The 72,089-nt window shown below is 36.7% G+C and overlaps 1 protein-coding gene across 1 annotated transcript; it reads right to left on the bottom strand.

Annotated features, from left to right (window-relative positions):
* Nucleotides 1–36,650: 36,650 nt before the first annotated feature.
* Nucleotides 36,651–70,265, bottom strand: LOC134840413 (putative uncharacterized protein DDB_G0274535). The gene is made up of 3 exons (XM_063856195.1): nucleotides 69,944–70,265; nucleotides 68,104–68,349; nucleotides 36,651–37,839 (listed from the first exon to the last, which is right to left on the bottom strand). The coding sequence occupies exons 1-3, from the start codon at nucleotides 69,979–69,981 to the stop codon at nucleotides 37,185–37,187; spliced, it is 939 nt and encodes a 312-aa protein (XP_063712265.1). The 5' UTR covers nucleotides 69,982–70,265; the 3' UTR covers nucleotides 36,651–37,184.
* Nucleotides 70,266–72,089: the final 1,824 nt, after the last annotated feature.

Here is a 72,089-nt window from a genome sequence, read left to right as displayed (position 1 = left end):
GGGGGGGTAACTAGGGGGACGAAAAAACGAGCAAAAGACAAAAAGTGAAACAAAAACCGAAAAAGAACAGAAAAAGGAACAAAAACTATAAAACAAAAAATGACAGTGACTTTGACACCAATTTAGTTGGATCAAACCTTTATATTAAATAAATAGTATACCCATACTGTTTTTTTATAAGACCGATCGTTTCGATCATTTCAGCAATCTGAAAAGGTGCCCGAGTGTGGGGCGTTGTGAAGGGTTTTCAGATAGCTTGCAACTTAGCTGGACCATTAGGAGACATGACTGGAACAGGTGACCAGTCGAGTGGGAAAGTGGTTCACAGGGACTTAGCTGGACCATTAGGAGACTTGACTGGAACAGGTGACCAGTCGAGTGGGAAAGTGGTTCACAGGGACTTAGCTGGACCATTAGGAGACTTGACTGGAACAGGTGACCAGCCAAGTGGGAAAGTGGTGCTGGTGATCAGGTGCAGGACAAGTCAGGGAAACAACCAGCACGGAATCAGAGCAACAAGGGAGGACAGGGGTGTTCTCAAGTTGATCAAACGAGTATCGTTAAAATCCACATGACATTATAGGAGATAAGTGTAAAATTGGATAAGCGGAACCCCATTGTTTTGAGGAAGTTTTTACACAAGCAGGCCTGGAAACAGGTCTACGGTTTTCTCTCGAGAGGTTTAGCACCCGGCGCTTAAGGGATTTTCGGCTTAAGAGGGGGGCTAAAGAGGGGGGAGGTTAGAAGGGGGGCTGGTTAGGTTAAAGGTTGGTGGTTGTAAATTTTAAAAAGGGGGGACACATTAGAGTAACTAATCAATCGATATCGTCGATTTAATTACCTTATAATCTTACACGCGTGAAATACCCAGAGATGATATACAAATTTAAGATCGAATTAAGATAGGTACCCTGGTCGTATCGCGTGGCGGGAACGGAAATAGACATTTTTTGTAACGCGGAAGGAAAATACCCCATAAGAACGTTAGTAGGAGGGAGGAAAACGCGCGACAATCAGGTACCAGACATTTTTTCTACGAAAACATGACATTGGTCGTCTTTGAATTTAGGTGGGTTCACCTTTTTGTTTTTATAATTATTTCTTGTTTGAGTTTTTACGTTTTCGGTACTAAGTTTATCGGTTTTGAACGAAATAGCAATCACAACACACCTGCGAACAAGTTCGATTTCAACTTGCATCAGATTGATAAAGGGAGATAAATACAGGGGGGTTAATAATTGAAACTTTTGGCCAGTAAGGTTGGGTTTTGGGGAAATTTTTATACTAGAGCTCAAGATTGATACAGATGATTGATGCGAAGATTGATACAGATGATGTGGAAGTTTTTCGACGATCAATTCTCAGAACAAAACAAGTGCACATGGGTCCTCTTTTGTGACTGCAACATGTGCCGAAAAAACTGGACAAAATTTTGAGAACTTTGGGGATATCATCCCATCAGTATCCTACTGAAAATTCACATTAACAACAACAACAACAACAACAACAACAACAACAACAACAAATAAACAAGAATTTAGGAAAAATAAATCCAAGGAAGTTAGCTCCCTTTCAGTTTTTGTCAAATCAAAAGTTTTAAAAGTCTAGTTTTCTAATCTTTTTACAGTTCATGCATCGGCAGTCAATTCTCCACGGCAGTCAATTCTTTTCGTTGAATTTCTCTTTAAAATATCTCCAGAAATCATTTGTTATTAGTTCTTTTATGTTTTCGTGCTCCATGACATCGAATTTAAAGTGTTCATTCAAGGCGTTGGTAGAATTGCAGGCTCTCAGGAAAAGTCAGATTCTGATTTTTGCATTCAAAAGTGCTTGCTTTTGTATTTTTTTATACTCGCATATCTTGTTTGTCCTTTTTCCTTAACACTTATGAATTTTTTCCATTGCAGGTCAGTTTTTCCATTTAGGATTTTGGGCAGTAGCAGTGGAATGCGTAGTTCATGATAAAGTGACAGGGGAAAGACATGTAGGGAAATCAATCGATCTTTATATTCTTGAGTTGGACTCAATATCCATGCTATTGCTTTTTTTTGTACACTTTCAATTATTTTGAGATCTCTTTTTGAGGGTTTCCATAATGATGAGCCATAACTTACAATAGGTGGAACATATGATTTGTATGATTTTAATTTGATGGCCTTTGTTGTTATTTTGGAGATGTTTCTTTTCACCGAGCATAATGCCTTCAGAACTTTGGCAGATCTATTTTTAGCATTTTCAGTCCAACTTAATGTGCTAGTAATTCTAAGACCTAAATCTTTCACTTCTGATGTTTCTTCAAGAACAGTTCCATTTACTTAAGCTTTTGCATTTCCTTTCACAGTGAAAATTTTTGATTTTGACCCATTTACTGCCTTATAATTCTTTACACACCAGTTCCAAATTCTTTTCGCATCGATATTTAAAGTTAATTGGTCGTTGCAAACAATTTTGTAATCGTCTGCGTAGCCAAAACTTGCTGAGATTGCACAATCTGGTAGGTCATTTATATAGAGAATTAAAATCAAAGGTCCGAGAATTGACCCCTGAGGCACACCACTGTAAGCTGGTAATGGCTCGGATAATGCTTGTCCAATGCGAACGGTTTGTTTTCTATTTGTTAGATAAATTTTTAGTAGCTTTAAACATTGTCCTGTGAAACCAAAGCTTCTAATTTTTTCAATTCTCATTGCGTGGTTCACTTTGTCGAATGCCTTTGGAAATCTAGGCAGAGGCAAGCCAGGTAATTTGTTTCGATATTATCATAGTAAGTATATACCTCATGGAGATACCCAATGAATTTTGTAACAGTAGATCGTTTTTGTCGGAAGCCGTGTTGTGAGTTTGAGATGCTGAATTTTACTGATGAAATCATTTTATCGAAAATTTAATTTTTTACACCTTTGAGATAACTGTTAGCAGACTTATTGGTCGGTAGTTTGAGACAAGTTGTTTGTCTCCCTCTTTGAAGATAGGAACAATTTCGCTTGTTTTCCATGTTGACGGAAAAACACATTTATTAGCAATTGTGTTAAAAAGTAGATACAGAGATTTAGATATAGAACAGCTAAATTTTTCAAAAGAATGTTTTCTAGGTTATCAGGTTCTTTGGCTTTGTTGATATTCAAGTTTTCAAGGACTTTTTCGATTTCCGTTGCGGTAAAATGGAAATTCGCTATTTTACATTCATGAGAAAGGTTATTTTCGCCTACATAGAGGGAGTGGCTAAAAACTGACTGAAAGTATTTATTACACAAATTGGCTTTATCGATATTTGATGTAGCTCTTTGATCATCCAGGTAGACTTCACCTGGGATTGTATCTGTTTTTCGAATACTTTTAAAGTATTTTTGCAATTTTGAGAGTTACCATCAACAAATAAGTTTTCTTCGTATTCTCTTTGGTCTTCGCTTAAGTTTAACTCGAGGTGCTTTTCAAATGTTTTCAGTTTGTGTAACTGACATCCTGTCACGTTTCTTTCACATTTTCTGCGCATTGTATCCATAATTTTGATGAGATTTGATGATTCAGATGTTACCCAAGGTGCCAGAGAACTTATATTTTATGTTTTCCTGGGAATGTGCTTTTCGATTATGTTAAGTAGCCAAGTGTAACACAGTTCAGTCATTAGATCAACATTGCTGTAGCAGTATGGGTTAAATGGGTTTTCATTGATGTATTGATTTATTTCGTCCCAGTTTGCTTTCGAAAACGAGAATTCCTGGAAGCCATTGCGCTCATTTACTTCTTTTTCTCTGATGTAATCATTTTCTAAAATTAGGTTGAGTTTTGCGTGGTAAGGAGGATGATCCGTTTTATACAAGGATGTGAGTCTATTGTCTATTTTCACGAGAGTTAACAAACCTGGGTGGTTGCAGAGTATTACGTCTAGTTGTACTTTTTTTCCCCGTTATCATTTGTTCGAAGTTAAGTTCTGCAAGAGCGTCCAGAAAGGCCTGTTCGTCTTCATCGGAGGAGATTAGGGTCGGCCAGTACGTTTGAGCGAAGTTGATGTCTCCAGTAATCATCACGTTTCTTACATTTAATGCTATTTGTTTTTGCCTAATAATATATAGAAAATTCATTAGAGTTTTTGGCGACCAGCGGTATTCGCTTCCTTTGGGGGCACAATATATGCAAGCTATAATGACGGGGTTTTTGATCAAGAGCTTGACTATTAGGCAGTCATTGAAAATTGAGGGTATGCAGTAGTGAGGTATTTCGTGTTTTATCCCAATTATAACACCTCCGTGTTTTGATTTGCCAATAACGCTTTGCCTGTCATTCCTATGGATCTTAAATTTGTCAAGAAATATTGCTCCTTTCGTCACATTTTCAGTTAACCATGTCTCTGTTAGACAAATGATATCGTAGATGTTTTTAGATTGGATGGCATTCGAGAAGAGAGTTCTTCTAGAATATTCTAAGATGCTTCTGACATTATAGAGTAGTAGATTAGTTTTTTGTCATAGTCAATTATTGTCTGTTGTTTCAGATTTAGGCGATATCACTATTCATTGGTTTCTATCTCTTTTGTATAGCTTGGCATCCCTTACACTAAAGTCTTTCTTATTTTGTCCCTGATCTATAAGTTCTCTTCTTTTCTTTAAAAATTCGTTTTCTATCGCGGCTTCTTTGTTTGTTAGTACCTTGCTTATGAATACTGCATTTTTTTGCTTATGAATACTGCATAGTTTTTCAGTTTTTGTGCTGATGATAAGATCAACCGATTCAGCCATACATTTGGCAGTTTAAGAAGTATCGTTTTGTCACGATAATTTCCTCTTTGTTCTAGTCTAATCAAGTCGTTGAATTTGTATTCAACCTCGATATGAGTGAAGATTTTTTGTACTCCGCAGAATTCGTGTTCTTGGCGCTTTCTAGGATCCTTGTCATCGCTCTCTTTCACTCCTCTTATCCTTATTTCTAATGTCTGGTTATTGTTATTGTTTTTTTCCGATATGTTTAAGTTTGATTCCTTTTGATTTGGTTTTATTTCTGGTTATTTTGCTGGTTTTGATAGTATGTTTTAATTTCCGAGACCCATTTTTTCATGTTTCTCCTCCTTTACTGCGACTGGTTTTGCCAGTAGTGACTTTATTTTTTCTTATTGATTTGCCGAAACGCACGTGTTACACAGTAAAAGTATGTCCATGCCCAATTCCTTTATACCTGACAATGCGTTGTTACTAAGTTTGGTTCACTTTGCTGTCAGATGCATTTTTTATCCACATGTTATGCAATCAAAAGATTGCTCTTTAGCATTTATATTGCTTCTGCAAGTTTTGCATGTCTTTTCCGCCATTATGGTTGTGTTTTTTTTTCAACCGGTGGTGCCTAAGGGCACCTTTGGAAGAAATAGGACAGGGACACAAGTTCTCACCGATGGTACCTAAGGGTACCTTTGCTAAAAATTTCGGAATTTGTTTTAGTATTGAATGACCGGTGGTGCCTAAGGGTACCTTTGGAAAATCAGCACTAAAAAATACTAATTGTTCTATTGGCTTGGTTGATACAAATGGCTACAGTGGCAGTTTTTTGTTTCGCAGTTGACAACTTTCGTGTTTCCTGAGTCGTTCAATTCTTTTTTGTATTTCGAATACAAAATTTTTTCTTTGACTAGATTTTTGACGTTGTTCAGACCGTCGTTGTTGAGGTGAATTTTATCTAATATGAAATAGCGTCTGCCTCAGGGGGTGCAAAAAACTTAAAAATATATATCTATCACAGACAATTTTATCTGTGCTCTAATCGAGGAGGGTAGATTTAAATTGACGGCCAGCCCCAGCAAAGAAGTTTTTTTGAGCAAACTTTCTGAGAAGCTAAAGCATATGCACTGAGGAACCCAGAGCAGGCAGCTTTTTAAGGCAGAGAATCTCCCTGGCAAGACAGGTTGTGAACGCCGCTTGTGTACTCGGAACAATAAATGATAAAATAATTTTCGACAAAATTTTTTAAATGTAACACTTGTTCATTATATGTTCTCGTGTCGAGTTGCATGTTCTTATTGAAGAAATTTGAAAAATTTGAAAATTTTGTGATCGTTTTTATAATCTTTTTTTGTTTTCAGTGTCTGATGATGCATACTAGTTATGCTAAAAGCTTCACAATTAATTTTTGAACATTGATTCCAGTTTTCAACACTTATTGAAGAAACGTAACACGCATCGATTTTAATTGTAAGGACATCAACACTTGTCATCTTTTTTTATCATTATCACTTCCATATCTAGAAAATCCAAGGAATTTGACTGAAATATGTGATGAACATGAACATACGCGGAATTGGACATTTGAAAGGTGCGTAAGCACAGGTTGGATAGGGCCATACTATGCTATATGAATACATCGGCAAAAATTTATGAAGAAATCAAGTCGACTTTAAATCATCTAGAGAATTGTCAATTAACATCTACGCCCCTCGATTAGAGCACAGATGGAATTGTCTAAAATGGATGTATTTTTTAAGTTTTTTTTGCGCCCCCTGAGGCAGAGGATTGCACTCCTTAGAAGTTCAGAACTTATTTTTGTTCTCATGAAGTTTATTCTGTCCGAGTATGGTTCTTTCCGTTTTTTGCTTAGTTTCTCTGCTAGTTTCTGGACGGTTTTTGTAGAGCCTGGTGCTGCACCTGCGGTACACGCCAAATTAGTGGAACAAAGCTGCTGAGTCCCACATCCAGAGTTCCTTGTTGGTACTTTAGTGTTTTGACACTTTCATGATATTTTTAGGCGTCAGATTATAATTTAAGGGCATGATTCAGCATGGGGGTTGAAAATTTAAAGGTTCGACATAATCGGCCTCCCCATAGTTCATATGCTTTGATGTCAAGTCGAGCGTGTCTTCAGTAGTTGTTTTGTTGTGAAAGCTTCCGCTTTTCAACGATTGAAATTTCGGCTCTATTTCAACCTCATGGCATACTTCGTCCAGGAGTGTCGCAAAGGTATTTCTGTATTTCGTTTCAGCTATTTCTGGTTCACTGTTTCCTAATGGATCACAAATGGATCGTGACGACTCTGATTTCTGGAAAAATCCGGTTTACGGAGGTGAACTAATCCTCCCATTCTTAGTGGTAGTGCAAAAAAGCTGCGATCTTCATCGATTATATGGTTTTACCAGTAATACTAGGAGGTAGCTATTGTTTTACATTTTTCTCAATATCATTCATTTTTTTAAATGCTTCCGGAGTTGATCTCTTACAAAATTAATTTAATTTCAACTCCCGTTGTGAGCAGGAGAACGCATTTTGTGGTGATGTTTTAGCTGTTTTGGAAAGCTTTTTTGTTAGGGTAGCTGACTTTTCAATTTCGCTTTCCATGTATTTATTGCATGCTGATAGTGTTTTTAATACCGATCCAAGGACTCTAAAACCGTCTACCTTGAAATATTTGTGCCTTCGAATACATCTATGGCGCTTTCCCGACGGTTTTTCTTTTCTATGTGTTAACGCTTGGAAGGCTTCACATTGTAGCTGAAGGCCTTTCCGTGCGCATCCAGGTTGTCCAGTGTAACGCGGAGACTCCTAAGGTCACTTGCAGCGCTTCCGCCATCTGCGTACCACTTTTGGTGATATTTGGTTTTTGCAGAAGCTTGATCAGTGGTATTATTTCAATTCCGTACAAAGCCCTTGCGAGGGGATCATTTTGCGCTGCGCCTTCGGTAAATGTCAAAACCGTGCTAATGACATATAATTTAGAGGGATGTTCATATAGGTTGCCGGCGCATGTTGTAGTGCCGGACAAAAAATTTCTGTATTTGTTAGAGCAAGTTCTCTTTTGAGCGAGTTGAAGGCATTTTCTGCGTCAATAAGTTGTATGGCGTCCGTTTCTCGTTTCTCAAAATCGTTCTTCCGATAATTTTAAGGTCTGATTTCATACATTGCGTGATTTTTTGCCAATTATTTGTCTCAGAACCTCGCCTATACCAATGAGTCTTACCCCTGGATTTTTCGTCCAGAGGTATCAGACGACACGAGTTGTACGCTGTTGATTTTCATGAGGGAAAATTTTACTTGCTATTGTATAGTGTAGCTTTGCAAAAGGGTAGCTGTGGCTTCCGTGCGTTTTAGGGTTGAGTTTCAAACTGTTTTAGCGTTTATTTGATCGAGTGTAGAGGGTGGTATTGTCTTCACTTACTTCAGTTAAATAATTAGTGTTCGCTGTTTTGTGGCTTGGTGGTGTTTTTTTTTTCAGGATACTAAGGACTGTTTTTCCTTCAATGACTTCGTTTAGGGGAAGTACTCTTCTTGTTTTTTTGTCTAAATGGCAAACAATGGCCGCTGATACTTTACCTGTCCTCATTAGTTTCTCGAATTGTTTAACTTCCTGGTTTACGTCGCTTTTCTACTGTTTTGGATGTCTAAGCTGGAGAGCTTTTTCTTCAGTGAACAGTAGGCCTTGCTTCAATAAAATAGGCCTTGCTGCGGCTCAGTGTTTTGGTATTGTATCCGTTTGTTTCTGATTTAGTTTTGGGGAGCAGCAGATGGGATAGAATCATTGCTGCTCACATTGAGAAGTTAGAATTTGGTGTTTCTTCTACTAATGACAATAGCTGCTGGTTCAGTAATTCTTTGAATTGGAAACCGGGCTTGTTCTTGCTTAGAACTATGAAGCGCAGTTTCCAGTTACCGAAACTTTTCTATATGTCGGTTATTTTGTTTGCACGTTCTTGGTCGATGGTTTCAAGGGGTCAGAGGGGACTGTAGTGATTGCTGGGGTCGATGGATTAGATTGAGTTGCGTTGGCAATACGTTTGTTTCGGGTGTTGCCAGTGATGTTTTTTCTTGAGTTGTGATGGGATCTGTGCTTGGTGATCTGTTGGTGGATTTGAACCTTTTTGAAAACTTCTCATGGGTGCACTGTATGCAGGAGAACCCATCGTAAAAAAAATTGCTGCTCTGTACCCCGCTATATGAGACATGGATATATGCTTCGATATAAATGAGATATAAATGACAAACCATAGGGCTCTTTTTTGGAGGGGGCGTTTGCAAATATGGCATTGCATTTGATCGGCCACAATTTGGCAGCGAGAAAGGTAAATTTATGGTGAATATATTTAAGGAAGCTGAGCGAGCAAAAAACTGAAAATTTTATTACCTTACAAAATATATTAGCACTAAAATTAAAATTTAGATTGGGTAAAAGTTATTCGGATTCTTGAGTTGTAAAATGTAGTTATGAGGCAAAAAAAAGATTTCTTAGAGCATCAAATTTTCTATTTAAAAAATGATTAATTGCAGAGAGGATGGTTTTGAGGATAAAAAGCACGTTTGGGTTAAGCTTTTGAAGTTTATTAAAAATCTTCAATCATGAACAAAATCTGAAACCGTAGAAGATTTATCATCAAAGCCGGCTACTATGTTAACACAGTTCAGTTTCTGCGAACGGAAGCACGAGACAGTAGCGGCAAGGTCGGCTAGCTTTGCACCTCTGCACGAGTGAACCGTGGCTCCGACATCTTTGGGGCTGCAGCACTTAGTCCTTGAGATTCCTATTACCAGTTTCCTGCTCAACTTGGGTAGCCAATTTGGCCTGTACTTCGGCACGGACAATCACTAAATTGGGTACAAAAAAGCAAAACAAGAAAAAGAATAGATGTAAACTGGACTGTAGAAAAATGGATTTTATAAACGAATAACGAAAAAGAAAAGAAAGCGATGAAAACCTGGTTTTTCACGGTTGGGGAGTCCTGCGGGGGTGTCCGCGTAGAAGGGGAGAATCGCGGCTTGACTAGCTTGTCTCTAAAATACGGACCCGGGGTTCTTCTTACAAGCCTACCATTATCGACATATCAAACGAAACTTTTTAATAAGTTTATCACAACAATTAGGCTAACATATAGCATTCAAGCTGTTTAATAGTAGATATTTCGTTTTTCCTAGCCATTTGTCAGTACCTAAGTACACAAGTAATTTCTGATCATCTATAGGCATCTCAGTCTCTGTCGGTCAGTTCCTTCTGTTGACGTCCAATTCGTCATTCGAGAAAGGGTTTATCATACATGTTGTTTTCTCAGTGTTTATCCAGCCTCATTTTCAACAAGTTGATGTAAACGAAGGACATTACAGACTCTGGTAGTGATTTTTAGTCGTTTATGGCTGCTATAGTCAGAAACCTACTTCGTTATCAAGTTCGTGACATTCTTGTCATCCATTTGCACGGACTTCTGCCAGAGTTGCTTTCATTTACTGTAAACATTCCTTCAGTAGCTGTTACATCATAAACACAGTCCCAGATTTTGTACACTTCTCTCACACGCCCACGTTTTCTTCTGTACTCCAGTTTAGGAAGCTTCAAAGTTTTCAATCTTTCATAGGAAGCTAGTTTGCATTAGATTGAGATCAATCTGATTGCCATTCGCTGAACATTTTCAATCGCTACTTTGTCTTTTTTCAGGAATGGGTTCCACGACTGATTGAAGTATTCCAGATGCGGTCTCTTCGAGGTTTTTTGGGAGTTTCCATGATTTCTCCCGTTAACTTCAAAAATCTTTTCTTCATAATCGCCACCTTACTATTGGCTAACTTTGTTTTTTTTTCGCATTTTGTTCCCGAAAAAGTAATCTGGAGTCAATGGTGACCCCCAGCTCTTTCTCATTTTTTTTCTGCATTGCTCAAGGTGTTGTTGTCATCCAATGTATAGTTCTTTCTGCCGTCTTCGTTCTTCCTGATAATGTTAGTTTGTGGCATTTTGATATAAACAAACTTCATTAAACTTCGTTTGGACCACGTTGAAAGTCAATTCACATCAGTCTGAAGTTTGTCTCTTTCCTCATTAGTTGTAATTGGTCGGTAAATTTTGGCATCATCAGCATAAAGAAACATATTTGAGATGACTACGTCTGTCATGGAGTTGATGTACAGTACAAACAGTATTGGTCCTAGTACCGATCCCTGAGGGATCCGCTGATGAGAGGAACCCAACTGTGAGTATTCAGGTCCTATTTAACGGGGCCGACTTTTTACAAGACAGGTTTTTTTCAGAAAAGTTGTAAGATGGACCTTTTACCAGGACTTTAAACAAGCTTGACTTAAAGTTGTATTAACACCGTAAGTCTAGTTAAAGATAATGTTTTCGTGGTTTCTCAGCGAAACTTTGTTTGTTCCTACCGCTTCTTGTTCGAATGTTCAACAATAATAATTTCATCTTAATTGAATTATTGCACTGTAGTCTGGTAAAACTTCGTTCTGGTAAAGGGTCGCTCTGGTAAAAGACCTAGCCTCCTATTTAACATAAAAGGTCCAGTTCCAGCGTTTTTTAGGTCCTCTGGGACTGAAACATTGGCTGTTCATTTGACAGCATGGTCAATTTCTCTTCGGCCAAAATAGCAAACCATCATAGCCGTGACCGCAATGAGGCTTGTAAAGATCACCAAGACCTGTCAATTCGAGTATCGCTTCGTTGGTAACTCTGTCTTTACAAATCACGCGTGTAATCCTATTTAGAGCTTTCATATCAGCACTCCTGAAATAAATTGATATCACTTTGCTATGAGTCTAGGTTTCAGAGCAGTACATCAGATCTCACAGGAGACAAGCTCTGAAGCATTCGGGCCGGAAGTACATACCGACGGATGGTCAAGCTAGATCCTAAAACCGTTGGCTAAATAGAGCTTTATGTGCTTTTAACTGTCTCCACCACAGCCAACTCAATGTGGTTCTCGTATCATTGGCTCGAAAATCATTATTGCCTAACGGATATCAGCTGAGCACAGCAGATTAACCAAACTTACATGCAAAATAGTCAGCTCATGGCAGTGTCTCAGCATCCCTAGACGACGAGGTCACTCCTGAAAACGTAAGAGATATGCTTTTGCTAATATGTTACTATATTACTATTGTATTTGTACAGTACAGGAAATAAGCCCATCCAACTTATAGCTTTTCATTATCTGAAAATTAATTTTGATGTTAGTAATTTAAATTCAAGACATTCTGGGAAGCTAAAAAACAGTTAAAACACATTTTTCAGCAGTATAGCCTAAGAAATTGTTGAATTATTGGTCTGCGCTAATGAAACGCATTCTTCATTAGTAGAGAGGATAGTAATTTTTCCCGTCAGCCTTCCCGATTGTGAACTCCGACCAGCAACAATTTTGTGATTAAGCAATCGTTTTAACTCGGAGTTATTCTTTTCTTCAATATTCTCTCGATCGTGGCTTACGTTCGTGTAGCCTTTATCCAATAACTGCTGTAATTTATCTGGTCGCAAAAACTGTCTCAATTCTTCATTTTTTTAAAATTTTGCGAAATCAGAATGTCTTCGTGTGTTTTTTTTTGAATCTAGGCTTTAAAAAAAAACAATTTTTTATTTAAAATAACCCCTCCTAATTCGGTTTTTCTTGCAGATAACATCGTTAATATTCATAATTAACGTATTGTACAGTAAATGTCCACTGAATAAAAATCGCATCAGCATAACAAAAATAACGATTTTCTGGTCGAATAGAACATACTCCCCGGTCAGCCCGGTCAATGTGCTCATTGAATTTCAAGAAAATCATCAAATTGGTACAGTTCCAAAGAACAGAATTTACAAACAAAAATTACAATAGCCTATGTCATATCACCTCACTAGATGCTATAAACAGCGCCAAACTACATGGCTACAATCTCCTAACAATTTCATCGGTCGGCAATCTGAGGATATGACCTAAGATAAAATATCTTTTCTGACCTCCGATGACAGTTTCTCGAATTAAAATCTTTTCTTCTATGTTTAAAAAGTGTTGGAAAGCAGGACAGTTCTACCCACCAACGAACGAAAGCAATCTTATAAGGTCTTCTCCCTGCTGGAGTTTTAGTTGTTACTGTTCCTGCATACTAAAACTAAGAAATTCTTTGGTTAGAACGGTTAATGAAAATATCGGCCTCTTCGAGAGACTATTCAAGTCAAATAAAGTCACCACAAAGCGAACAAATCTCTTAGATGATTAAAAACAGCAATGCAGGCTGGAAAACTTTAAATTTACTCTCCACTCACGAGTCTCTAAAAACAAAAAAATCACATCGCAATCTCGTATTTGCAGCAATTTTGAACTCAGTTTTTTCTACAACTCACTTTTTAGGCTTAGGTAAGTTGATTGCTCATGTTTTAACTTAGTTAACTTAATTTTCAAGTTTTTCTAACCTCCCCTTTGTTGTCTTTTTTTCACATCTTTTTCATTTTTGTCGTTCAGAAGTTCTAAATCTTCTTAATTCTTCTAGTCTTCATCTGCTTCTTGGTGTTCGGCTGTCACAATACTCCATCTCCTCTTCTTGTGACCTCGACTTCGCATTTTTGGTTTTAGCGTTTTACAACAAATCGTCAGAGGCCACTCTCACGCTTTTGGAGGTACTTTTTCATCACCTTCGCTTTTCTACCCTCTATTTGCAACACGATAGGGGATTTACAAAAATTTCTCTATCCCTGCAGAAGCTGTTGTGAAGGCACAACCTCACGTTTCTGTTCAGCTCTTCCTTCAAAATCTTGTCCTTCTCTCTGCGGTTATAATCGATCGTAATCGAGATTCTCTTCTCTGCGGTAGTCACCGCATAGCAATGGGTCACGAAAACTCGCTTGAAAACTTCCAATCCGATGTCCCGCTGGAACGCACTGTAAGCTGTGCTATGTTTCGACATATGCTTTTTAGCATATTCATACAACCAGGCAGTCAACTTGACCCTGAACCATAGCTTTAATTCTTTTCTGGCCCATATCTAAATCTTGCAGATAGTTAAATTCTCCCGTCTGTTCTTTGGTTGGTGCTTTTTGTTTAATTTTCTTTCTGATTTAAGCTTCCAGCCATCTAATCGCTATCAATACTCCGACTATAAGGATCGTTACTGGTGCTACCGTTAATGGTACTATGAGTCTGATAAACCAATGGAGAGCTGCTCTTCAGAAATCTAGATCTCTGCCAGATTACTAAGTGCAGGGTACTACCAGGATTGTACAAAAAAGGTGGCATGGAGCTCATGCGTCAGCGTAAGGGTCCTCAAAATTGGTTGCCCATATCATTTTTACTTCCATCGGAATTTTCATTTGCACATTGTCTCCAAAAAAGTCTATTGTTCTCTCTGACATAAGCTTCCAGCCATCTAATATATCCAGTCTTTTACGATTGTTATTGGTTGGGATGAGTCTGGTAAACCCATGGAGAACATCTGTGCAGAGTCCCAGATCAAAAACAGATTACTACGTGCAGGGTACCACCATGTTTGTAACAACAGTACCATGACAATTCATCATTCGTCATCATAACGCTCCTCTAGTCTCGTTTTGGCGACGCTTCCAGTATTGTTTCCACTTCAAACATTCCGGTGGTTTTTGTCACTTTCATCAACTGCATCATTATCCATCGCTGTTGATCCTTTCTGCTTCTGTCTCTCAAAGTTGCTGAAGTTCCCTTTAGCTTATCTCATGTAGTTTTTTAAGTATTGGCTCAAGTCCTCCATAGTTCCCTCATGAACTGCGGCAAAAATATTAGAGTAGATCTTAAGATCTTTCTGACATTCTCAAAAGTCTTACACACTTTGGCGCCGAAAAAGGTTAGTCTACTGTAGTCTTCTTGCTTTTCAGATCCATTGCTACGAAGTATACTGGGTATCGGTTTTTGCACATATGAGCCACCTTCGATTCTACTAGGTATCGAAAACCAGAAGATCAAGGATACACCTCAACCTGCCTGAGCTTCATTCTCACTTCGATTGCTTCTCTCCATCTTTCGATGCACCATACTTCTGCTCGGTCTGTAATACTACCGGAATTGCTTCATAATTGTTGGCTATTGTTCTAGAATCAAACATGCTGTAGAATCCAAGTGCATTCACTAGTTTCACTTCAGTTTCTCCACGACAACCTGTAACTAACTCTGTTTCCGTTTCGTTTTCATTTAGGTTTCCAAATAATATCATTAATTGCTTTTGCTGCTTCGCAAGTGACTTCACGCAGTCGAACTCTCCACACATGTGACCTTCCAGGTCGCAGATTTTTGCCAGACAGCTACCAGGTTCAAATAAGTCTTCGGTTTCCCAGCCAGGCAACTCCAACAGTCTTGTCTCGATTGATCCTAGACCTGCAGTTAGTAGGTTAAACAAGGTGAAGGGCTCGCGCAAATTAGAATCAGCATTCAGCTCTCTTTGAACTTCTTGCGTCGCCCGCAATATCGTGTCAGCATTGGGACTTGTGCACCCTTCTGGCTTCATCAGTTCCCACACAATCAACAAGTTTGCTCTTAGTAAACTATCCGAGAATCCCAATCCAAATTTCATTCTGCTACTTTTGGTATGGAAGGTGCAGTTACCTTTTCTTCCAATGAAAACCCTACCTTGACTTTTTGACGTGCAATATTCCTTATCGTAGATTTTCGGGAAATGCAGAAATTTATTAATGCTGCTTGCTCGCAATCAAAGTAGCAATCATCGATGTCTTTTTCGATGAAAGGGTTAAAAGCTGTTCCAACAATTTCCAAAACATTTTGGTACGCATTTTTTCTGATCGGTTCACAATTATCACTGGATTTCACAAAAGTTCCCATAGATTCCATCAAACTCATAGGTTCCAATTCCACATGTTCTTTCATGTTCACCTTCAGTGGTTTGCTTCAATGTATGTCCACAGGTGCTTTTAAAAGTAGGCTCAGTTATGGTTCGCGGCCTTCATTCAATATCTGCGCGCAGCTGTTTAGCGCTGGTGCCGCGCTTGTTCCACAAAGAACCTGATAAAACGGAGAGCGTCTCCCCGCTTTGCGCACACCATAACTGCTCCCTCGTAATTTATCAAGTTTCTTAGATGCATTATTAAGAGTAGTTTTCGTCCCTTGACTTTCTTCTTTCTTCTGAATCGTATTCTTCTCTGGTCGATCCTCTCTTTTTTGTTCATCGTGATTAACTCTTGCAGCGTTCTGGCGTTGACCGGATCCCTTATGTTTTCCAGGGCAGTCCCTCGAGATCAGCCAATCTTAATGCAATGGTCGAGCTAAAATTGATTTCTGCTGCGATTAACCAAGTTTTCTCCGATCGAGTATGGTCCATTGACATAAAAAATTTGCGCCCTCCAGCATTCCAGCAGCGTAAGAAAAAAAGCTGACCGTTTGGAGATTCATTTTGGAGAAGGCGCTAGTCTTCGCTACATCAATGAGCCGCGATCCGTGCACCGTTCTGCTCTGGTTACCAACGTCTTTGAAAGTTAATAATGGGTTTTGTGGAGCCAGTCTGGTCTTTGATGTAATGTCCTCGTAACGGGACCTTCACTCAGTCGTTCCAACACGTCTGAACTCTGTTCCTGATCACTCGAGCTGCCTAGAGTTTGTGTCAAAGCCGGGACTGATCTCAGACGCGTTTCCAGACTAGATGGCACAAAAGTCGAGGTTACTCCAATTCCCTGTGTCAATCAGCTCGAACTCCAGCTCGACCAAATGCTCGTGGAAGACACGGTTCATCCAGGCTTGCCCCTCTAAAGTTACAAAATGGATGCCGTCAGACTTGAATCTGGATTGTTTCAAGGATTTCAACTCCTATTCCACATCCATCAGCAGAAGTCTTCCAGCAATGCGAATTGCCAGGTTACGCATTATGGTGTTCCAGTTCATGACACTCTCGTTCTGTATTCGTGCAGCAGCTAGCTGCGTCCTTGTAATCATAGGCATCACGCAAATCATCAGTACCGATAACTGGAATTTCTGCCAAATCGCAGTCAATTAGCGGAGTAAAGTCTTTTCCCATCGACCTTCTTCCGCTTCCAAAATCTTGGTCATGTTGCTGGTGCCCTCTAAACACATTACATCTGCAATCTTTCCCGGATTCATCAGCTCGACCGTTCGGTACAATTGGACTGATGTAGCACCTCCAAATGCAAATACTTTCGCGATCCATGACGTCCTCATATTCTGCAAAACCCTCACTATGGTGACGCCCACTATCAAATGAGGAGAGGTACCTAAGAGTGCGTGTTGCATAGTCTCTGCTTGGCTCCGTACTGAGTCGTTGAAACATGCACTGAAACAAGCCTTGAAAATATTCTTTATCTGATTTTTCTTAGGCACATCAGGAATCCGTGAGATCTTCTTCATGGGCCTCTTCCTCACGTTCGAACTGGAACTCTGCCCCGATGAAGCAGTTGCCACGGTTCTGGCCTCGGATGCTTTGGTTATGCTCGCAGAGAGCTTCACTCGACCCGTATCATCAATCTTTCAATAGGGTGCAGTCACTCGAAACCTGGCGTATTAATTTGTCCACGATTCGAGCAGCTGCTTAATTAGCTGTGCAATAGTGCTTTTGACTACCGGATCTCCCAGGGTATCGCTCGCATCCGGGAACGTCAGTCTTTCAGATCCTGACGAGACTCGCATTTTCGTAGCTTCAATTAGCTCCCGTAGCGTCAGGAGCTCCATGAGTGACTTCCTGTTGCGAACGTCTCTCTCAGGTAACTTGTGCTCCTTTTTCTTCAACGGCTCTGATAGTTCCTTATGCTCGCTCCTCAAACGCTATATCTCTTCTTTCTGCTTTTTAATGCAGTCTTTAAACAGTTTTCTCCAGACATCTCTGTCTTCTTCAGTCCCTATTGACTTTTTCTCATTCTTTTTAGCTTGTTTCCTTTCTCTGTGAACTCTTCCATCGTGTCATTCGTCTGGATCTCTTCCTCCACTCTCGCCTTCTTCGGTGGAACTGCAGCTCTCAGCTGTGAGTTAGATGAGTTAGCCTCGCTACTCATCTCCTGATGTCTGGCTTGATTTCTTGTCCGCTCTCTTTCACTCCTCTTATCCTTATTTCTAATGTCTGGTTATTGTTATTGTTTTTTTCCGATATGTTTAAGTTTGATTCCTTTTGATTTGGTTTTATTTCTGGTTATTTTGCTGGTTTTGATAGTATGTTTTAATTTCCGAGACCCATTTTTTCATGTTTCTCCTCCTTTACTGCGACTGGTTTTGCCAGTAGTGACTTTATTTTTTCTTATTGATTTGCCGAAACGCACGTGTTACACAGTAAAAGTATGTCCATGCCCAATTCCTTTATACCTGACAATGCGTTGTTACTAAGTTTGGTTCACTTTGCTGTCAGATGCATTTTTTATCCACATGTTATGCAATCAAAAGATTGCTCTTTAGCATTTATATTGCTTCTGCAAGTTTTGCATGTCTTTTCCGCCATTATGGTTGTGTTTTTTTTTCAACCGGTGGTGCCTAAGGGCACCTTTGGAAGAAATAGGACAGGGACACAAGTTCTCACCGATGGTACCTAAGGGTACCTTTGCTAAAAATTTCGGAATTTGTTTTAGTATTGAATGACCGGTGGTGCCTAAGGGTACCTTTGGAAAATCAGCACTAAAAAATACTAATTGTTCTATTGGCTTAGTTGATACAAATGGCTACAGTGGCAGTTTTTTGTTTCGCAGTTGACAACTTTCGTGTTTCCTGAGTCGTTCAATTCTTTTTTGTATTTCGAATACAAAATTTTTTCTTTGACTAGATTTTTGACGTTGTTCAGACCGTCGTTGTTGAGGTGAATTTTATCTAATATGAAATAGCGTCTGCCTCAGGGGGTGCAAAAAACTTAAAAATATATATCTATCACAGACAATTTTATCTGTGCTCTAATCGAGGAGGGTAGATTTAAATTGACGGCCAGCCCCAGCAAAGAAGTTTTTTTGAGCAAACTTTCTGAGAAGCTAAAGCATATGCACTGAGGAACCCAGAGCAGGCAGCTTTTTAAGGCAGAGAATCTCCCTGGCAAGACAGGTTGTGAAAGCCGCTTGTGTACTCGGAACAATAAATGATAAAATAATTTTCGACAAAATTTTTTAAATGTAACACTTGTTCATTATATGTTCTCGTGTCGAGTTGCATGTTCTTATTGAAGAAATTTGAAAAATTTGAAAATTTTGTGATCGTTTTTATAATCTTTTTTTGTTTTCAGTGTCTGATGATGCATACTAGTTATGCTAAAAGCTTCACAATTAATTTTTGAACATTGATTCCAGTTTTCAACACTTATTGAAGAAACGTAACACGCATCGATTTTAATTGTAAGGACATCAACACTTGTCATCTTTTTTTATCATTATCACTTCCATATCTAGAAAATCCAAGGAATTTGACTGAAATATGTGATGAACATGAACATACGCGGAATTGGACATTTGAAAGGTGCGTAAGCACAGGTTGGATAGGGCCATACTATGCTATATGAATACATCGGCAAAAATTTATGAAGAAATCAAGTCGACTTTAAATCATCTAGAGAATTGTCAATTAACATCTACGCCCCTCGATTAGAGCACAGATGGAATTGTCTAAAATGGATGTATTTTTTAAGTTTTTTTTGCGCCCCCTGAGGCAGAGGATTGCACTCCTTAGAAGTTCAGAACTTATTTTTGTTCTCATGAAGTTTATTCTGTCCGAGTATGGTTCTTTCCGTTTTTTGCTTAGTTTCTCTGCTAGTTTCTGGACGGTTTTTGTAGAGCCTGGTGCTGCACCTGCGGTACACGCCAAATTAGTGGAACAAAGCTGCTGAGTCCCATATCCAGAGTTCCTTGTTGGTACTTTAGTGTTTTGACACTTTCATGATATTTTTAGGCGTCAGATTATAATTTAAGGGCATGATTCAGCATGGGGGTTGAAAATTTAAAGGTTCGACATAATCGGCCTCCCCATAGTTCATATGCTTTGATGTCAAGTCGAGCGTGTCTTCAGTAGTTGTTTTGTTGTGAAAGCTTCCGCTTTCCAACGATTGAAATTTCGGCTCTATTTCAACCTCATGGCATACTTCGTCCAGGAGTGTCGCAAAGGTATTTCTGTATTTCGTTTCAGCTATTTCTGGTTCACTGTTTCCTAATGGATCACAAATGGATCGTGACGACTCTGATTTCTGGAAAAATCCGGTTTACGGAGGTGAACTAATCCTCCCATTCTTAGTGGTAGTGCAAAAAAGCTGCGATCTTCATCGATTATATGGTTTTACCAGTAATACTAGGAGGTAGCTATTGTTTTACATTTTTCTCAATATCATTCATTTTTTTAAATGCTTCCGGAGTTGATCTCTTACAAAATTAATTTAATTTCAACTCCCGTTGTGAGCAGGAGAACGCATTTTGTGGTGATGTTTTAGCTGTTTTGGAAAGCTTTTTTGTTAGGGTAGCTGACTTTTCAATTTCGCTTTCCATGTATTTATTGCATGCTGATAGTGTTTTTAATACCGATCCAAGGACTCTAAAACCGTCTACCTTGAAATATTTGTGCCTTCGAATACATCTATGGCGCTTTCCCGACGGTTTTTCTTTTCTATGTGTTAACGCTTGGAAGGCTTCACATTGTAGCTGAAGGCCTTTCCGTGCGCATCCAGGTTGTCCAGTGTAACGCGGAGACTCCTAAGGTCACTTGCAGCGCTTCCGCCATCTGCGTACCACTTTTGGTGATATTTGGTTTTTGCAGAAGCTTGATCAGTGGTATTATTTCAATTCCGTACAAAGCCCTTGCGAGGGGATCATTTTGCGCTGCGCCTTCGGTAAATGTCAAAACCGTGCTAATGACATATAATTTAGAGGGATGTTCATATAGGTTGCCGGCGCATGTTGTAGTGCCGGACAAAAAATTTCTGTATTTGTTAGAGCAAGTTCTCTTTTGAGCGAGTTGAAGGCATTTTCTGCGTCAATAAGTTGTATGGCGTCCGTTTCTCGTTTCTCAAAATCGTTCTTCCGATAATTTTAAGGTCTGATTTCATACATTGCGTGATTTTTTGCCAATTATTTGTCTCAGAACCTCGCCTATACCAATGAGTCTTACCCCTGGATTTTTCGTCCAGAGGTATCAGACGACACGAGTTGTACGCTGTTGATTTTCATGAGGGAAAATTTTACTTGCTATTGTATAGTGTAGCTTTGCAAAAGGGTAGCTGTGGCTTCCGTGCGTTTTAGGGTTGAGTTTCAAACTGTTTTAGCGTTTATTTGATCGAGTGTAGAGGGTGGTATTGTCTTCACTTACTTCAGTTAAATAATTAGTGTTCGCTGTTTTGTGGCTTGGTGGTGTTTTTTTTTTCAGGATACTAAGGACTGTTTTTCCTTCAATGACTTCGTTTAGGGGAAGTACTCTTCTTGTTTTTTTGTCTAAATGGCAAACAATGGCCGCTGATACTTTACCTGTCCTCATTAGTTTCTCGAATTGTTTAACTTCCTGGTTTACGTCGCTTTTCTACTGTTTTGGATGTCTAAGCTGGAGAGCTTTTTCTTCAGTGAACAGTAGGCCTTGCTTCAATAAAATAGGCCTTGCTGCGGCTCAGTGTTTTGGTATTGTATCCGTTTGTTTCTGATTTAGTTTTGGGGAGCAGCAGATGGGATAGAATCATTGCTGCTCACATTGAGAAGTTAGAATTTGGTGTTTCTTCTACTAATGACAATAGCTGCTGGTTCAGTAATTCTTTGAATTGGAAACCGGGCTTGTTCTTGCTTAGAACTATGAAGCGCAGTTTCCAGTTACCGAAACTTTTCTATATGTCGGTTATTTTGTTTGCACGTTCTTGGTCGATGGTTTCAAGGGGTCAGAGGGGACTGTAGTGATTGCTGGGGTCGATGGATTAGATTGAGTTGCGTTGGCAATACGTTTGTTTCGGGTGTTGCCAGTGATGTTTTTTCTTGAGTTGTGATGGGATCTGTGCTTGGTGATCTGTTGGTGGATTTGAACCTTTTTGAAAACTTCTCATGGGTGCACTGTATGCAGGAGAACCCATCGTAAAAAAAATTGCTGCTCTGTACCCCGCTATATGAGACATGGATATATGCTTCGATATAAATGAGATATAAATGACAAACCATAGGGCTCTTTTTTGGAGGGGGCGTTTGCAAATATGGCATTGCATTTGATCGGCCACAATTTGGCAGCGAGAAAGGTAAATTTATGGTGAATATATTTAAGGAAGCTGAGCGAGCAAAAAACTGAAAATTTTATTACCTTACAAAATATATTAGCACTAAAATTAAAATTTAGATTGGGTAAAAGTTATTCGGATTCTTGAGTTGTAAAATGTAGTTATGAGGCAAAAAAAAGATTTCTTAGAGCATCAAATTTTCTATTTAAAAAATGATTAATTGCAGAGAGGATGGTTTTGAGGATAAAAAGCACGTTTGGGTTAAGCTTTTGAAGTTTATTAAAAATCTTCAATCATGAACAAAATCTGAAACCGTAGAAGATTTATCATCAAAGCCGGCTACTATGTTAACACAGTTCAGTTTCTGCGAACGGAAGCACGAGACAGTAGCGGCAAGGTCGGCTAGCTTTGCACCTCTGCACGAGTGAACCGTGGCTCCGACATCTTTGGGGCTGCAGCACTTAGTCCTTGAGATTCCTATTACCAGTTTCCTGCTCAACTTGGGTAGCCAATTTGGCCTGTACTTCGGCACGGACAATCACTAAATTGGGTACAAAAAAGCAAAACAAGAAAAAGAATAGATGTAAACTGGACTGTAGAAAAATGGATTTTATAAACGAATAACGAAAAAGAAAAGAAAGCGATGAAAACCTGGTTTTTCACGGTTGGGGAGTCCTGCGGGGGTGTCCGCGTAGAAGGGGAGAATCGCGGCTTGACTAGCTTGTCTCTAAAATACGGACCCGGGGTTCTTCTTACAAGCCTACCATTATCGACATATCAAACGAAACTTTTTAATAAGTTTATCACAACAATTAGGCTAACATATAGCATTCAAGCTGTTTAATAGTAGATAATTCGTTTTTCCTAGCCATTTGTCAGTACCTAAGTACACAAGTAATTTCTGATCATCTATAGGCATCTCAGTCTCTGTCGGTCAGTTCCTTCTGTTGACGTCCAATTCGTCATTCGAGAAAGGGTTTATCATACATGTTGTTTTCTCAGTGTTTATCCAGCCTCATTTTCAACAAGTTGATGTAAACGAAGGACATTACAGACTCTGGTAGTGATTTTTAGTCGTTTATGGCTGCTATAGTCAGAAACCTACTTCGTTATCAAGTTCGTGACATTCTTGTCATCCATTTGCACGGACTTCTGCCAGAGTTGCTTTCATTTACTGTAAACATTCCTTCAGTAGCTGTTACATCATAAACACAGTCCCAGATTTTGTACACTTCTCTCACACGCCCACGTTTTCTTCTGTACTCCAGTTTAGGAAGCTTCAAAGTTTTCAATCTTTCATAGGAAGCTAGTTTGCATTAGATTGAGATCAATCTGATTGCCATTCGCTGAACATTTTCAATCGCTACTTTGTCTTTTTTCAGGAATGGGTTCCACGACTGATTGAAGTATTCCAGATGCGGTCTCTTCGAGGTTTTTTGGGAGTTTCCATGATTTCTCCCGTTAACTTCAAAAATCTTTTCTTCATAATCGCCACCTTACTATTGGCTAACTTTGTTTTTTTTTCGCATTTTGTTCCCGAAAAAGTAATCTGGAGTCAATGGTGACCCCCAGCTCTTTCTCATTTTTTTTCTGCATTGCTCAAGGTGTTGTTGTCATCCAATGTATAGTTCTTTCTGCCGTCTTCGTTCTTCCTGATAATGTTAGTTTGTGGCATTTTGATATAAACAAACTTCATTAAACTTCGTTTGGACCACGTTGAAAGTCAATTCACATCAGTCTGAAGTTTGTCTCTTTCCTCATTAGTTGTAATTGGTCGGTAAATTTTGGCATCATCAGCATAAAGAAACATATTTGAGATGACTACGTCTGTCATGGAGTTGATGTACAGTACAAACAGTATTGGTCCTAGTACCGATCCCTGAGGGATCCGCTGATGAGAGGAACCCAACTGTGAGTATTCAGGTCCTATTTAACGGGGCCGACTTTTTACAAGACAGGTTTTTTTCAGAAAAGTTGTAAGATGGACCTTTTACCAGGACTTTAAACAAGCTTGACTTAAAGTTGTATTAACACCGTAAGTCTAGTTAAAGATAATGTTTTCGTGGTTTCTCAGCGAAACTTTGTTTGTTCCTACCGCTTCTTGTTCGAATGTTCAACAATAATAATTTCATCTTAATTGAATTATTGCACTGTAGTCTGGTAAAACTTCGTTCTGGTAAAGGGTCGCTCTGGTAAAAGACCTAGCCTCCTATTTAACATAAAAGGTCCAGTTCCAGCGTTTTTTAGGTCCTCTGGGACTGAAACATTGGCTGTTCATTTTACAGCATGGTCAATTTCTCTTCGGCCAAAATAGCAAACCATCATAGCCGTGACCGCAATGAGGCTTGTAAAGATCACCAAGACCTGTCAATTCGAGTATCGCTTCGTTGGTAACTCTGTCTTTACAAATCACGCGTGTAATCCTATTTAGAGCTTTCATATCAGCACTCCTGAAATAAATTGATATCACTTTGCTATGAGTCTAGGTTTCAGAGCAGTACATCAGATCTCACAGGAGACAAGCTCTGAAGCATTCGGGCCGGAAGTACATACCGACGGATGGTCAAGCTAGATCCTAAAACCGTTGGCTAAATAGAGCTTTATGTGCTTTTAACTGTCTCCACCACAGCCAACTCAATGTGGTTCTCGTATCATTGGCTCGAAAATCATTATTGCCTAACGGATATCAGCTGAGCACAGCAGATTAACCAAACTTACATGCAAAATAGTCAGCTCATGGCAGTGTCTCAGCATCCCTAGACGACGAGGTCACTCCTGAAAACGTAAGAGATATGCTTTTGCTAATATGTTACTATATTACTATTGTATTTGTACAGTACAGGAAATAAGCCCATCCAACTTATAGCTTTTCATTATCTGAAAATTAATTTTGATGTTAGTAATTTAAATTCAAGACATTCTGGGAAGCTAAAAAACAGTTAAAACACATTTTTCAGCAGTATAGCCTAAGAAATTGTTGAATTATTGGTCTGCGCTAATGAAACGCATTCTTCATTAGTAGAGAGGATAGTAATTTTTCCCGTCAGCCTTCCCGATTGTGAACTCCGACCAGCAACAATTTTGTGATTAAGCAATCGTTTTAACTCGGAGTTATTCTTTTCTTCAATATTCTCTCGATCGTGGCTTACGTTCGTGTAGCCTTTATCCAATAACTGCTGTAATTTATCTGGTCGCAAAAACTGTCTCAATTCTTCATTTTTTTTAAATTTTGCGAAATCAGAATGTCTTCGTGTGTTTTTTTTTGAATCTAGGCTTTAAAAAAAAAACAATTTTTTATTTAAAATAACCCCTCCTAATTCGGTTTTTCTTGCAGATAACATCGTTAATATTCATAATTAACGTATTGTACAGTAAATGTCCACTGAATAAAAATCGCATCAGCATAACAAAAATAACGATTTTCTGGTCGAATAGAACATACTCCCCGGTCAGCCCGGTCAATGTGCTCATTGAATTTCAAGAAAATCATCAAATTGGTACAGTTCCAAAGAACAGAATTTACAAACAAAAATTACAATAGCCTATGTCATATCACCTCACTAGATGCTATAAACAGCGCCAAACTACATGGCTACAATCTCCTAACAATTTCATCGGTCGGCAATCTGAGGATATGACCTAAGATAAAATATCTTTTCTGACCTCCGATGACAGTTTCTCGAATTAAAATCTTTTCTTCTATGTTTAAAAAGTGTTGGAAAGCAGGACAGTTCTACCCACCAACGAACGAAAGCAATCTTATAAGGTCTTCTCCCTGCTGGAGTTTTAGTTGTTACTGTTCCTGCATACTAAAACTAAGAAATTCTTTGGTTAGAACGGTTAATGAAAATATCGGCCTCTTCGAGAGACTATTCAAGTCAAATAAAGTCACCACAAAGCGAACAAATCTCTTAGATGATTAAAAACAGCAATGCAGGCTGGAAAACTTTAAATTTACTCTCCACTCACGAGTCTCTAAAAACAAAAAAATCACATCGCAATCTCGTATTTGCAGCAATTTTGAACTCAGTTTTTTCTACAACTCACTTTTTAGGCTTAGGTAAGTTGATTGCTCATGTTTTAACTTAGTTAACTTAATTTTCAAGTTTTTCTAACCTCCCCTTTGTTGTCTTTTTTTCACATCTTTTTCATTTTTGTCGTTCAGAAGTTCTAAATCTTCTTAATTCTTCTAGTCTTCATCTGCTTCTTGGTGTTCGGCTGTCACAATACTCCATCTCCTCTTCTTGTGACCTCGACTTCGCATTTTTGGTTTTAGCGTTTTACAACAAATCGTCAGAGGCCACTCTCACGCTTTTGGAGGTACTTTTTCATCACCTTCGCTTTTCTACCCTCTATTTGCAACACGATAGGGGATTTACAAAAATTTCTCTATCCCTGCAGAAGCTGTTGTGAAGGCACAACCTCACGTTTCTGTTCAGCTCTTCCTTCAAAATCTTGTCCTTCTCTCTGCGGTTATAATCGATCGTAATCGAGATTCTCTTCTCTGCGGTAGTCACCGCATAGCAATGGGTCACGAAAACTCGCTTGAAAACTTCCAATCCGATGTCCCGCTGGAACGCACTGTAAGCTGTGCTATGTTTCGACATATGCTTTTTAGCATATTCATACAACCAGGCAGTCAACTTGACCCTGAACCATAGCTTTAATTCTTTTCTGGCCCATATCTAAATCTTGCAGATAGTTAAATTCTCCCGTCTGTTCTTTGGTTGGTGCTTTTTGTTTAATTTTCTTTCTGATTTAAGCTTCCAGCCATCTAATCGCTATCAATACTCCGACTATAAGGATCGTTACTGGTGCTACCGTTAATGGTACTATGAGTCTGATAAACCAATGGAGAGCTGCTCTTCAGAAATCTAGATCTCTGCCAGATTACTAAGTGCAGGGTACTACCAGGATTGTACAAAAAAGGTGGCATGGAGCTCATGCGTCAGCGTAAGGGTCCTCAAAATTGGTTGCCCATATCATTTTTACTTCCATCGGAATTTTCATTTGCACATTGTCTCCAAAAAAGTCTATTGTTCTCTCTGACATAAGCTTCCAGCCATCTAATATATCCAGTCTTTTACGATTGTTATTGGTTGGGATGAGTCTGGTAAACCCATGGAGAACATCTGTGCAGAGTCCCAGATCAAAAACAGATTACTACGTGCAGGGTACCACCATGTTTGTAACAACAGTACCATGACAATTCATCATTCGTCATCATAACGCTCCTCTAGTCTCGTTTTGGCGACGCTTCCAGTATTGTTTCCACTTCAAACATTCCGGTGGTTTTTGTCACTTTCATCAACTGCATCATTATCCATCGCTGTTGATCCTTTCTGCTTCTGTCTCTCAAAGTTGCTGAAGTTCCCTTTAGCTTATCTCATGTAGTTTTTTAAGTATTGGCTCAAGTCCTCCATAGTTCCCTCATGAACTGCGGCAAAAATATTAGAGTAGATCTTAAGATCTTTCTGACATTCTCAAAAGTCTTACACACTTTGGCGCCGAAAAAGGTTAGTCTACTGTAGTCTTCTTGCTTTTCAGATCCATTGCTACGAAGTATACTGGGTATCGGTTTTTGCACATATGAGCCACCTTCGATTCTACTAGGTATCGAAAACCAGAAGATCAAGGATACACCTCAACCTGCCTGAGCTTCATTCTCACTTCGATTGCTTCTCTCCATCTTTCGATGCACCATACTTCTGCTCGGTCTGTAATACTACCGGAATTGCTTCATAATTGTTGGCTATTGTTCTAGAATCAAACATGCTGTAGAATCCAAGTGCATTCACTAGTTTCACTTCAGTTTCTCCACGACAACCTGTAACTAACTCTGTTTCCGTTTCGTTTTCATTTAGGTTTCCAAATAATATCATTAATTGCTTTTGCTGCTTCGCAAGTGACTTCACGCAGTCGAACTCTCCACACATGTGACCTTCCAGGTCGCAGATTTTTGCCAGACAGCTACCAGGTTCAAATAAGTCTTCGGTTTCCCAGCCAGGCAACTCCAACAGTCTTGTCTCGATTGATCCTAGACCTGCAGTTAGTAGGTTAAACAAGGTGAAGGGCTCGCGCAAATTAGAATCAGCATTCAGCTCTCTTTGAACTTCTTGCGTCGCCCGCAATATCGTGTCAGCATTGGGACTTGTGCACCCTTCTGGCTTCATCAGTTCCCACACAATCAACAAGTTTGCTCTTAGTAAACTATCCGAGAATCCCAATCCAAATTTCATTCTGCTACTTTTGGTATGGAAGGTGCAGTTACCTTTTCTTCCAATGAAAACCCTACCTTGACTTTTTGACGTGCAATATTCCTTATCGTAGATTTTCGGGAAATGCAGAAATTTATTAATGCTGCTTGCTCGCAATCAAAGTAGCAATCATCGATGTCTTTTTCGATGAAAGGGTTAAAAGCTGTTCCAACAATTTCCAAAACATTTTGGTACGCATTTTTTCTGATCGGTTCACAATTATCACTGGATTTCACAAAAGTTCCCATAGATTCCATCAAACTCATAGGTTCCAATTCCACATGTTCTTTCATGTTCACCTTCAGTGGTTTGCTTCAATGTATGTCCACAGGTGCTTTTAAAAGTAGGCTCAGTTATGGTTCGCGGCCTTCATTCAATATCTGCGCGCAGCTGTTTAGCGCTGGTGCCGCGCTTGTTCCACAAAGAACCTGATAAAACGGAGAGCGTCTCCCCGCTTTGCGCACACCATAACTGCTCCCTCGTAATTTATCAAGTTTCTTAGATGCATTATTAAGAGTAGTTTTCGTCCCTTGACTTTCTTCTTTCTTCTGAATCGTATTCTTCTCTGGTCGATCCTCTCTTTTTTGTTCATCGTGATTAACTCTTGCAGCGTTCTGGCGTTGACCGGATCCCTTATGTTTTCCAGGGCAGTCCCTCGAGATCAGCCAATCTTAATGCAATGGTCGAGCAAAAATTGATTTCTGCTGCGATTAACCAAGTTTTCTCCGATCGAGTATGGTCCATTGACATAAAAAATTTGCGCCCTCCAGCATTCCAGCAGCGTAAGAAAAAAAGCTGACCGTTTGGAGATTCATTTTGGAGAAGGCGCTAGTCTTCGCTACATCAATGAGCCGCGATCCGTGCACCGTTCTGCTCTGGTTACCAACGTCTTTGAAAGTTAATAATGGGTTTTGTGGAGCCAGTCTGGTCTTTGATGTAATGTCCTCGTAACGGGACCTTCACTCAGTCGTTCCAACACGTCTGAACTCTGTTCCTGATCACTCGAGCTGCCTAGAGTTTGTGTCAAAGCCGGGACTGATCTCAGACGCGTTTCCAGACTAGATGGCACAAAAGTCGAGGTTACTCCAATTCCCTGTGTCAATCAGCTCGAACTCCAGCTCGACCAAATGCTCGTGGAAGACACGGTTCATCCAGGCTTGCCCCTCTAAAGTTACAAAATGGATGCCGTCAGACTTGAATCTGGATTGTTTCAAGGATTTCAACTCCTATTCCACATCCATCAGCAGAAGTCTTCCAGCAATGCGAATTGCCAGGTTACGCATTATGGTGTTCCAGTTCATGACACTCTCGTTCTGTATTCGTGCAGCAGCTAGCTGCGTCCTTGTAATCATAGGCATCACGCAAATCATCAGTACCGATAACTGGAATTTCTGCCAAATCGCAGTCAATTAGCGGAGTAAAGTCTTTTCCCATCGACCTTCTTCCGCTTCCAAAATCTTGGTCATGTTGCTGGTGCCCACTAAACACATTACATCTGCAATCTTTCCCGGATTCATCAGCTCGACCGTTCGGTACAATTGGACTGATGTAGCACCTCCAAATGCAAATACTTTCGCGATCCATGACGTCCTCATATTCTGCAAAACCCTCACTATGGTGACGCCCACTATCAAATGAGGAGAGGTACCTAAGAGTGCGTGTTGCATAGTCTCTGCTTGGCTCCGTACTGAGTCGTTGAAACATGCACTGAAACAAGCCTTGAAAATATTCTTTATCTGATTTTTCTTAGGCACATCAGGAATCCGTGAGATCTTCTTCATGGGCCTCTTCCTCACGTTCGAACTGGAACTCTGCCCCGATGAAGCAGTTGCCACGGTTCTGGCCTCGGATGCTTTGGTTATGCTCGCAGAGAGCTTCACTCGACCCGTATCATCAATCTTTCAATAGGGTGCAGTCACTCGAAACCTGGCGTATTAATTTGTCCACGATTCGAGCAGCTGCTTAATTAGCTGTGCAATAGTGCTTTTGACTACCGGATCTCCCAGGGTATCGCTCGCATCCGGGAACGTCAGTCTTTCAGATCCTGACGAGACTCGCATTTTCGTAGCTTCAATTAGCTCCCGTAGCGTCAGGAGCTCCATGAGTGACTTCCTGTTGCGAACGTCTCTCTCAGGTAACTTGTGCTCCTTTTTCTTCAACGGCTCTGATAGTTCCTTATGCTCGCTCCTCAAACGCTATATCTCTTCTTTCTGCTTTTTAATGCAGTCTTTAAACAGTTTTCTCCAGACATCTCTGTCTTCTTCAGTCCTTATTGACTTTTTCTCATTCTTTTTAGCTTGTTTCCTTTCTCTGTGAACTCTTCCATCGTGTCATTCGTCTGGATCTCTTCCTCCACTCTCGCCTTCTTCGGTGGAACTGCAGCTCTCAGCTGTGAGTTAGATGAGTTAGCCTCGCTACTCATCTCCTGATGTCTGGCTTGATTTCTTGTCCGCGAACCGGGCCGAGGTCTGGTGGGAAGAGGCATCTGTCCGGGCTGATATGTCCTCCCAGTCCCCAGCCCAAGTTTGTGCGCCAAGTCTCCTCCTGAGAGCGCTCAGTTTCTCCACCTCATGACACGCATGCCCGGGTGGTCCAGCATTCCTTCTTCGGCCCAAGCTACCATCAACAAGACTTCCGTGGGGCGATCCCCACGGTTGTCATGCCCGAAGATATTTGTTAGGGCAGCCGTCAGTATTATTATCACCTCTAGATCATCTTGAGCGTAGTCTCCTTTAGTTAGCCATCGTAATTCAATTCAATCAAGTCGTCGTAGTTATCCATGATGATTTTGAGTGTATGGTTTGATTTCGAATTCTGATTCAAAGAATTAATGGAGATTAACGTGATCAAACAGGATTTAAAAGCAGATCACATTTTTTCAATTTTTTCTTCCATTTCATTTTAAAATGGGGTTAATGAATTTTTTTTCTTCAAATGTATTAAGAAATTAATTGAATATAAAAAGTTGGAAAATGATCGAAGATAGAACAATCCACGCTTTGGATCTTTTTATGAGGTTATTCCTAAAACATTCATGGCAAAAACCTACCCACGTACATAATCTTAATCACATAACACACACATCTTATACTCTCGTCCTATTTCTCTCAACCGATACTCAAATATGTTCCTGTTATCTGTGATACCGTTAGTGGCAAGGCTGCTACGCATGTATGCCCGGTCTTTGTTTTCATGAAACTTTTTTTGTTTCTTTACTCTCTTCTGAGGTCGTCTGCTAATGTTTTTCTAAAACTCATATCCGCGTTGATGTTTTCTGCATATGCTAAATCCGTAAGTATAAATTTACTATCAATTAGTATTATGCTACTTAGGTATTCACTCGGTAAGCTAAAATATGTTTCTACTACTCTTCCTATATCTGGTTTTCTAGGGCCTTCGTCTGATTCTGCTTCTAAATCAACTGTTTTTCTTAGAATTGTAATTTTTTTACTTAATTATTTTTCAGTGTGGGTACGTTTTACTTCACTCTCGGTTAAAATTAACCATCGACGTACCCGTAGAATGCATATCTGATATCAGATTAGGTTTGAATGCAAGAAAGAACAATGGTCCTTCCTAGGCTTCCCAGGAAGAATCACGTTTGTCAATCTTGATATACTTAATGCTAAGGAGTCATACGAGCAAAAATAACAAAAAACCTGCGCGTCTTGGAGTGGTTAAACGAAACAACCTCAGACCTCAGGGAGACCAACGTGATAATTCAGGATGTAAAACGCAAGTCTCCCTGAGGTCTGAGGCTATTTCGTTTAAAAACTACAAGACGCGTCGGTTTTTTTTTGTTTTTGCTCGTATGACTGCTGTATGCCGACGTTTTGACGATTATTTTATGCGAATCTTCTTGCTAAATAATAACAATTTCATCGCTGCCGGGGTCATCTCTGCTCACTTCTCTTTCCCACAACCCACTCTGTGTCTGCATCACTTCTGGCGAGACTTCGTTTGTTTTGTCCAGCAATGAGAGGCTGTTTATGTTCGTGCGAGTCAGCTCCTGCAGAACTAGGACCAAACGTAGTAACAAATTCACAGGCTCAGGATCTATCTTGGACAGGATCGTTATCTCGGCTGCCTTTTCTACCGGTAATTCAGGGTGTCCTGATCTGTAGAGCCACTTTGTCAAATGAAGTGCCACAAAGGTATCCCTGTCTTAAAACGAGAACCGTTTCTTATGTCTGCCTGATTGGCTTGCTTCTGTTCCAATCTCTCATAAACTCCGTCTTCTTGCTAAGACCGGCTGCATTCTGGTGCTTGTCACCCATCCTATGTTCGAGTATCATATGATAAAAATCCACTCACACTATCAAACGAACTAAAAAACTCTGATTGTTTAAGTCTGTCTTCAACCAAAAAAGGGCTCGGTTGTCTACTCGCAGCTTGAAGGAAGTGCTTCCTAAAGAGGAGCGATAATTCACAAAGAAAATGGCTACCCAATAATTTCTACTTTTGGCGCGCGATAATTCATCTCCGTATCACTTAGTACTTTACAGCTATATGCAATGGACGGGGAATGTTTTTGATGCAGTTTTTCAGAGACGGTAACTACTGAAGCATCGGTGTCGAGAACGTACATGCCCTTCTCTGTAGGCATGCTTAGTACTAGTGCCTCACACAGCTCTCCCTTAATGTTCTCGAAGGCTGCTTGAGTATTTTTATTCCACTCGAATTTCTTTCTTTTGTTTCGCATCAGCTGCTACATTGGAATGACTTCATCTTCAGATCCCTTCACGGCTTCACTGTAGTAATTCGCAAATTCTAAAAAGCTTATCAACTGTGCGTCTGTTCTGGGGACCTTCCATGTTAACACGGCCTCCACCGCATCGGGATCCGGCCTCATGCCATGCTTATCCACCATTATTCCCAGGTACTTTATTGAAACACTGAGGATTTTGCATTCGGAGGGTTTGCATTTCAACTCATATATATACAAAATTGACATTATTTGACAATTTTTCTGGTCTCATTTCAATTTTCTATTCCAACTTTTTTCGAATTATTACATCGAATCAGTTCAATTTTCAGTTCAATCATAGATTTTAACGCTAAATTAAGGTTGAACTACTTTCGAATCAGTTTCGAAAGAGTAATTTTACGTTGTCATAATGCAATGAAGCTTTGCATGTTGAATGAATTCAATTTTCCGTGAGTCCATTGGTTCTTCATACTTGCTTGGTAACATCACGCAATCAGGCATAAAGAATTAAGACAATTGAAAAAAAACTGAAAGATTGACATGGGGGTAGGAAAGTGAAATAGAACCGACATAATTTATTACTTTTTCAATTTTCCAAAGACTTTTGAAAATTTGACATAGCTTGCTTAACATGGGAGGTCAGATGCAGGACAAAAAGCAATAAAAACTGCTCTTGGTAGAATTAGAAAAGGTCCGAAAAAATTTATACCGAAAAGAATTATCAGTAAAGCAGCGTAAACAATAGATACCAAAAAGAATTATCAGTAAAGCAGCGTAAACAGAAAGATAGAAAATTTAAAAAAAAACTGTTTTGCAGCCGAAATAAATTTCAATTAAAAAAATTTATTGTCTCTTTGTAAACGCATTGCTCAATATTTGACACAGAGGCGAGGCCGAACTTTGCACTTATTGCAATACAAATACGACTGACTTTGAAAATCAAACGGAAAAAAAATTCAAAACATCGTTTTTGTCAATAGAAATTGAGACAAAAGCCCAGAAAATCCAAAAAAAAAAATTTGCCTAAAGTATTATAAACTCTACAACGAGCTTTGGGAATGTTATACAGAAGCCAAACTTTCAAAAAAAGTCCTTTCTGTGGAATTAAGCAGACAAAAACATACTTTTTTTAGTTTGATTTTTTTCCGACCGACAACAGTCTGAATTAGCCAAGATTTTTTATTTGCAAGAAAAAGAAGATTCAACTGAATTGGAACTCCCGGTCTTCGTCGTCTCAAGCATAAGGGTTACATCAACTTGGAATTATAGCTGAAGCATTGAACCACGGGAATTAAGCCGACAAAAATAAACAGACGGCCAATAATCCGTAAAAGCACAAAGCTTTGCCGTCTCCAGCAGTTGTTTTACCTTTACGCCAGACGCGCCGTACGGTTGATTGGATTTGAATGTATTGATATCAAAGCGTTAGAAAAGCCGAAAAAAACCTTAACATAAGCCCTTCATGCCAAAAAGAAATTCAACGTAACGACGCAATAAGAGACCACTATGTTGATATGAACTAAGCCGACATTTATTAAGCCAATAAAAAGACAAAACAACAGGAAAAAAAATGAAATTTTAACAAATTGAAAAAGAAGTTTCGATACGGCCGGATTTTTGAAATGCTAAAAATAATTGGGGTAAAAGTTGATTACAGCTAAAATAAACGATTCCTAGATGAGGCAACTAAGCCGATAAAACACAAGCAGACAAGTATTAGACCAAAATTTTTCTGATCTCGAATCATAACCAAGTTACCAAAGTTATATGAGGGTGGAAAAGTCTGGTACCCCTTTGCAATACCCTTGCTATCGCAAGGGTAACTATACTGAAAAAATGTTGCAAAGCTTGAATAGGCTTAGAGAAAACTGATTAGTAATATTATCAGTTTCAATCGATAATAGTCAATTGTCTTTTGCATTCTATAGAAACAAACGATGAAAATCTAATCAAATCGATTATGATTACGCTACAAAAAAAATATCTCCAGATATAAGAAAATAACAATCGGAGAAACGTCCGTTTGGGGTGTTCATTTTTTTTAGAAAAAATTACCTTCGTAGCAAAAAACGTTTAGCAAAATTGTGTGAAATACAAAAAAATTTTTGATGGACCTTGGGCCCTATATATTTTCACTTGCCTTCCCCTGAAAAAACTTCTACAATTCAGTGGAGCACACTTCGTTTGAAGGAACTTGATTGAGAAGCCAGCTAGTTTTTTTTGAAAAACTGTTTTTTTGGAACATTTATCTTGATATTTGGGATTATAGATAGCACTGATTAAATCTATATTTCTACTCATAATTAAAGACAGTGGTTAAACTTACGACCCTTTTTCATACACTCCGTCCCGTCTGGCATTAATTTCAACTTTATGGATTTAAAACTGCTTTACAATGATTGGCATGAATACCAATTATGTTTTTCGTGGCTTATAATTAATCATGCCTAATAATATGTCAATTTTCATAACAATCGGACATTGTGATCGAAGACTTGATTTGTAAAACTTCGCTGATAGGGGGAGGAAAAAGAGCCAAATTTAACTCACGGTGCAATTGAACCCATCAGAAATAGAAGAGATAAAGAAAAGCTCTACAGCTCAACAAAACTGTAGTCATTATTGTTTCGAGCAGTCTTATACGAGCATACTTGTTTTCTTTAGCTTCAATGCAATAATCCGTAAAAGCACAAAGCTTTGCCGTCTCCAGCAGTTGTTTTACCTTTACGCCAGACGCGCCGTACGGTTGATTGGATTTGAATGTATTGATATCAAAGCGTTAGAAAAGCCGAAAAAACTTTAACATAAACCCTTCATGCCAAAAAGAAATTCAACGTAACGACGCAATAAGAGACCACTATGTTGATATGAACTAAGCCGACATTTATTAAGCCAATAAAAAGACAAAACAACAGGAAAAAAATGAAATTTTAACAAATTGAAAAAGAAGTTTCGATACGGCCGGATTTTTGAAATGCTAAAAATAATTGGGGTAAAAGTTGATTACAGCTAAAATAAACGATTCCTAGATGAGGCAACTAAGCCGATAAAACACAAGCAGACAAGTATTAGACCAAAATTTTTCTGATCTCGAATCATAACCAAGTTACCAAAGTTATATGAGGGTGGAAAAGTCTGGTACCCCTTTGCAATACCCTTGCTATCGCAAGGGTAACTATACTGAAAAAATGTTGCAAAGCTTGAATAGGCTTAGAGAAAACTGATTAGTAATATTATCAGTTTCAATCGATAATAGTCAATTGTCTTTTGCATTCTATAGAAACAAACGATGAAAATCTAATCAAATCGATTATGATTACGCTACAAAAAAAATATCTCCAGATATAAGAAAATAACAATCGGAGAAACGTCCGTTTGGGGTGTTCATTTTTTTTAGAAAAAATTACCTTCGTAGCAAAAAACGTTTAGCAAAATTGTGTGAAATACAAAAAATTTTTTGATGGACCTTGGGCCCTATATATTTTCACTTGCCTTCCCCTGAAAAAACTTCTACAATTCAGTGGAGCACACTTCGTTTGAAGGAACTTGATTGAGAAGCCAGCTAGTTTTTTTTGAAAAACTGTTTTTTTGGAACATTTATCTTGATATTTGGGATTATAGATAGCACTGATTAAGTCTATATTTCTACTCATAATTAAAGACAGTGGTTAAACTTACGACCCTTTTTCATGCACCCCGTCCCGTCTGGCATTAATTTCAACTTTATGGATTTACAATTGCTTTACAATGATTGGCATGAATACCAATTATGTTTTTCGTGGCTTATAATTAATCATGCCTAATAATATGCCAATTTTCATAACAATCGGACATTGTGATCGAAGACTTGATTTGTAAAACTTCGCTGATAGGGGGAGGAAAAAGAGCCAAATTTAATTCACGGTGCAATTGAGCCCATCAGAAATAGAAGAGATAAAGAAAAGCTCTACAGCTCAACAAAACTGTAGTCATTATTGTTTCGAGCAGTCTTATACGGGCAGTCTTGTTTTCTTTAGCTTCAATGCAATTTGAAGCAGAATTTAATAAAATAATGCTTGAAAATTCGACTTTTGTTATTTTATTGCTTTTTAACTGTCCAACTAAAACACTTCATTTTTCAGCTGATTTCAGAGCCCTAGGCTAATTTTGGTCACAACTGCGAGAACAACTTTTTTCTGGAACAAAGAAATTGATATCAAAAACAAATAAGATTTTGTTTGTTTTTCATTTTTCGTTTGTTTTTCGTTTGTTTTGCCTATTTTTCATTGAAAACATCCACAAGTTGCCCTTTAGATTGCTTTTTTTGAATAGCACTTCTGATTGTTATTCGTTAAAGAGTTTATGCAAGTTTATTATACAGTAGCTACTATACAATTCTATTTGATTTCATACATGGAAAATGCCCAAATCAGATGGTGAATTGTAATACATGCGATGACTAGCGGTCGGTTTGTGTCTACTGCTCGGCATCTTCTGGTTCTTATGGCCATTACTGCTATAGTCTGTCATGGACCGACTCGAAGCTGTGCAGCTATTGCTGATGTATTGATCATGACTTTTGTTGTAGCTTCGCATGTCCATATGCTGCAGTGATCCACTCTGTCTTTGATGATATTGTTCGGCTGATTGATTGCCGCTGCTGCTCATCTGCGGCGGCTCGTCCTCCAATGGCAAGTGTTGCAGCTGCTGCCGTTTGCAGCTTCGCCTATTCGTCCCCCCTCCTCCTCCTGTCGGTCCCCCCACCCGAGTCTTTCTCTCGGCCTCGGGGCTGCTACTGGGGTCGCGCCGGGTGTCGATGTGTCGTTCACACAAATGGGTCGTTCCCTCGTGTCGCTTGCACTGGAATCGCTCCACTATCAAACCCTTCTCCGGGAAATCTTCTCGCTCCAAAGTGAAGTTGCCAATTTTGCACAACTCTGAGCAGTTTTTATTTGTCATTGCTCTGACGTCACTCGTTTGATGCATCTGAGGGTTGTTGTTGTTGTTATTATTGTCGTTGTTTTTGTTGGTGTGACTGTTGATGTTTTTGATACTTTTCGGGCTGAAAAATAAATTAAGTAATGGGTTACAGTATTGTATTATTTGCTCAAATTATTAAAGTGACGTACGGAAGAGCCAGTTAGCTCACTCTAGTCATAATCTGGAGCTGCGGAACTCGAAAAAAAATTTTGATTACGGAAATCTCGTATGCACTTTTATTTTTCTACTTTGCGAAATACCTTTCGAAAGAAAAAATAAGGTAAGACTCTGTGAAAAGTTTCTGATTGCATAGCACTTTCAACTATTCTTTCCATATTTCCATAAGAAGCGCTTTACCCGAGTCGAGATTTTTCACCTAATTTGAAGCAAGATTTGAGCGGTTTCAGCGGTTTTTTTTAGACAATTACGCTCAAAATCTTGCTTCAAAATGAGCGGTTTGAGCGGTTTTTGAACTGTTTATCTAAAAAAACCGCGCAAAATTTGAACGGTTTTGAGCGGTTTATCTAAAAAAAAAAACGCTCAAAAACAGCGCAAGATTTGAGCGGTTTATCTAAAAAAAAACGTTCAAAAACCTCTCAAATCTTGCGCGTTTTTTTTTGATAAACCGCTCAAAACCGTTCAAATCTTGCGCGGTTTTTGAGCGGTTTTTGAGCGGTTTTTCTAGATAAACCGTTAAAAAACCGCTCAAATCGCTCATTTTGAAGCAAGATTTTGAGCGTAATTGTCTAAAAAAACCGCTCAAATCTTACATATTTTCCAGTGGTTATTTTGCTCGAGCATTTGAAAAAAGTCGCTCACATTGTTTTTGGTCAAGACATTGAAAAAAATCTTGCTTGATTTGAGAACGGTTAAGCACTTTTTTTAAATTTTAGATAGTATTTCAACTGCATCTTAGCATGGGTTGACCAAAAATGATCATCCTACAATTTCCATATATGAAAAAATGCTTATCCTACAATTTCCTTGTTTCATAGACTCAGAAAATTGTAAAAAAAGTTCTAGGATAAGCGTTTTTTCATATATGGAAATTGTAAGATAAGCATTTTCGGTTTATGGAGGTCAACCCGGGGTCACATTACTTTTCCAGGCCTTTTTGTTGGTTTTTATCGGTTTTCTTTATAAGACCGCTCAAAACCGCTTAAAAACCGCTCAAATTTTGCTTGAAAAACCGTTCAAAATCACCGCAAGAAATGAGCGGTTTTTGAGCGGTTTTTTAAGCAAGGTTTGAGCGGTTTTTCCAAAAAAAACCGCCCAAACCGCTCAAACCGCTCAAATCTTGCTGAAAAACCGCTCAAACCGTCCATATCTTGAGCGGTTTTTGAGCGGGATCTCGACCCGGGTAGCAGTTGGGGCTCACCCTGAGATTTCTATAGGATAGCGGATTCATCGTATTCATTTTACCGGCCTAATTGACGTGGAAACCTTTTTAATAAATTTTCCAGACTTCTTTAATCAAACTCGAAAATATGTCCCCTGCTAACAATGAATTTAAGAAAGCGTTGGCTTAAATTAAAAGCAAAAGCTGGAATAGCAAGTGAAAATATTTTAGCGAAAAAGCTAAAAAGATTAATTGATTCATAAACACTGGGAGGCTGAAAACGAGTTTCAAACTATCGAATGATGATTTTAAAGATCGTACCTTATCCACACTGGTAGAAATGGATTTGAATTAATTTTATTTTATTTTACTTTGATGATTTTGAATTGACCCAAACCGGTTAACCAAGTACATTTTAGGAATGATAATGAACTTAAATCAAATTAAATGCCAAAAAATTAGGCGCCTTGAATTCGGTTTGTGCTCCAGAATTCAAAAAATTAAAACGATACTCAAGCTAAATCTCTAAAATCACTTCAGAAAGAACTGCTCAGCGCAAACTATTAGTTTCAGGGGATCCACTGAAAATTTTGCAATCTAAGTGTCCCGATGAAAACTAATTTTAAGTATTTCACATCCTGTTTTTAAAATCATCAACTTTAAAAAAAAATTATAAACTCAGTTTGAAACAATTAGTTACCCTGCGCAATATTTACATTTTATCTTAAGATTATTCTGACTATTCTCAAAAAAAATGCCGGAATAATTGTGCTCGGGTTGGTTTTTTTCCTCCAGACAAATTTCGAACTTTTAACTAGCAACTTTTGAAAGAATTTTTCTTTTCTTTCTAAAAACATTGACATCCTGAGCTCAAATTTTAAAAAATATATAATTCGCCTGTAATTATTCTTCGTGAAATAATGGGGTTTTAAGATTCCTAATTCGGCCAATTTGAGACAATTAACGCGCGATATATTTTATGTTTGGATATGTGAGCGGATATTTCATCAGACTTAGAAATTGTTCCAAAATGAATTAGGCGAGCTATTTGGTCTATTTAATACTTCACCATAAGCAAAATAAATCACTTTGGACTTAAAATAGGAGGAGTGTAGAGGATGTTTAAAAAAAAACTCAAAAAAATATTCAAAATAATCAGAGCTTCGCCTTGATACGAGCAGTCTTGCGTCTTTTAAAACCAATAATTAGCACTACAACTTGACAGAAAAGCATAAGTTAAAAAGTATAGTATAATATTTTCTTTAGAACTCATTTTAAAAAACGGAAGAAAATCAATAAGAGTCTCTCAAACACAGCAAAACATAAAGACAAGAAACATATGAATCCAACGTAATTTTTTTCCAATTTTATATTGAGTTCTCGAAGTCGATTTATAATTGAGCCAAATAGAGTTTTGCCACTTTGAAGTATGCTCAGTTTAAATTGTTTCATAATTGATTCAATCTGATTTTTTTCCGACTTCGAAATGAGACCAATTTAAATCGTTCTAAAGTTGATCAAAACCATTTTTAAAAATCTGATCTTTTTTGATATTTAAAACAATCTTAATCCACTTTTGTCCGGGCTTGTATAAATTCCAAGCAAATGAAAACAGAAAACGCATAGAGAGAAGTACTAGAGGTGCCGATACAAAGATACTTGAATATTCTTACTAGATTATTTGTCGCCTGCCATAATTTATGCTGGGATAGCTAAGGCTATGTTTTCTTTTGAAAAATAGGGTGATTATGGTCTATGCTGAACCAAAACGTTTTTAAGAGAAAATTTATTATGCCCTATCGCGAGAAGAATGTTTTAGAAAGATAGCTTAATTCTCAATCCATTGGTACAATTGTTCGCTAAAAGTTTTTCAAACTGGGAAAGTTTTCCATATTTAAAATGAGCAATTCTAATGAGAGTTATAATTTTGGTTTCACATGGTACCGACAGTAATAAGAATAAAACTATTGGCATTGCAATTTTGTAACTATATGTAACAAGACTGCTCGTATCAGGGCGAAGCCCTGAATGTTTCGACTGCCTTTTAAGGTTTATGGAGCAGCAGTAATTACATTAAAAAAATTAAATGAAATAAAAAAAAGAAAAATTTTTTTCTAATTTTTTTAAATGAAAATCATCCCCCCACACGCCATATAAAGTACAAAAAGATAGATTTCGTTCCTTGTAACAAATCAATTATGGCAAATAAGCTTCGTTCAACCAATTTGGAACGATTTCTAAGACGGATTAACTCTCCGCTCACGCGTTAATAGCGCGAAATATATTGCGCGTTAATTGTCCCAAATTGGTCAAAATGGCAATCTTTAAGCCCTCATAACTTTACGAAAAATGATCACAGGTAAAATATCGTTTCAATTTTAAGCTCAAGCCAACAATACCTTTTGAATGATGTAAAAAAATTCCGTCAAAAATGGCTAGTTAAAAAGTCGAAATTTGTCTGAAGAAAAAAAACCCACCCCGAGCACAAATATTCTGTTACTTTCGTATCGAAAGTCGGAACAATAATCGTTCCGACTTTCGGTACGAAAGTAACGGAATATTTGTGCTCGGGTGGGTTTTTTTTTCTTCAGACAAATTTCGACTTTTTAACTAGCCATTTTTGACGGAATTTTTTTACATCATTCAAAAGGTATTGTTGGCTTGAGCTTAAAATTGAAACGATATTTTACCTGTGATCATTTTTCGTAAAGTTATGAGGGCTTAAAGATTGCCATTTTGACCAATTTGGGACAATTAACGCGTGATATAATTCGCGCTATTAACGCGTAAGCGGAGATTTAATCCGTCTTATAAATCGTTCCAAATTGGTTGAACGAAGCTTATTTGCCATAATTGATTTGTTACAAGGAACGAAATCTATCTTTTTGTACTTTATATGGCGTGTGGGGGGATGATTTTCATTTAAAAAAATTAGAAAAAAATTTTTCTTTTTTTTATTTCATTTAATTTTTTTAATGTAATTACTGCTGCTCCATAAACTGGATTTTTACATCATTCAAAAGGTATTGTTGTCTTGAGTTTTAATTTGAAAAGATATTTCACCTGTGATCATTTTTCGTAAAGTTATTTGGCCATTTTGACCAATTTGGGACAATTAACGCGTGATATAATTCGCGCTATTAACGCGTAAGCGGAGATTTAATCCGTCTTATAAATCGTTCCAAATTGGTTGAACGAAGCTTATTTGCCATAATTGATTTGTTACAAGGAACGAAATCTATCTTTTTGTACTTTATATGGCGTGTGGGGGGATGATTTTCATTAAAAAAAATTAGAAAAAAATTTTTCTTTTTTTTATTTCATTTAATTTTTTTAATGTAATTACTGCTGCTCCATAAACTGGATTTTTACATCATTCATTTTGACCAATTTGGGACAATTAACGCGTGATATAATTCGCGCTATTAACGCGTAAGCGGAGATTTAATCCGTCTTAGAAATCGTTCCAAATTGGTTTAACGAAGCTTATTTGCCATGATTGATTTGTTACAAGTAGCGAAATCTATCCTTTTGTACTTTTTATGGCGTGTGGGGGGATGATTTTTATGAAATAATTTCAAATTTTTGAAGAAAAAAAATTTCATTTGGTTTAATTACTTTTAATTTTTTAACGATATTACTGCTCCATAAACCTTAATGGGCAGTCGGAACATTCAGGACTTCACCCTGATACGAGCAGTCTTGTTTTAATTTTGAATAGAGTAAAGAAAAATGTTTGTTTATGGCATGGTTTTACGAGCAATTTTTGCTCGCTTGAGTTCCTTCAGGTGTATATAAACAAAACATGATGTCGCTCTTATTCATTCTCATCGATGATTTTATTGCTTCTCAATATGTATTTCAGCAAAAAAAATACTTATGCCTGATTGCTTTCTTTAACGTATTAAAGTTAGAAATGGATCCGTTTGATAGCTCAAACCAACAAAAATGTCTATAAATTACCCGTTTTTGATAATTTTTGTACAACGATATGCTCTAAACAACAAAGAAAGTCGTCAATTACCCCAATTGGCTCTCTTTTTGTTCCGACTTTCGATGCAAAAATAACGAAATATTTGTGCTCGGGGTGGGTTTTTTTTCTTCAGACAAATTTAGACTTTTTAACTAGCCATTTTTGACGGATTTTTTTAATATCTTTCGAAAGGTATTGTTGTCCTGAGCTCAAATTTGAAAAGATATTTCACCTGTGATCATTTTTTGTAAAGTTACGGGGGAGTTACGGGGGTTTAAAAATTGCCATTTTGGCCAATTTGGTACAATTAACGCGCGATATATTTCGCGCTATTAACGCGTAAGCGGAGAGTTAATCCGTCTTAGAAATCGTTCCAAGTTGGTTTAAAAAGCTTATTTGCCATAATTGGTTGTTACAAGGAGCAAAATCTATCCTTTTGTACTTTATATGGCGTGTGGGGTGATGATTTTCATCAAAAATTTCAATATTTATAAATTTTTTTTGTTCATTTTGTTTTGTTTCAGTGAATTTTTTAATGTTATTACTGCTCCATAAACCTTAAAAGGCAGTCGGAACTTTCAGGGCTTCGCCCTGATACGAGCAATCTTGTTAGCAATTGAAAATTGTTCATAAAAAGCTAGCGCCGTGATGACAGTTTAGGAGCAGTTATTTCATAGGCCGAACTGCTTCGCAATAAGTTAAAATTTTCTATGCCAGCTTTTCGAGCGATGAAACTTTGAACTATTTCAAGCTATGTCATAGACTGAATCAATTTGCGCAAAAAAAATTGACTCTTTTGACAAATTGACTCGTTTAAGTACGAGCTCTTCATGTTATAAAATGCTTAACTAATTCAAATTTTTTCATAGACCGAATTGGATTGCACAAAGTTTGAATTTTTCGATGCAAATTACTTGAGCGATAAACTTTGAAATTATTGTGGACGAAATTGGACAGATACTGTTTAGCTTTGAAGTTGAATTGATTTCATCTTGTTAACAAGTTTAAAAAAAAAATCTCAAAGTTTCCGCACTTTAAAAGGTCTGCAAAGTCAATTTGATTTTGACTGAAAATTTTTCGAGTACTCTAGACTTCGAAGACTTTCTCAAAAGTTGATCTCACGGATCGCTCTTAAACATTTTGAATTCATGTCATTCATTTAATGTTCAAGACAAGAAGACAGGATAGAGCGAAACGATTGGTCAAAAATTAAAAATTTTTGAAGCTATCTGTTCAAGTCTTGAAAGGTTGAATTACTACAAGATATTTCAAAGATCTGAATCGATTTGCTATCATTGGAAACATTTTAATTAAGCGATGCTGAAACTTTAAATACTTTGCGGAAAGTTCAATTTGCTCTCGATATCACTATTTCAAACGTTGCGCTCGATAATCCACTAAAATATTGAAACACTATGTCTTATTCTGAGCTGAAGACATTCATTTAATAATCAAGATGCGAGGAGTCCCTCTCCCAAAAAAGCGCTCAGAAAACATTGCTTTGTTGATACGTTGAAAGTCATAAAATAATCAGACCAGCGCTGATTTTTGATTTTTTTGTTCATTTTACTGGTTTCAATTGTTTTTTTTTTATCATTTTGCTTGAAGAACCATCTGAATCACTGAGCATTCTAACACGTTCGTTAAAGTCAAAAAAATCCCGCAGGCCTTTTTTGTGAACTTGTAGATACTAATATGGGAAATTGGTCCCAAAATCGACAGGTCCTTTGAAAAAAAGTCCACAGCGCGCAAATTTATTTCTAATAGGAAAATGATCATTCAAGTTCAAGCCTCAGCATATTTTCGAAAATTATTTTTTGTTTTTGGAAATAATTAGTATAAATTCTCCCGTCACTATCTGAAGATGGAAAGATCAAAATTTAAGCACATTTGAAATTTGAGTTTGTTCAAATTAACCCAACTGATGATTTCGAAAACATAAAAGAAGTTCAAACAAACAATATGTTAATATAAACAAAAAAGTAGATTAAATTTTATATCAAAATTTTTCTATATCATTAAGTTTTGCAAGATATTTGAAAAGCATAAAGAATAAATTAAGATGTCAATTTATCAAAAAAGAATTCAGTTTAATTGCTTCACTCGGTACTTGTGTATCATAGTGGTTTTTTTTCGTGATCTATGGATCTATGGATCTGTGTATGGATCCGTTACTGAACTTTATTTAAAATCTTTGAACAAAAGTCAACAATTCATTAATCAAAAATTATTTATCAGAGGTTAAGAGGAAGATTCATGGCTTCGTGTTAATTCCAGCAGTTTGTAATTAATGACGGCCGGCTCTAATGAAGTAAAATTTTAGTTACATTTTCAAAGTAGCAAGAGTTTGGAAGTATATACACAAAACTTGATGGGAAAACGCGGTTTTTGGTCAAATCTTTTCAATAAGTCTTCAAAAAATTTTGTTTTAGCAGAGCTTTGACTGCCAGTTTTATTGACTTTAACCATCAGAGGTGTCTATAAAAATATATAGTTGGAAAATCCGCACCTAGTAAAAAAACGGTCAGATGAGTTTTAGATTGAAATATGGCGTGATTTACCTGTGACTTTCTTCATCCATCATCCGCAAGTTTGCTGCTTCTAGCTCTTTCTTATTGAATAGTATTGTTGAAAATACATACGTTAGTTAGAGCACAACTATGGGTAGATGTCGCATTAACAATATGTCTAATCATCAATACTTCGTGTTTTTTTTTCCTTTTCAGTTCTGCTTAATTAAAAGGAGGTGAAGTAGAAGTATGCTGCATAAAATGGGGCTATGGGAACCAATTAGGGACTGCTGCTGTAATATGTAGTGAAGCAGAAAAAGTGCTTCTTAAGAGGCGGTTAAGCAACATTCAAACCACTAAGATAAAAACTAAGGATGCGTTGAAACGCTCTATGCTTGTGAACAGGTTGCTATAGTATGGCGTGCTCTATGGAATTAGGCGAGCCACACAAATACATACAGACGGATAGGGGGCCACTTAGCTTAATGCATTCATTCATATTCTAAAAAATAATAGATTTGTGACAGACTAAAACATATAGAAGTATTCATTAAAATAACGAGATTGGAAAAATGAACAAAAATAGGGATGACAAATCGTGTGTATCTGCCTATAAAATACGGCCTAAAGATGGTAGATTACTATAAAAAATGTTTCTTAGTTAAAACTACACGATTGAGCCACATGGTGAATTGTTGCAACTTCTCTCTCAGTCTGTGTTTTTAGCTCTGATTGTGCAAGGTAATATAATAAAACACGTCTATTATATCATAACAGAACACACAAAAGGTATGTGGGATGGCGGTGGTTGAGCTGCCCTGAAAAACAAGGAAGCCGGCGGCGGAAATTATCAAATAAATCGCATCTAGTGACTTCTGATCTCAATGTTACCCACAGACATAGCAATCATAAACATGCAATCATAAAATTGTCTGGACCAATTTAACTAACATCATCCCCTCGCAGAAAAAAAAGCGTAATAAAACACAAAGATAAAAAATTAGCAAACAAGATACTCAGAGCGATATTAAATTGATTCTTAGTTAGATGTTTCAGGCTATCACAATCGAGTATTTTACCAGTAGAGCCAAGTAATTTTTATCTTGATTATTATACTTATAATTAACTATACTAGGAAATTATTATCACAAACGGGTTACTTTTTTCAACTCTTTTTAAGAAAAATGTTTTTTGATTCGAGCGCAAATTTTGCGGGAACTTCCTGCGCAATATCAAGAAACAGATAGTAACGAGTATCCCCTCTTATAAAGGAACTGATTTAACCGTTAATTATATGTTAAAATTATGTTAAAACTAACATAAAATTAACACTTAAATCAGTTCTTTATAAGAATGGTCATTACTATATGATTGCGCAGAAAAATAGTTCCCGCAAAATTTGGGTGCTTGAATAAAAAATTGAGATTTTTTTCTGAGAGCTTAAAGAAGTAACCCGTTTGTGACAATAATTTTTACTATAATTAATAATAATTATTATTATTGTACGATAAAAATTTCTTAGCGCTTCACGTAAAGTATCGAATCTCCCTGTTTTTCAAAAAAGTCGGAATTAGTTAAAGGAATCCCTTAGTTGCTGCTCTCCCAGGGATGCTGTCTCTCAAAATTAGCATTTTGTTTGCTACTATTTTTTTCCGGTTTTTTTCAGACAAACGATTTATGATTTTAAACATGTTTATCTCGTCTTATAAAAACATGATAGTTTCGTGAGAATAAAATTAAATTCGGTCATCATGTTTTATTGTGAATATCTTGGAAGGAGAAAATAAATTAAAGAAAAACCATGCAGGGCTTTTTTCAGTCCCATAGGGACTAAACAGCAAATGAAAGAGAAGAGAGTTGGGCGCCACTTAAATCTCCGCAGATGAACAGAACAGTATATGGTCTCCATAGTGAATGAAAACAACAGAGCAATTTCAATCTTGTCCGCATGCAATCGTTTGATCACGACGCCAGAAGTGCAATAGGGCAGCTTTTATTGACTTCATGACCTATTGGATATTGCACTGCATTTAGTTCTTAAAAAAGCAGCAAGACTGCTTGTATTAGGGCAAAGCCCTGCCCTGAATCTTCTGACTGCCCTGTAACGTCTTTTGAAAAAGTAACGAATATAGGGCGGTGCCCTTTAATTTGATGAATGTTTCAATAAAAAGTCAAAAGGTTCATTTTTATAGACTTTTTGAAGCCTCTCTCCATTACAAGCTAGTTAAAGTGATAAATTTTATTATTATAAAAATAAAATTTGTTAAAAAGATCAAACAGCTTGCTTCAATTCAATTTAAATTGGTTTCGGAGCCAGATTGAATCACCGCTTACGCGCATGAAGTATTTTGTGCGTTATTTATCTCAAGTTATTTGTCAAGTAGGCCAATTTGACATTTCCAAACCCCGCTAACTTTACGACGAATAACATCTTTTGAAATACCTTTCAGTTATAAATGTAAGACGCTAATGAAGTTAGCTGGTTGAAAAGTCACAAAACCACACCGACCACAAAAATTCACCATTTTGAAAGTCGGAATTGAACAACAAGACTCAATTAGCTTCAGTCGCTGTTCTATGTAAAATCCTCTATTTTAGTGCATTTTTGGCCCAAATTTCTTGATCTTGATGCATGTCGAAGGTCACATTGAACAAAAAGCACACACAGAATTAACGGCACATTAGATCCGTTAAACAGACTGCAAAAAAAACGTCAAAAAAATTTTAAAAAAATTGCAAAAAAGCATTAAAAAAATGTGAAGAAAATTAACTGTACCATTAAAACTTTTACAAAGAATTTTGGAATGCTAAAAAGAAGCTGAGCTGTCAAAAAACACAAATTTAATCAGATAGACAATAACCTGAAATAGCTGAAAATTTTCTATTTGCAAAAAAAGGTCCTGACTGAAATCGAGCTCCAGAGTCTTGTCGCCTCAAGTATTATTGCTACAGAAAGAGACATAAAAGCTGAATCTTTGAGAAGTCGGGCTACGGGAGTTCAACCAACAGAAAAAACAGACAAACAATAGTCAGAAAAAGCACACAAGGTCTAGTTTGCAAAAACAACTGTTCACAGCCAGATTCGAAGCCCAAACCGTCGACATCTCAAAAAAGATGTTTTATGTGAATTCTATCCCAGGTGTGGCGGATAATTGATTAAGTTTGAGTTTATAAAAAAGCAAGTAAAACGCGCGTAAAATTTTCACGTGCGTATTTGTGTTCAAAGGTGAGTATGGAAAAAAATGGTGACTGGTTGAAACACACTTGGTAGTCGCAAGGGCTTGATGAACAAATAAGTATCAAGTAACAATCAGACCAATTTTTAAATAACTTGGTCAGCAAGTGAGCCTCAAACTAAATAACAGTCGTTTTTAAAAAACTGAGTGTGAACAGTCTATTGTGGGCTGTATAGTTTTGAGCGACTTCTTAATTCAAAAGTACTAATTCTCTTCTTATTATAAGCCTCAGTTAAACTTAAGAGTACTGGATTGCAAGAGCGGAGTTAATTTGATCAGTTGTTGGCAAAATTTTTTTTCTTAAATTGTTTTGGGAGACTTTGTAGAACCAATTTGGTTAATTTACACAAAAAAATGAAAAAAATTACAAAATTTTTCAAAACGCCTCCACTTAGAGAAAATACTAAAAGCATATATGTATAATTGGATCAAAACACGCTTAATTAATTCGAGAAGTTTGAGAAAAGGGCAGGCAGTTGTCAACGTTGCATGACTTCAAGTTGTCATTGATGATATAATGATTGTAAAAAATCGTGAAAATCACTTTGTTCATTCGGAAATCAAAACACTCAAGGACACAAGAGATTGAGAGATGAGTCCAAACACGGACAAATCCTGATCCTTATCGAAGAAAATTGCCGGAGCGTTTTTTGTGAGAGAAAGCAAATTTCGTAGCTTAATGTGGTCTATAATCTCTTGAGAACCTCAGCTAGCTACTGAACATGTGCGTGATCTAAAAGAAGTATATTCGACATACGCAAGAACAAGCATGTTGTAGCATTGTGTGAAAAAACATACTGTTGGCAGTAAAAACCACACTTTTTTTTCAATTTGTTTACTTGAAACCATTAGTCATTTTTTCTCAATTTTTTTTCTTCATTAGCGATTTTCATTTTCAATTTTATTTCGTTGAGTTGTCTTCGATATCTCAAATTGGATGATCTCAAGTTGGATGATCTTAATATTTGCTTGGTGTTTCTGTTGTAGAGATATTGCTTGAGACCTAAAACTCGAAACAGACTCGAAAGTCTGTTTTGAGTCTGTTTTGAATTGAATTAGCAGAGGCAGAGGACCTTTTGATGAGCGAAGTTGCAGTTTGTGCTTTTTCTTTTCATTAAATAAGCTTTCCAAAAAAAATTTTCTGAGATTTTTTTCTCAAAAATTTTGCTAAGATAGCTTACACTGATTGCAGCTGCTCCTGTTCAATTTTCGAAGACTCTGATACAATTCATTAAACCAATCATGGAAAAGTAAAAACATCGTGCTCTATAATGTTAATTTTTTTGAACAAACTAACTGTTGTACCAGTTTTCGATTCAGTTTTTATAGAACTTCAAAGCATTTTTTGCGTTGAGTTTGTTTTTGTAAAAAATCTTCAGCTGAATCAAACTTATTTAAAAACAAAATGCAATTTTGATTAATTTATAGGCGCCATATCTCAAATTTTCCATTTTGTCGCAGATTTCTGTATAATTTGTATGCTGAGAAACCAAGTAACCGTAAGCCAAGTGACCACTTGCAGCAATTGATAATTGGAAGCAGCAAAACTATTGATCAGTCCAAAATACAAGACATAAGTTTGCGAACAAAAAAGTTTTATTCCCTGAAAGCTTTTGTTGTTGCTTTTCTCACGCTTTTCTGCGTTGTTGATACCTTCTCTGGCAGTTATTTGGACAAGGTTGTTCACTGAAATGTTTTGTCATACTCAAAAAAAAATAAATAAGTTTTGGTGTTGCAGAGTGAGTCACGTTTTTTAACATTTTGGCTAGAGCACTCTTACTGATATCGAACTCCAGCTCAGATTTTGACGCCATTCTAAAAACGGTTCCAGGAACAAGCGAAATTTTCTGGAATTCTCTTAAGCTGGAATTCTTCAAGTGTTATCAAGTTTTTGCCTGTAACTACAAGGCATTTTTGTTTTTAATCTTCCGGCCTAGGTCAAATAAAAGAAACTGGCTATACTGCCGAGGAAAATTTCGTCAATTAATTATTTGTCTCAGAGCATTGACAATTTGCCCAGAATCAATGACGAATGTTGTTGCTGGGAATCTTCAGGAATGTTTGTACTCGGTTAGGTTTTTATTTCATAATGCGTTGTGAATGTGAATTTCCCCATAGAAGCTTTCCTCAGGTTCTTTATTGTCAAAAATTAAATTCGGGCACTTTTCAAATTATCGGAGCCAAACTATCGAATAATTTTTCTTGCAAGAGATATTTTCAAGGCCCCATGATGGCTGTTAATGCTGCTTAACTTTTTATTAATTGTTATAATTGTGGCAACGGAAACTTTGCAAGGTCTCTTGAGCCTCTTCAACAAGCTTAGTTCGTTAGGCTAATACAGCAATTCAGTCTAGAATCTCAACTTTGCGGAGAACCCTAGCTCACTCATGTCAAAATTTAATTGGAACTGCAAGAATTTAAAAACGAGATAAAAAACCATCGGGAAAGAAAACCTGCTTCAACTGCTACTTATGTTCTTTTAACCTTATCATAACTTTTGAATTTTTTCCAGTTGGTATTTAATTCAAAGTTGGCGATGAATTTAAAGTTTATCGTGCTTGCTTAATTGTAATCCCCAGAAACGCAACATACCGTTTTATTCGGCAAGTAATTTTTTGAAAGCAAACTGTCTGATTTATTTTTTCCAGAGACCATTTTGGACACTGTAAAAGAACTTTGAAAAATATTACATTTTGCCATTATTTGAAAAGTTTTAAGTTTCGTGTTTCTCAGTATTTTGTAATTTTTCCAAGGTTTCGACCACTGGCTTCACAATGTGAGTTCTTATGACATCCGTTTTGACAGATCAGCAAGCGACTCCCAAGTTTTGTCTTCAAGTAAAATGAAAGTTCGGTCCTCATCCTACGGGTCCTGCCTCTCAAATGTGGAAAATTTTTCTTTACTGCTGGCTATAAATTAGTTAAAGTTTTAACAATTTCCCCATAGTTTTTGACAAAATTTTGCGGGAGTCTTCATTGTTGTTTTCTTTTTCCATTTGCATGACAGAATTTTTCCCCGAATTTCAACAATTCAACCCTATAAACATTCCGACTTGAAAATCTGGTTTTTTATTTTTTATATGGAGTTAGGTCGTCAATTCTTAGCCTTGCTATTTCCCCCAGAATACTCTCTCGTGGCTTTTCATCGTTTTTTTTCAAAAACAATCTCAGAGGCTCAACAAAGTTCAAAACATAAGTTCCAGCACTTGTCAAAAATAGTACCAAACTACCAAAACAAATTCGCATTAATAATTTTAAGAGCAAAGTTGCAGCTAATGCTGATTATTTCTATTTTAATTGTGCCAACGTTAGCTTGGCATTGTCTCTTGAGCCATCTTTAATTGGCTTAGTTCTTGACTTTGATATAACAATTCAGTTTAGACTTTCTCATTTGTGGACATCTGCTGTTCTCTTGTTTACTCGTTGGAAAATTTGAAACTGAAACTCAGGCGGAAACTTGTTTCCTTTTGACCTTTTGAATGATATAAAAAAGTTCCGTCAAAAATGGCTAGTTAAACAGTCGAAATTTGTCTGAAAAAAACTACCCCGAGCACAAATATTCCTTTACTTTCGTTACGAAAGTTGGGACAAAAAAAAACAATTGCGTTGAAAAAAATGTGCTTTATTTGCTACAAACGTTCAATTAACTTTATCGTTGCGGCACTTTCCTTTTAACTTGACATTCAATTCAAATTCGCAATACAGTTAAGTTGCATGTGCTCGCTCGATTATAATCCCCCAGATACACGGCTCAACAATTTCCTCAGCTCAGCAATTTTTTTATACATTCTCCAATTAGATTTTAGGTACTCTGCTATTTGTAGCCAATTAAAATTTGACGCTTGGTGCAATTGTGGCACTTTTAGTTTGCCACGAATCGTTTCCTGTGTCAAAATTTAATTTTGATGCAAGCAAAAAAAAACATTTGAGACTGCCAAAAATCAAATTGTCTATTTTTTCAACCAGATACCATTTAGCCCAAACAGGAAGAATTTTGCGAACTTAAGTTTTTGGACATGATTTGAAATGCTTCGTATTACCCAGTAGTCTTTGAAGCTCTCAAGGTTTCGACCCCTGGGCTCATGAAACTACAATTTCACGACATCTATAATGACAGATCAAGCCTTAAAGATTTCTACTGTCACGTTTGTTTCCTATATACTTCATTTTGCCAAAATTGCAAGAAAGGTAGTTTTAATTAGCTTTGCAAAGCTGAGGAAAAAAAAGTTTCACAAAACCTAATTAAAAGCTTCAGTGCGGCCAAAATTTTCTGGAAAAAACTGCTTCTTATGAAACATGCTCTGCAAAGTTGAACTGAGCAGTTAATTAATTATTTTCATAAGCTTAGCCACTTCGAAAAGTAGACTAGAAAGTTAAAACGCGTTTTTCGCAAAATAGGTTAACTTTAGACAAAAAATTAAAACATTTTTTGGTTTTTTCACTATAACAATTAGTCAAAAATTAAACTACTCTGATAAAAACGCATTCACATATTCAGTCATATTCATTATGCTCGGATAATTTTAATCAGCACTGCGTTAAGTAATTCAATTAAATATTTACCTGAAGCATAATTTTTCCTAACACAATTTGTTTGAGTGAAATTAATTTCATAATTTGCTTTATGAGGGTAAATTCTTGAAAGATTTCTACAGCTTGCGATTAATATTTGAATGTTTTTTCATTGTTCCGGGCACTCTCGAAGAGTTGTAAGGTTCACGGCGCAGAGTTTTTTCTTGTTTTGTATTTTTTCCATTCTATTTTGACTGCCTCAATTAAAGCTCGTTCGGGGTTCAAGTGAAGTAAAGTCTTAATGAGCTATTAGTCGTTCGTAATTCAGATCCTATTAACAAATTGAGAAGATTCTCAAGGTAGAAAAAAACTGGTCTAAATAATTTCTGTTTTCAGACTCATCAATCCAATTTCTAAGTTTTACGTTCATTTTAAACGTTATTTTAGCTACTATTACCGCTCATTCTACAAATAGCCCATTTAATTCAGGTGCATTTTCTGGAAAAAAAAACAAAAGCTGGATTTTTGAATCAATAAACGATTAATTTTTTATCTGTTTTTCAAAAAAAGATCGTGCGAACGAACAGTTTTTCGTAAAGAGAACCAACTATGTGACAAAATTACTAAAAATTGGGTACTTTCTCCAATTTTTTTTCTTTTTCGGTTTTTCTGTGGGGTCTTTTTTCTCATGTTTTTTGCTTAAAAAGTGAGCTCAATCAGCACACCTCGAAATGAGCTTAGGCTTCTACTTAACTTTAAATTGTTTTAATAAAACTGCGCAGAAAAGAAGGCTAATGAAAATTTAATCCCTTAGCTTACCTAAAAGAGTATGCTGGCACCCGGCGTGCGATGATAATAGGTAACTATTATTAGGTAGAGGAATATAATACGCAAGGAAGGTGTAATCAAGAGACCGAGAAAAGAAATTAACTAGTATAATGAGATAAAAATTATGAAGATGTAGATGTGAATGGGGTGGATAGATTGCGCAGCCAATTCTATTCAGGGTTAAATTCCTTGAGGAATATGTTCATCAGGGGCAGAGGGTAGCTTAAGGCGCAATCAGCACAGTTTTTGAGCTATGAAATCAACCAGCCAAAAAATGCAGACAGAAAAATTAGATAAACATTTTCAAGCACTGCGCGGCGTATCTAGAAAGGTCGGCTCGATTTTATGATCCATGGAAGCCTTTTTGATACAACTAGATAGCTTTCGGGTTTTATGGCCTGAATGAAAATGGGGAAATTTCCATACACGATAAGAGAGTTAAGCTCCGGGAAAATCTGAAAAAGGAGAAATTTCTTTTGTCTAATTTTGCTAATGAAAGGTGGGTTGATCCAACAAAACAAAGGCTGCTGTTGGTTTGTTGTCAGAAAAAACAGACTGCTTTGAAGCTGCTTTGTCAGGAAAAAAAGAAAGCGACGCAGAGGAAAGGAATTTAACTCTAGCGTAGGAACAACTGCTCAATTCTGAGAATCGCACTTCAATTTTTTTTTTAGAAAAAAATCCTTATTTGGTGTATTTTTTCAGAGGAGTTTCTTAATATAGCATGCTAACTATTGTTCATTCGGGCATAAAACGAACATTAGATTGACGTTATGATGAGGGTGAGAACGGATTTTTATTTAAGCGGCAGTCGTTGTCCCAGAACTCAAAATTGTTCAATTGTAGTAAATACAAACCTAGATTGGCTGTCCCTGCTTTACATTGGAACATTGGACCGCAATTATTTTTTTGAGAGGGCAACTTGAGACGAGATTGTCTCTCTAAGGGGAGGAGAGGAGGAAAAAGAAGGGAGGAGAAAGAGGGAGAGAGAGAGGGAGTAAATTAGCATGATAATGTCCGATTATAACAGGAGATTAATGACCAAATTAGATGTGATAATTTGAAATAAGTATGCTCTGTAGGCACAGAAATAGAAAGAAATGGACTCAAAACTCATTATCAAACACCTCCGTCTCTATCCTAATTTATCATATTACAAAAAAACGAGCCTACCCTTTCATCAGCATCTAAAAACAACCCCTTTGGTGCCTTTGCGACATAGTTATTGAAGTGTCAGTTGCATGGTTATTAGAAAATCGAGTCATAATCTAATTAACTCGAGCCGGTGTAGAAATGTTTTTCACAAAATTTTTAGTCACAAAATGAGCTGATATTTTGTAATAGTGGAGGCGCATGGACTGAACTTACCTCAAAGAAGACCTCGTACGGTAGTCATTTCTGTTCATACTAAACCCATTCAATTGAGTTTGGATTCTTCAAACAAGTTATAAGTTCTTAAGAAAAGAAAGGACGCCACTTATTTAGGTCATGAAAAACTTTTTGTTTGTTTTCATAGAAAAGTCTTAAAGATTTTTCCTTCACTTGTCCTTTTCATTTTAGGTTCACCAATTTCACCTTTTCGCCAATTTCTTTCTTTAAACGGAATGCAACCTCCTTCTCTAGCAGTAGAAGGGTAAAAATCACAAAAAACGTGAGCGATTTCCAGAGTCGTAAAATAATTTTAGCTTTTAGATTTCCCAGCGGAATAAACAATTGCCCATTGATCCAAAAACTGGTTTGAGTTTCATATTGTGTTCAGATCGCAAAATCGGGCAAAGCGGATGATGAAACACATGAGGACAGAAAATATTAATCTATCTACAATGAACTAAGAAACACTCAATTAACAAAAAAAAAATATGTTGTCAAAGTTTTTTATGTTATTTCTCAAGCGACTTGCTACTCTCTTTAGTTGTTCTTAAATTTGTCATAAAAATCTTTTTTTTGGAAGCGCGGAAAAAATAGTTGAAATGAGATGACTTTGGTATGGCTATTAACTACTTCAAATCATGAAATAAAATATGGTGAAATGTTGGGTCAAATGAGTTTAAAGTTTAAATTCGGTGTCGTTTGAATTAAATTCAGCTGAGCTTATATTTGCTATGGCTATGCGATCAAAACAGATGAAATTTAGAAAACACTACAACTTTTTCAAATGAGCAGAAATTTGATTTTGTTGGTTGTTAGTTAACATTTATTTATGAACAAGGTCTTAAAATTTGTTCACGCTCACATTTGGTTTTTCGTGGATTGACTTTTGATTTTTATTTAAGTTCAGTTCCAAAACAATCTCCACTATCGAACAGAGAAAGTAAAAAGATCACAAAACATCTGAGCAATTTCTGATGCGAAAGTTTTTTTAATTATTAGATTTCAAGAACATAAGTGCCTATTGATTCAGTTTTATGTCAAATTGGGTGAATTTATCAAAAAAACTTCATAAATTGTTTTCGAAGTTCTAAGAGCATATATTTTCAAAAACACCCAGTGTTTTTTCTGCTTTCGTGTGTGTGCATTGACTTTTTTCAATTGTTTGTTGGGTATTGTCCTCAGTTTCGAGAAAAATGGTTTGAGTTTTAAATTAGTCAGACCCGAACTTCTAAGAATAGACGAGAGCGGAAAAAATTCTTTTCTCTACCGTGAACTTAGAAAAAACACTAGCTTTTGTCCATTTAACAAAACTTCAGAGGTCGAAAAATTTTATGCTCTTTTTAAATCGATCGGCTACTCTAAAATTGAGCTGAAATTTGACATAGAAAAATCTTATAAGCAAGAACGGATATATGATAACTTTAGCAGCTCATTAAAACGGAAAATGAATTTGAGATAGTTTTTAATTACTTCTTAGAATAAAATTTATTGTGGTAAAAAGCTAATAAGTTAAAAATTGGCATCGCATCAACAAGATGTCAGTTGCGTTGATATTTGGTATGGCCAAAAGATGTTTTGATTAAGTTGCATTTACGCTTGGCTATCAGTTAGTTCAATTGACCTGACTTGACCTGACAATTAATAAGTATAATAGCGAATTCGAGCAAGCTGATTTTGGGTTTTAAGTCAACCTTTGAAAATTAACTTTTTTCGGTATTTCTTATTGGCAATTGAAAACATCTGACAGTTCAAGAAGCTGCACTTGGTAAATTTTATTTTTGTTGTTTATTGGAATTTTGTTTAAAAAAAGGCGGCTAATTCGAATCAAACGAAACTTGTTCTGCGTTCCAATGTTTAAAGGACTTGAGGAGTTTATATGCGTGGGAAGTGGTATTTTTTTCAGATTTCTGTCTGAAAAAAATTAAAGTGCTGATCGAACGTGGAATCTACGTACTCACAACCGAGTATGCTAAGCATTGATCTATGTGCGCATTGACCCCACGCGGCTAATGTGCTCCTTTTAGAATTTCAAGAGTTAATCTTTGATGCTGCAAACATAAACACGAAATACCATCCCGCCTATAAAGTTTTTCCGAGCTCAAAACCGGCAAAATAACTGGCCATTATAGTTTCATTGTAAGTTTTTTCCTGTAGTTGGAGCAATCCGTTATCGATAAAAACTGATTAAAATGAGCTGCAGCTGTTTCCATAGTCTCCTCAAAATATCTGAAATTCAGAAAGTTCTACGGACTTACAAGTAAACGTGAATTTTTTTTTGTTGGAAATTAGTTGCTTTATGGTTTTATAAATAACCGCCAAATAGCAGGCCCATTTTCATTAATCATTTTACTCGCAAAATAATAGGTTTGAGCAAGCTGTTCAAGCAATGAAATTTTGAACTTTTTAATCGATATGGTCAGCCAATTGCAAAATAGCTGACTATTTTGATTTATAGCCCAGTATTTCAGCTCGTACCGGTTTGATTTTTCAACTTATTTCTTGTCTAAAATCGATTTGCGAAAATTCATTTTTCTGAGCAAGCCATTCAAGTAATGAAACTGTGAAATACTTCAATTTGTTTTTTGGGCTGAAATGGTTTGCAAAACAATTTAATGCAATCTAATCAAGAAGGAAATTTTGAAATTTGTCGAGTTTTGTCATAACATGATTAGATTTTTCATGAGGTCAGTCAAGCGCAGTAACTCCAACTAATATTTTCTGAATTGATCGAGTTCCAAAAAATAACTTAAATAAAAAAAATAGAGCAAATCAATTTGCAAAAGTTTCGGGTTTCCTAAACAAGCATCTGAAGCGATAAAACATTGAAATATCCTTGTTGCTTCTTAGAGCGAATCAGTAGCCAGAAACTTAAACTTTCTATGCAGGCTGTTCAAGCAAAAAAATGTCGAATTATTTCAAGACAATTGAGGTTACAAACCGGTCTGCAAAAAACTAGTTGTTCTAAGCAAGGAGAGTGCTGTTTTAAACGGTTATGAATTTGTTAATGCCAAAATTTGAACAAAAAGTAGACACTTCATGATATCGACAGAGTTAACTTTTTTATATTTAATGTCAAATTGTTGGCAATATGTTTTTAGGTCAACGAACGCCAAAAAACGTCAATTACCTTAACTGAACTTATTTAAATCAAAGAGCAGCAATTTAAAAAACTACATAAAGATTAAAACAGACGAAACAGAGAAAAGTTTTTTTTTACATCGCAGTCCCTGGTTTTCAACAACTTAAGAGCAAGTTTTTCGCATTTAATGGGCAAGATATACACCATAGGTGCGCGGCAAACTGTGCCAATTGTTTTTCACATTTGGATATTACCCTGGAGTGGGGAATTCGGTAGATTTTTATAATGTGGTTTTTCATCAAACTGCAAACACTTTCGATCCGATTGAAATTTGGTGATTTTGGTGCCCAATCGAGACATCCAATTCTTTTTTGTCGCAGCCAGGTTTTTGTGACGTGACATGTATGCGATAGAGCATAAACTTGTTGAAAAATGAATTTTTTGATATGATCCATTTTTTCTCAACTGGGCAATAAAAAATTATCCAAAACCTCAACGTAATTTTCCTCAATAATTGTTCTGATTCCAGCGTAAAGGCAACAAAAACCAGCAGCAAATCCCCAAACAGTAACGGTTTGAGGTTTTTCGACATATGGCTGGGTCAAAATAAGTTTCTGACCAGTTACTTTTTTTGTATTCGAAATATGTTCCATATTTTTCCACACCTCAGGCAAATGATCATTTCGTCACTGAACATAGATCGGTTAGACAAAGCAGGACAGCGCAATTCTATGACGAGCAATGCCAGGCATAGTAGCGTAAGGCAAGGCAGGGAAGCGTAAAACAGGAAAGGGCAGTGCAGTGCAGGGCAAGGCAATTCAAGGCAAGGCAAGGCAAGGCAAGGCACGGCAAGGCAGGTAAGGTAAGGCAAGCAGCTAAACTCAAAAAATGGTAGCGCAATGCAAGGAAGGACAAGGCAAGGCAGTGCGCGACCAATGGCAGCGTAAGGCAAGACATGGCGGCGCCAGGCTGGGGACAGGGCATGGCAGAGCAAGGATATGCAGTTAAAGTCAAGGCAGGGTAGCTTAAGGCAGGGGGCAGGGCAGCTCAAGGAGGGACATGGCCGCGTAATTCATTGCAGGACACAGCAAGGCAAGGAGAGGCATGGCAGAGCGACACAAAACAGTACAGATTAAGGCAAGGCAGTGCAGAGAAATGACGCTGTGTTGCGCAAGGCAAAGAGGGTAGGGCGGAGAAAATCAGGGCAGGGCAGCGCCAATCAGGGCAGCATAGAGCAAAGCAGGGCAGCACAACGGAAGGCAGGACAGAGCATGGCAGGGGTGCGTAACATAAAGTAGTGTAGCGCTAGGCAAACAAGGGCAAAGCGGCGTAAGCCAAAAAGGGCAGCGCAAGTCAAGGAGGGCAGCGTAACGAAAAGCAGAAAAAGGCAACTCGTGGCAAGTGATTAGGGCAGCTTAAAGCAAAACAGGGCAGCACATAGCAAGAAGGGACTGCGGAAGGCAAGGCAGATCAGTGCAGAGCAGGGACAGGGCATCTCAAGACTTAGAGGGGCAGGGCAGCGTAAAACGAGGTGAGGAAGCGCCAACTAGGGCAAAATAAAGTAAGGCAGCGCAGGGCAGCGCAAAGCAAAGCAGGGAAAGGCAGCGCAAAGCAAGGATGGACAGGGTAGCGCACAGCAAGGAGGGACAGGGTAGCGCACAGCAAGGAGGGTCAGCGCACGGCATGGCTGAGCAGCTCAGGACAAGAAGGGACGAAGCAAGATATGATTAATCTAGATACTTTTCCACTCATGCATGTCAAGGTCAGATCCTTATGCCAATTGTCTTGAAAATTCGAGAAAAAATACCTTGATTACACTTTTAACCTATAAATTTTCATCAAAAGTTTAAATGATTGGTTGCATGCTAACGATGATTTATTTTAGGATTGCAATTCTAATGTCAAACACTAGCGTTCCGAAGTCTGTCTCGTAATTTAAAAGATCAGAATGAATTTTTGAAAATTTTGGAAATTTTCAAAATTAAAAAGAAATTCAGAGTACTTTCAAATGCAAAACTGTTTTCCGTAGTTGCATGCTAATGGGGTGAAGTTTAAAATTGCAATTCCTAAGCCATGGGTGGCGTTTGCTAAAATTCGTAGTTAAGAAAATTGATGAATTTATGAATCACTCAAAAATTGCATTAAAACTTTAAAAGTAATTTCAAAAACAAAATTTTGAAACTTCAAATAATTATAATTGCAAATAACTAAAATAAATTCAAACTTTTGAATTCCGTATTTTGTGCCCTTTGTTGGATATCAGCGGGAATTTAGTTGAAGTTTGGGGGTCCCAAGCAAAATTATCACCTTCAAGAAATTCTTAGCTAGGAAAATATAGGCAGTTTAACGAGTTTTTCTTCACTTGAGAAAGAAACTGGCTGGATAAAGCTTGGGCTGTTTTAGGAGAAAATTGTTCCTTCATTGGCACATCAAAGTTTTTAGCGGTTTTATCGGTTCAATAAAAAAATTTAATTTTGTATTACGTTTCTTGAAAAGAAAAACATACAGAAATACTTAAGGAAGGTGTTTGCGAGTAAAATTGTCCTGTTGTCTGTCTTGTGGCTTTTTCAACATTTTTTTACGATGAATTGCTCAATATACGGTTGTGATTGACCAAAGAAGGTTTTTTCTATAAAATTATGAAGCAACCAAAAGTTTTTCATCTTTTGATAAAACTTTTGCTAGAAAACACTCCAGTTTTTTGAAGACCAATTCCCGCTTTTGAAACTACTTTCAAAAATTCCAAAACATTTTTTTTGTTTTTTTTTGCCTGGGCAAAAAAGCCAAACATTTGGCGCTTCGTGTCAAGAAACTTTGAGAAACATTACTCTGATTACATTTTTAAAATACAGTTTTCACTCAAAAATTTGAACGCTTGGTTGCATGCTAACGATAGTGTTTTGATGGCTTTGATTCTAAAGCCGCAAATTAAGCCACGAAACCTCGGACTTAAGAGAGATGGACAACTTTTTGATTATTTTGAAAGTTTCTCAAAACATGAAAAAAAATCAGAAATACATTCAAATAGGTTTTTCTTCGTAGTTGCGTACTAGCAAAGTGTAGTTTACAGTTGCAATTCCTAAGCCACAGTTTGAGTTTGATAAAGCTTGTAGTTAAGGAGAGTGATGAAATTACGAGTTGTTCAAAAATCTCTACACTTGGAAAAAAGTTTTAATTTAAATTTCAACGCAAACTTTTGTATTCTTACTTGCAGACGGGTGCAACTGGGGTGTAATTTAGAGTTGCAGTTCCAAAGCCAGTTTTTGGCTGACCAGATGCTCGTAATTTAAGGGATCCGGACAGTTTTGAGTATTTTTCATAAAAATTCTGAAACTTTTCAAAAAAAAGATTTGAAATCAGTAATTCGTGCCTGTTGTGGGATGCCAACGTGGATTTAGTTTGTGTTTGGGGGTTCATTGCGAAAAATTTCCCATTCCAGAAGCTCGTAGCTGAGACGACATAGACCATTTAACGAATTTTATTCTGCTAAAGCTTTAGAAAAAAACTGGATAAAGCGTGGCCTATTTTAGCAAGGAAATATTGAATAATTAGCACACCAAAGTTTTAGCGGTTTTATCGGTTAAGAAAAAAAATAAATAACTTTGCTGTACGTTCCTTGGTGAAAAACACATACAAAAACACCTAGGGTAGACTTTCGTGGGTAAAATTGCCCCGTTTTCCGTCTTCTTTGTGACTCTTTTTAAATGTGTACTAGCAATGAATAGCTCAATATATGTTTGTGATTGATCGAAAAATATTTTCTTTCTGTTATATTAAGCAACGACCGCAACTGTTTCAAAGTTTCATTAATCAATATCTTGATAGAGAACACTCAGTTTTTTTTGCGGATCTATTCAAGCTTTTGAATCAACTTTGAAGTATTCCAAAATTTATTGCTCATTTGCATGGGCGAAAAAGTTGAATAATTTTGGGCATCCTTTCAAGAAGTTCTTTGAAAAATTACCCTAATTACACTTTTAAATTATTGTTTTTAATCAAAAATTTGAACATTTGGTTGCATGCTAATGATAGTTTTTTTAAGGCTATCATTCCATTGCCAAAAGATAGCTTTCCGAAATCTCGTGATTAAGAGAGATGAACAATTGTATGAATATCTTGAAAGTTTCTCAAAACTTGATAAAAAAGTTCAAAAGTTCACTCAAATTCATTTTTTTCCATAGGTGCATGCTAACAAGATGTAGTTTAGTGTTGCGAGCCCTAAGCCACAGTTTGAATTTGCTAAAGGTTGTAGTTAAGAAAATTGACGAAATTTTGATTTGAAAAAAAAATCCTTGTACTTAGAAAAAGTTTAAAATTAAACTTTAATGCAAAATTATGTACTCGTACTCGCAGACGTGTGCAGCTGGATGTGTAATTTAGAGTTGCAATTCCAAGGATAATTTTTGGCTGACCAGAAGTTCATAATTTAGGAGATATGAACGGTATTACGATTTTTTTGATAAGTTTGAAAATTTTCAGAAAAACTCAAACATACATTTGAAATCATTATTTTGTGCCCGTTTTTGGATGCCAGCGGGAACTTAATTTGTGTTTGGGGGTTTTTTGCAAAATTTTTATTTTTCAGAAGCTCGTAGGTGTGAAAATATAAGCAATCTAATGATTTTTATGTTCTTAAAAAGAAAGAAAAGGCTGGAGTAAGCCTTGCCTGTTTTAGCAAGGAAAATTTCCATCATTAGCACACCAAAACTTTTAGCGGTTTCATCGGTTCAGAAACAAAATGTAATTTGTTTTACGTTTCCTGATAATGTAAATATGCAAAAATTCCTGAAATTTCCCCGTTTTCTGTCTTCTCTTGATGTCTCTTTTTAAAAGTATACTAACGTTGAAAAGTGCAATACATATTTGAGATTGACTGAAAAAAAACTTCTTTTTATTGAGCTATGAAACAACCAAAAATTGTTCTAACTTTTTCATCGATATCTTGCAAAACGCTCAACTTTTTGCGGACCGGTTGGTTCTGAACGAACTTTCAGGTTTTTTTAAAAATTTATTGCTCAATTTCCTGAGCAAAAAGTTTTGCAACTTTTGCGCATCATTGAAAAAGCTGAAGTATTTGTATCACTTGTTTATGAGAACACGTTTGAAAGAACAATTTTAAAAACAATTATGTGTTGTTTTCTACTGCTTTAAAGAATTAAGTTTGCCTCGAATTGATTCAATCTTTGAAAATAACCTGAAAACTTTCAAAGTTTTATTTCTCTTACTTTCTCTTAATCAAAATTTTCCACATAAATTCAAGTTATTATAAAGGCTTGAGTTTGAACAAAATTTTGATGTCAGCCGCTTGTTTTTAAGTTTTTTCAAACTGATTTACGCTATGAGGCACCTTGAACTCTTTCATAAGTTCATCATTTAATCGACTTCCTGAATTAACTTATGCTTATTGCCAAATGACTCAAGCTCTTTACACAACTTTAAGCATTTCGATGTGTTTTCGCTCATGCTTCAAGATTCAAGCTAAGATTTCAACTTCAAGTTTTTCTGAGTTGACTCCTATGAAATTTCGAAGTTTCATCGCTTGCTAATAAGATCTTTAACTTTAAAAGAGCTTGCTAAAAAAATTTTGAACTTTTTTGCAAATCAATTCACGCATTTGAATTGCTGTAAACTAATTCAATATCTCATTTTATGACAATTGCCAAAAAAACTCAGAAGTTTCATGAACCGGTTCCTTCTATCTATCAAGTTCAATACTTCTGAACATAATCTCTCTATGAATGTCCTGCTTTTAAAAAAAGTTGACACTTTTTGATGCGGTTTACGGTATAATAAAAATTTGAAATTTTCGAAGTTTTATCTTTTGATTGGCTGGCTTTTAAAATATTGCTAAATTTTGGGACGGTAAACAGTTATTTATTGAAAAGAAGTTTATCATAGGTAACGGTTAATTCAATTCAGCTGACAATTGGTTTAAATTACGGCAAACTGAATTACGCTTAAATATTTGGTTTTAATCAATTTTGGACGCATTATCCACAAAAAAGCTGGAAGCTGATGCGAATGACAGCTAGTTCACGGGCAAATTTTTTTTGAAAATGATCGAATCTAAATATGTCACAGTATTGAAAAAAATTTTGGTAAAAAGCTCTCTCGAATAATCGGATAGTTGGTTTGAATACCGGCAATTTTTAAACATATTTTAAAGGAAAATCAGAATGCACGATAGATACAGTGTGCATTTAAATTCATTGCTTTAGTTTTCACAACCGCAACTATTAAAAGTTACTCTCAGCTACATTTTACAAACTTATTCTAAATATGGATTTTTTAAAGATTTATCTTAAACTTATTCAATGTTTCAGTCAGGATCAACTTGAATCAACTTCAATGCTGGATATAATTGCCAAATTTTTGTCTTATTTTTGTCAATAATTTCATTTCTGAAACGAAAAAATTAATATTAAAATTATTCTCTTTGTTGTTTCGAAAACGCAATGTTATGCTTCAGAGCTATGTAGTTTTCAGCAAGCTGCTCGATAGCACGCTTGAAATATTTCAAAAATTTCGTCGCTTGAGAGCTTGCTTTCAAAACAAAATTTGCAAATTGTTCAAGCTATTAAAAAATATTTTTGATTCTCTCGTTATTTTTATTTGTTTCGAATTTCCGACCAAAATTTGGTGTATTTAGACCGTGGGCCAAATTCATCGTTTTTCTCAATTTTGCGACCACATGCAGGCTTTTTCAATGGGGTCCTGTAAAGGACCAGAAGTTATACTGGCTTAGCTTGTTACACTTTAAATATATATATGTATTTATGTATATACTGGTTTATTTTGCAGTTTTCATCTGTTATAAAGTTTTGCCAAAAAAACAAGCGACAAAAACTTATTTCTCAAAATTTAAGCGCTTGGATGGCTTATTAAAAAATTTTGAAATATTCTGCGAACCAATTCAATTAATGAAATTACTATAAAACGTTTCGATGTATCATTTATTCACTAGCTTGCAAAGAAAAACTCCTATTTTTTGTGAACCGATTCACTCTAACGATCTATTTCAAAACGTTTAAAAACGATATCCTTTATTGCTTGTTTTGAAGCTTTTATTTTTTCTATCATATTTACGCTAAATAAAAACTTCAACCAAAAGTCGGAAGCTTCACTGCTTGAATAGATATTTCCATTAATAAAGATATTTCTTTGCCAATCGTTTATGAAAAACTATTCAATTTTTTTTATTGTTTGAATTTCTTGATGTTAAAAACAATGAGGTCGTGTGATGCGATTTACTGTACAAAATAGCTTTGAAAATTTCGAATTTTTTCTATGATTTTTTGGTTTATGAAAGTTTTGCTGAGTATTAGGAGGGTTATCAGTTAGTTAAACTGAACTGAAGATTTTTGTAGCTAACTTTTAACTCAGCGCAGCTGAAATTTGACGTACGATAGGGCAAATAAAAATGAGCTTAAGTATTTGATTCTAATCGATTATTGAAGCATTAGTTTCAAACAAACCAGTAGTTTCAAGGCCTTTTGTCTAAGAAAATCTAATTTCAGCTTTTTCACTTTCGCGCTATAATGACGTCATTAATTTAAGCGCAAACATCCAAAAAAACTGAAAGCAGATGCAAATGACAGCTAGTTCACGGGCTGAAATTTAATTTGAGAATGATCGAATCCCAATAATGTTTCAAGACAATTGAGGTTAATTGTGGTGAACGGCAAACTCGAATGAACAGAAAAATAGTTTTATAAACAGCAATTTTTTTAATCTACCGGAAAATCAGAATGCACTATTGAAACATGTGTATTTAAACTCATTGTTTCATTTTTAATAAACGCAACTTTGAAAAAGAATAACTTAAATTTTTTCGAACAACTCGATGCTTCAGACAAAATCAACTCGAATCATTTTCCAGGCTGGATATTACTGCCAAGTTTTGCCTATTTTTTTGTCAAAAATTTCATTTCTAAAACGAAATAAACATAATTAAAAACTTCTTCATTGTTGTTTAAAAAAAACAATGTTTTGCTTCACGACTGTTTAAATTTATAGCTAGTTGATCGAGTCAGGATACAAGTTTTGACCTGATTTTTTTTGCAAATTGTTTCACAATATGGAACAACTTGAAAACTTTGAAAGTTTCATCGCTCGGGAACTTCAGTGTTAAACTCCTTACTGTTTAAATTTATAGCTAGTTGATCGAGTCAGGATACAAGTTTTGACCTGATTTTTTTTGCAAATTGTTTCACAATATGGAACAACTTGAATACTTTGAAAGTTTCATCGCTCGGGAACTTCAGTGTTAAAAAAATAAATTTGTCGCAATTTGATTCAAGCTATTAAGAAACGTATACGTCTATCGACTGTCTCGTTAATGTTCATTTGTTTCGTCTTTCCGACCAAAATGTTTAGACCGTCTAGGCCAAGTTTGTCGTTTTTTTATGATTCGCGGCCATATGTAGGCCTTCTCAATCGATCCTGTAAAAGATCAGAAAAAATAATGATCTAACAAGTTACAAATTCAAAATATATACATACTGGATTGTTTTGCGGTTTCGGGGTGCTTTTGTCATACAGTTTTGCCAGCAAAAAATGCGAGAAAAAGGTACATATCAATCTGCTCAATTGAAGTTTCGACCAAGCTCAAGGTATGTTTTGACAGTGCTCGAAGTATCTTTTTATCGTGCTTGAGGCTGTGTTTCAGCTGTACTCGGCTGTGTTTCAGATATGTTTCGAATTAGTGCACGAGCCAAACCCTGTCTCGACTATTCCGTTTCGGTCGAGCACTGAGATGCGCTCGACTTTGAAAGTCGAAACATGAAGTGAGCGCTTCGACCCGAGCAAAGTTTCTGAGACAAAATTGGAAAAACGAAAGTTTTTCAGTGCCCAACGTTTTTTTAAATGAAAAAAAATGAGCTTGTCTCTGGGAGCCATTGTATTGATATCCTTACATTCCCAATCAATAGTTAGACATTTGTGTACAATTCATGCACCTGATCATGCTTGCACCTAGACTAAAATTAGTTCCCATACAAAAAATGCAGAACTGTTCTGAAAAATTAGTCGCGACTAGCCACCATAATTATGGGTTATGATGACTCTATAGCAATCGACGTTGAATGATTCAGTTTCAGCGACCAGATTCTGTGTTTATGGATAAACTGACAATATACAAGGAACTTGAAAAGCATAAATTCTGCATCTGTATTCAAAGTCAGTAGATATAATGAAATGAATTTTTTATTGTTTAAAAACACACACTTACAAAAAAAAAGTTTTTCTGTATGAACTATCGATTTTACAAGGTTGTTGATGTAGATCAAATGTGCTTGGGGCAGGCAATTACCATACATGCTAAATTTTAAAACACATCGAGCTTTAAAATGAAGTTTCACTAGTAAAAATCACAGATGGAAACGCTAAAGAAAAACTAAAGAAGCGAAGTGAATTCACATTTAGGCGTAGAATTCATTTTGGGGTAAATACTTTGTTTTTTGCAGGTGCCTGTTTCATTCAAAGTTCAGCTGAACGGACTGACCTGCAATCTGATAGGTCGATTAATGTCGTCGTCGTTATCTCACAGCTCTGGAAATCGTTCCAATCATGCGAAGCACTTTCGTTTCTGTTTTTCGCGTCTTCTGATTGGCGAACAGCAGTTGTGAATTTGTTTTCAGATGAGTCATCTCTTTTGGACATTCCGAGAGCTGAGTTCGGAAGTTGAACAAAATGTTCCAAGTCACAATCACTGTCGTCCTCGGACGAAGAGTAATTTGGAGAACAGTACCTATACATAACAACACAGACGAGGGTATGCCAAAAAAATACAATCAGGAGAAGAAAGGATATAGTAAAAAATAGCATATGAGTTGGGGTGGACTTCAGTTAATAAGATCTGTCAAATAGTTGATTAGATTTCAGCAACTCTTTCTAATAAGAATTGACTGATTCAAATTAACTGGGACCCGGGTTGAGCTCACATTGAAAATTAGCGATAAAAAAGTTAAAAAAAACAGCGATGAATTATCGATGCTCATTGCCACAATAGCAAATTTAATCGATAAATTACCGCTAATTTGGCTTATTTTCAGCGATGAAACAGCAATAAAAACCTCGACAGCCTTTTCTCATCTGCGTACCCTATAATAGTGGCTACATATTTAAGACGCATGATCACACGGGATTTTCTTAAGAGTAGGAGGCGGGGGCATTTTCAGAAGAAAATCAAAAAAATTTTGATTGAAGACTTTCATCTTCCAAAAAACTGTAGATGGCCTATTTCACCAAAAATTTCTGCACCGCCGTAGGCCAGAAATTGCCTGTTTTGAAAATTGAATGTCACTCGAATCACGACTGAAAGGGCTTTAATATTATATATCACTCGACCCATTCCGATGTCTATTTGTGGCATCTGAATTTTGGTTGAAAAACAAAATAAGCTTGCGCGCTCACTTTATTCGCCCAATTAGACCAAAAAAAATATCGGGACCGGTTTTTCTCGAGACTGAGACTTTTCTTGGACATTTAATCACAGTTGATCACAAGGACTTTACGATGTTATATTAGGATGTGGAAAACAAAAAAAAAGAAAACTAAAACACATCCGAAAACAAAATTCCTCCCCATGTGATCTGAACATTAGAGGCGCCTCTTTTTTGATACAATCAGTCTCTCTCTCTCTCTCTCTCTCTCTCTCTCTCTCTCTTCTCTTCTTATTTTTTCTGCTGAAGACCGCTTAGTTTTGCTAGAACATGGAACCAATAATGAAATGCCGACGAAATTTTTCAGACTTTGTTGAAGCTAGTGAACAAACGGGAGCTGAACTTAACAAACTATCATTTTCACGACAGGTGATCAAATACACAACCTAAAGATCTCAAGTTGATCTCCTTACCACTATGATAAGTGCTACTGATTCCAAGTATCCAAGGATTTCCGTTCAAGAAATTTTGGTAGAACAACACCCTTAGCGTTACAAGAAAACTTAGTTCTCTAAAAATAAGGAAAAAATCTTAATTAACTATTTTTCCAGACTGAGATAGAAAAAAAAATCTTACTACTTATGTTTTAAAATGGCAAAAAACCTGTTCTTAAACTAGGAAAAAATCAGACCACTTGACTGTTTCTGGTTTTTTCGAATACTTCAGCTCTCCCGTAGATTGTTTTCCGGTCTGAAAATTCCTACAATTTCTGTCAAAAGTGGCCCTAAAATTGTTTTGATTTTATCATAAGATTCCTTTTCGCCAAAAACGTCAATTCGTTCAAAACGTCCATTCGGATTTAACCCCATCTTAAATTGGGGTTAAATCCACTCTGGATTGTAATTCATTCACACATCTTTGCGAATAATGGGAGCTAAAAATACAAATAAAGTGGCTAACCTGAGTTGGTATTCGGATATGTCTGTTTCTGCTGCCATCTTCTTCAAACCGACGTCGCTTTTTTCTGTCTGAAATGTTTTATTTCATTTATACAATCTGAAATTTAGTTCTTAGTTCTTAAATGCATGACTTGCAAAGGTTGGTTGAAGTTAAGTTTATAGTTGAAAGTCGAATAATTGTCAAGTTTGCGCCGCCTCTTCGAATAAAGTGCAGGGAAATTAACGTCGTCAAGTAAATGAAACAAGTTTTAATTGAACACTTGTTCGTCTGAATTGGGAAAAAGTGGTAAAATTTCCCGGCTATTTTTCTTTTACACCTGAGGTATTTCATCAAAAACGAAAGAGAATTACAATCAAACAAATTGCAGTTTTTCACGCTCAAATTAAGCTAGATGAAAAATTCCGCCAAGTAGATGCCACACAGCCTACGTGGATGCATTGCAATGCAATTAATTTTACTCAAGTCACTTTTTCCTTTTTACCATATAGTTCAATTTTTAGTTTTAATGGCGCCAAAAGAAAATATTATCAAAACAAAGAAGGCAAAAAAAACTAGGAAGTAAGACAAATAGTTGATCAAAAAGCAACCTCTTTTACTCAATGACGCAGCTAACCCCCAAACTATGCAAAAAATTGCTAATTAGATAAAATTTTGTGGCAAGTGTATTTCAGAAAACACAGAGCCGAGTAGAAGGTTGCGTTTAAGATAGCCTTACCAGTAAATTTGGGACAATTTTTCCTCATTCGTTCAAAATCTATTCTAGTTTCACAAAATAAATATATTTTGTAGCGCAGAAACAAAAGAATATGTGCAATAAAAAGCTTATGATATAAACATCAATCAAACCCTTTGCTCTTGTTTATAAAAACCATCAGCTTTGTTTTTTTTAATTGTCATCTGGCTGGCAAGAAGATAATCAGCTGAAAAGAAAACGGAGATAGAAACTTACGAAACGACCCGAAAGAGATTTTTAAACGCCAGACTCAAAAGTATCAGTTGAAAGTTTCTGCGCACATTTTGTCAGTTTTGGATATTTGGTCAGTATTGGTAAAAATAGTGTTTTTTTTTGTCAATTTACTCCTCGTATTTGCTGGGTGTTTTGGAGACTTGACTATTTCAATGAAAACTATAAAACTATCGTCTGTTTTTTATTTGTCTGATCCCACAACACATGAGTTGCTCAATAATCTTAAGCCAGTTTGCTATGATCGAAATAAGGTGTTTTGTTTTCAATGCATTCGAGTGTTAAAAAGATCTCCAGAAACAGCTCGAGGAAATAACTTGTTCGTATGTCAAAAAAACCAACAAGACTGTTGGTCTGCACTTAAACGTGCGTTAAACGATATATATTTGCTGAACAAATTTTCGACAAGTTTTCAAAAAAAGACCTGCAGTTTCTTTTATTTTTTCAAAATTTCAAAAAAATTAAGGACTTATTTCGCCTTCAAGTACTTCGCCCTATTCATTTTTCGGCTCAATTCGAAAAAAAATATAGAATCAAGTTAACGTTACCCAAACCATACCCCCACCCCCACCTCTGTGAAGCGCTGAATGTAAAATGATCGATTCTTATTGGCTGAAAAATCCAACTCAGAAGAACCAACTTATCATCCTCCCCCTAAACTGCTATGAGTGGAGGATGGATGTTGACTTGGTCCGATTTATAAGCTAAATTATTATAACATCTTGTAAAATTAACAGGAAATATATGCGCGCAAAGGTTATCTCAAATTGAAAATCAGAAAAGTTTCAAATATCCCCAAGTTAAAAAATGATCACAAGTAAAATAACTGTGTATTTTTGTAATCAAAGCATCAGCATCTTTAAGATCATATCACAACACAATCATATCAGAACACAATCAAGTTGTTTGATAAATCAAATTTGATCAAAATAAAGCTAGCCCAAATATCTATATTCAGTCAATCTCGCCGAAAACTGAATGCTATATCAAATCTGCAAGCATAAATATATACAACTTTTTTTGAAAAACGCCGTTTCAAACTAGTCTGTTCCAAGCCATGTGTTCCTCAAGTTGGCTCAAGTTTAGACACAAATTTGGACAAAAACAAAAAAAACCGCACTAAAAAATTAGGATTATGCTCGATTTGAATCAATTTTAAATCGTAGTTAAATCAATCCAAAT

The sequence above is a fragment of the Symsagittifera roscoffensis genome, chromosome 2, assembly GCF_963678635.1.
Source record: "Symsagittifera roscoffensis chromosome 2, txSymRosc1.1, whole genome shotgun sequence".
NCBI classification, from domain to species: domain Eukaryota; kingdom Metazoa; phylum Xenacoelomorpha; order Acoela; family Convolutidae; genus Symsagittifera; species Symsagittifera roscoffensis.
This window is presented reverse-complemented; position numbering and strand designations above follow the sequence as displayed.

Coding starts and splice junctions, on each gene's coding strand:
- LOC134840413 (XM_063856195.1), bottom strand. CDS start 69,981: ATGGCAGCAGAAACAGACATATCCGAATACCAACTCAG. Junction 68,350..69,943: donor ATATCCGAATACCAACTCAG/GTTAGCCACTTT, acceptor TGTTATGTATAG/GTACTGTTCTCCAAATTACT. Junction 37,840..68,103: donor ATCGACCTATCAGATTGCAG/GTCAGTCCGTTC, acceptor TTTATTTTTCAG/CCCGAAAAGTATCAAAAACA.